General features: G+C 42.1%; 1 protein-coding gene across 1 annotated transcript; it reads right to left on the bottom strand.

Moving 5' to 3' along the window:
• Window positions 1-15,363: 15,363 nt before the first annotated feature.
• On the bottom strand, window positions 15,364-69,561 carry NDFIP2 (Nedd4 family interacting protein 2). Its single transcript, XM_066622184.1, has 8 exons — window positions 69,121-69,561; window positions 45,129-45,288; window positions 43,430-43,566; window positions 34,033-34,120; window positions 27,920-28,044; window positions 25,803-25,869; window positions 22,119-22,224; window positions 15,364-17,686 (listed from the first exon to the last, which is right to left on the bottom strand). Exons 1-7 carry the CDS (start codon window positions 69,160-69,162, stop codon window positions 22,121-22,123), a joined length of 723 nt encoding a protein of 240 aa, XP_066478281.1. The 5' UTR covers window positions 69,163-69,561; the 3' UTR covers window positions 15,364-17,686; window positions 22,119-22,120.
• Window positions 69,562-72,089: the final 2,528 nt, after the last annotated feature.

Here is a 72,089-nt window from a genome sequence, read left to right as displayed (position 1 = left end):
CTGGCCCACCTCACCCCAGCAGTGTCTTTTCTAGTGGCTGTCTGCTGGTGTTGCATCTTTTTAGATTGTGAGCCCTTTTGGGACAGGGAGCCATTAGATATTTGATTTTCTCTGTAAACCGCTTTGTGAACTTTTAGTTGAAAAGCTGTATATAAATACTGTTCTTGTTCTTAGCTCCAGAAAACTGGCTGTATCATATGCCCTTAGACCCCACACTGGGATGACAGAGAGCAAGTTTCAGTATATCCAGCATATATCTGCTGAGTGTATCCAGGCTTCTATTGAGATATGTATTGGTGGAGGGCTCAAGCTCTTAACCACTGTTATGATAGCCAAGGCAAAGGAGGGAATAAAAGTAAGAAGGAATAGTGGGGTAGCAAACAAGTAAGCAGGAGGGGACCTGTCTCGTGCCAGGTCCTCTGTCTCGTGACCAGTGCTTCTACCAAAGATTGTATCAGCAGAGCTGGAGGTCACCAGTAGGCGTTCTCTTTTCCATGGCCACCATTGCTGCTGAGGGTTGCCGCTGTTGTTATTGGGGGTACTTGCTATCTGCTGCCACCTCCTCTCCTCTGCCAGTTCCTCTAAACTGGCCAAGTGAGGAGAAATGTAGCCAGTCCACAGGAGGTGGGAAAAATAGAATTAAGCTGCAACTTCAAGCATCAGTCCCATTTGGGCTGGGCATGCAGAGAGCCCCCTCCTAGAGAACTGGTCCACACACCAACAGAGCCTACCAATAGGCTGAGAAAGTCTAAACATGTGATTTCCCATGTTAAGAACAATAATGTCCTGGAAGTTAATTAGATCTGACACTTAATCATATGGGATTTTATCAATTAATTGTTCAATCCATTAAATCTGCATAAATATATGCATAACTCAGTGTTTTGAACAAAAAGCATACGGTGATTGTGTTTTAGATGATGACACATATGATAACAAACTTCACCTTTGAAAAGGCAAGGAAAAGTGCCTTTTACAGCCCAATCCTATGCTTGTCTACGTCCCTTTGATTTCAGTGGGGCTTTTACCCAGGTTAGTGTGTATAACTTTGGACTTTGCTCTCGGTCTGGAGAGGTTGAAGAGCTTTCCGTCTGATCTGGTCCGGAGATAGATGCCGTGACTTCCTCTTTGCCGACGATGCAGCTGTCACTACCCACTCTGCCAAAGATCTCCAGCAGCTCATGGATCGTTTTAACAAGGCCTGCCAAGATTTTGGACTGACGATCGGTCATGGTTCAGGATGTGGACTCACCTCCCTGTATTACAATCTCTGCGCATGAACTGGAGGTTGTCCATGACTTTGTGTACCTTGGCTCAACTATCTCCAACACTCTTTCTCTCGATACCGAGCTAAACAAACGCGTCGGTAAAGCAGCTACCACGTTTTCCAGACTCACAAAGAGAGTCTGGTCCAACAAGAAGCTGACGGAACATACCAAGATCCAGGTCTACAGAGCTTGCGTCCTGAGTACACTTCTGTACTGCAGCGAGTCATGGACTCTTCACTCACAACAGGAGAGGAGACTGAACGCATTCCACATGCGCTGCCTCCGACGCATCCTCGGCATCACCTGGCAGGACAAAGTTCCAAACAACACAGTCCTGGAACAAGCTGGAATCCCTAGCATGTATGCACTGCTGAAACAGAGATGCCTGCGTTGGCTTGGTCATGTCGTGAGAATGGATGATGGCCGGATCCCAAAGGATCTCCTCTATGGAGAACTCGTGCAAGGAAAGCGCCCTACAGGTAGACCGCAGCTGCGATACAAGGACATCTGCAAGAGGGATCCGAAGGCCTTAGGAGTGGACCTCAACAGGTGGGAAACCCTGGCCTCTGAGCGGCCCACTTGGAGGCAGGCTGTGCAGCATGGCCTTTCCCAGTTTGAAGAGACACTTGGCCAACAGTCTGAGGCTAAGAGGCAAAGAAGGAAGGCCCATAGCCAGGGAGACAGACCAGGGACACACTACACTTGCTCCCAGTGTGGAAGGGATTGTCACTCCCTGTCGTACACTTGGGTCTCACTCCCAGGGTTTTGGGTGCTCAGAGTTGTTGGTTCTGAACTCTAGAGCCCTCAAAGATCCCTGTTCGGTAGTACTGCCACCACCCTGTAAGAGCCAGTGCCTCAGTCCAGGGAAACCAAGACCCTTTAGGCTTAACTATATCCCTTGTAGGCACTGAGCACTTTCTTTACTTAAAGTCTCAGTCCTCAAGTTTCTAGTCCACAATGAGGATTTTTGGTAGCTTGCTGAACGGCTAGGCAGGATTCTGAACCTTTGTCCCCAGCAGACAATGAACCAACATGTTAAAAAAGATTTTTACTTTATTAAGTACATAGGCTTACAAAAAGTTACAAAAGGCAGCAAATGCTAGAGGCATAAAAACTTCTAAGAAACATATCAGCATAAAACAACAAAGCTAACTGGCTAACTCTATTATTCTGTAACCCTCACCTGGGTCAGCTTCTTTTGTAGATCCTCAGGCCAGTTACCTAAAAGGCCACATGGTCCTGGCGGGGCAGGATGTGCACCCACCACCTCTCTCACCAAGAGACAAGGAACAAAGACCCTGTCCTCCAGAAGTGGGGCTGGAAGCTCGCCCTCTCAGCTCTTCCCTCCCCCCTGGAGATCTACAGCTGCATTCCATCCTTGTTGGGCGTCATTCTGGCTGCCTAGGTGCTACATTATCACCTTCCATTGAATTGTAAATCCTGGCAGCTAGGACTGCAAGCCCCTTGCAAGCCCCTTCTGTGTTACTGGGTTAGCTTGGTTCAGGCCTTGCAATGCTACTAGGCCTGAACTGTACGTATTCATGACACGCTCCCCTTTTTGGAAGAGGGGCTAGGAGGTTTAACACCTTCAGCCACTCTTAGCTACACACAGGTTAGGGCACTTCTTATACTGAACTTATTCTACAGTTACTACTAAGCAATACAAAGCAGGGTTTACTACAAGGTAATAAATAGTGAAAGTTATAAGACAGTTTGCGTTACCAGCATCATACACGGTGAGGTTACATGGAAAGTACTTCACCTTTCTTACTAATACAGTTACTTACTATTCATGAACTGGTATTGGTACTACATGCGAGACAAGCTTAAGCATGACATTCAAATTCACATACAGCATAATGTGTCTCACAAGGCAATAGTTTTCTACTTAGATACACAATTGCATGTAACATTCCTTCTGTAGATTCCTGTAAAAGAACAGGGTTTAGAATCTTTATTCTTTTCTTGCGAGCAAATGCTTTTCTTTTTTCTTGTCCTTTCCTGTTGCTGAAACAAAAAGGATTAAAGCAAAAGATTGCTGATATTTTGCACTCTGTGCATGCTCTGAGGCACAAAGATTAGGAGGGTTCCTCCTGCTTTTCTTTTCTTTAAGAACAATGCACTTTACTTTCTTATATTGCATACATGAAAAACCTAGAACGTTTTAAGGAAACATTGTTACTATTCAAACTTTTGTTGCTGGCTACAGTGGCAGGGAGTCCAATGGCCACCGTGGTCTATTGACTTTTAGCATCAAAACACAAATGTTATTGACATTTTAATAGGTTTTCCAACGCATTGAACACACACATGGTTTAGTCTTTGCCCCAACATGATAATGTCTTCCTTTTGGGGGCGCTGCTAAAAATCTTCCACTTCCTATTGTTTGTTTATCTCTAATTTTAGGCTTGGAAGTCATTTCTCCTGCTTTAGCTTCGTGGCTGATGGAAGAGATGCTTGAAGATGTTCTTCTTTTTGCTGCTTTAGAAGCTTTGGCTTGACCAGATGGATTTCTGCCTGCTGGAGCTTCTCTAGTAGACTTCCTTTTGGCAGCATTCTGCCTGTCTAACACATCACAAAAATCTTGTCCTAAAAGAACTGATGTGAGTGTGTTTGAATGTACAGCCACAACACGTGTACCTTTCCAACCTTTAAATTCTAACCCAACTTTTGCTTTAGGTACAGAAATCTCAGGACTCTCATAAGGCTTTAAAAGTTTCTCCAGGCAAAATGTGACATTCCTCCACCAAATTTCTATGAACTGAGGTCAGTCTGGCCCCAGAATCTATGTGTCCAAGTATCTTCTTTCCATTGACAGTTAAATAAACCTGAAGTTTGCTAGGCTCTGACTTTGAGGAACAAGAAATTTGCATCATTGGGGCGCTGGTTCTGAGGTCCCATTTGTTGTCTTAGCAACTGGTAGAGAGTCTCTATTGTTCTCTGATATGGCCTTGCTCTTCCCCCCACCTTCTACAGCTCTGATAAGCACTTGGGAAACTCTTGGGACAGAGGAGTGGGCTGACCCCTCCCTCTCTCCCTTCAGGTAACTGCTGAGGTTAAGAGCAGGCTCCCCTTCTTCATGGGATCCACTAGGGTCCTCCCTTGGGGCATGGCTTGCCACCCGTTTTACCCTGGGCTTCATTGGGTTATTACAGTCTTAGGGGCTGGAGTTTGCACAGCATTTCTTGGGGCATTTTGGGAACAGAATTTTTTCAGGTGGCCTGCCTGACCATAGGCTTCAGCATTCCTTGGAAGGTTGTGGAAGTCAGTTGGCTTTTGGGGCCTGGCTGTCGCTGAAAGCTTTTAGGCTGTGCAAGCCCCTTGCAAGCCCCTTCTGTGTTACTGGGTTAGCTTGGTTCAGGCCTTGCAATGCTACTAGGCCTGAACTGTACATATTCATGACACTCCCGAATCAGCCTTTTCAGCCACACTAGACGCTGTGCCAGAACCACCATCCAGAGCACGATACCATAGTCTTCCGAGACTGAAGGTTGCCAACAACCAGTGTGTGTAGGATTACAGACAAGCAGCCCAATTCTGAGCTTCCCATTGCGGTGGGACTGCCATGACACTGAAACAGCTGCCGCTGCATCCTGTGTACAACAGGGGAGCTGCTGGCGGCTCCTCAGGGAAAGGGGACTTTCGCCCTGGTAAAGCCATGGGTTGGGTAAAACCCTTGGATTGCCATAGATTCAAGAGCCTCGGAGGCTCTGAATGCGGTGGAGCAGAGCTCCACTGGTCCCATCTCCCTCCTGCTCCGCTCCCTCCCCGACTCCTCTCCACCTCCTCCCACGACCCCACCTAGCTGCCCGGTGGTTCAAGTGTATCAAAAGGTTTTCAAAATGGGTTAATTGGTTCAACATTGCAGAACGTGTTTATCACCCCTTCTCCATAACATGTTATATACTGAGAGCAAGTCAAGCTTGGACTGATTCTGTGGGACACTGTTTCACAGGGATATCTCATTAGCTATGATGTTCCTCAAAAAACCAGCTTATAAACGTGACCCTCATGGATCTAGATCCCTGGGATGGTCTCCAAGCATGTCATGGTGGTGGCACACTCTGCCAAATTGTTTTCAGGGTCTGCGCATCTTTCGTAGCAGTCACTCCAAATGCTTTGGCCTTGCACGCAAAATGTTACATGAGAATTTGGCTCTCCGCTTTGTCATCTAAATATGAGCATACTAACCGCTGAATGATGGAGTAAGTGTCAGGAGGTTGGAAAAACTACCAGATCAGAAGTTAATACTTTACGGAAGACTTCTGTCCAGGCAGACTTCTTGAAAAAGAACTTTGCACTGGAATTTGCTCCAACCTAGCAGCAATGGAGGCCTGCCATCCAATCCCCCACTCAGATAGTTTGTATCTAAGGGCCTAACTAGGCAAGTAACGGAGACTCCTGCCAACCCACCTCTCCCCCCCCCCCCCAGCCTGGAGACATCTAGTAAAAGAAATGTGCAATACAGTATCATTATGTTCCATGTTTACCTGTTCTTTACTCCAATTCAGAGGCTGCTGCTTTGCAGGGGGTGAGGAAATGCCATCTGTAGTGGATCCTATTAAAGCAGGAATCTGAGTTTACATATCCTTCCTATACAGCCAATCTAACTCAGTTTTTGAATGCTTAGGAGACGGGATTCTGCTTTATGTGCCAAAGTGGTTACTGCCCCATGGCCGTGAGGTTTGGGGGCTACAGTTTATAAGCCAAAATAATTCCATCTGCATTCAGGAGGCCCAGGAATATTATGATTATTCTTGTAAAAATGCACACTGCTCCTTTTAGTTCCCATCAAGGGACACTGAAAGCAATTAAAAATCATAACATTTGCACCAAAATGTTAAATTCAGGCTGGGGGATAACTGATATAGGTGGAATCTGTTACAGGATGTGCTTTTAAATACACACACACACACACACACACACACACACACACACAAACGAGAGAAGTTTATTTTGCATGCTGGGACCCTGTGTAGTGGCCAATGGCACAGCAGGAAATAAAGAGAGAAGCAAGGGAGAAAAGTGCAACAAACATACTTCTGTTGTAGGGACAGTTTAACAATAATCAGGAAGGGCAATCAAAACTAAACAGCCATTTCACATAGTGTAGCCTGTCACATGGCTAGACTCTCTGTAAGCAGTTGCTATGTACAAAAGAGAAAACAAAGAGATAATCCTTAAAATGAGAACAGGCAAACGCAGGTGCCAGCACTGAGGGAGAAAAGGAGGAGGAGAGAAAGATAGAGGGACATTAGAAGAGTTACCCAGGGGAAGAGAGCTAAAAATGTAAAAGAAAAGAAGTGAGAAGGTTCCAGCTGCTGGAACCAAGGGCTGCAGGCCAGGAGTGAACCCTCAGGTGGTCAAATCACTTCATTCACTTGACGTGTAGGAGCTAGCTTCTTCTACGTAGCGTGCACTCTTAACTGACACAGCAGTTACTTAAGGGTGTCCCACTATGGGCAGGGCAGTGGTTTGTAGAGCTGGTGTGACACTTACACCCAGGGCCAGGATCAAGCTTCTACAGTGAAAAGTGGAACTTCAGAAAAATCCTGAAATCTCTCTCTCTCTCTCTCTCTCTCTCACACACACACACACACACACACACACACACACACACACACACACAGAGGAAGAAATGATAGAGGTACTAAGCGTGTTGTCAATTTGACTGCACACAAGACAAAGAAGGGTCCATGGTGAGGCTGTGCCAGAGGCCACAGTTACCAATCCGTTTCTGCCGCATATGGTGCCCTGCGTTGCAGGATTCACAGGGCTAGGATGCCTCTTGCTGCAAAAGTGGATGCAAAAGGCAGGAAAAGGACTTTGAAGTGGCCCAGGTACTAGGTAGTAGCTCTAACAAGCTCAAGGGGAAAAAACTGGGCAAGAGAACTAAGAGCTGTGGCCTAGGGAGATATATTGCAAACAGCCCAGGAAGGATAGTGAAACTAGCCCAGCAGCTTCTTGGTTGTGCTCAAGGAAGGGGAGAATGCTGGAAAGGAGAAGGGCATAGGAATCCTGAGAGCCAGCTTGCCACAATGATCCTTGGGTTATGGCAAGAATGAGGCTGCTTCTCAGCATCAGCGGGTCCCAGTCACAAATGCAGTGGCAGCAAGGCCTGGAAGGATAGAACCTACCCCCCCCCACCGGGTCTGATGACCCCACCTTTTTATACTTTTTTCTTCCCAAGGTGTCATCATGCATGGAATTTCCCAAGAGTCAGGCAAGTCTTCTTTCAAGCCAGCCTAAAGGGGGGGGGGTGCAATTGCTCTAACAAACAAGTGTGGCCTTCCTCTATGCCTGTGGCCTCTTGCCATCAATCACATTACCAGCCTGGGTCATGCTCTCCTGGCAAGCATTTCAGCCCTGCGCACATGTGTATGCATGCATCCCACCCTTAAATAAGAGAAATTTAAAAAGGCTTATCAGGCAACAAATCCCAAAGCATCTGACATAGAACTTTATTTTCCTTCCCCCATTTGCCTGATGACAGCTAGGTGAGAAAAGCTGTGGACAGCTGTTGTCAGCGCCACATTTCACTGCTGTCGAGTGAACTTGATGCCATTTCAGTCTTGGTCACATTCCTTCCTGAGGGGAAATAGAGGAAGAAGGGGTTAGAAAGGGGGGAAAGGCTTTCGACATTCCATATCCAGCCTCCTTTGCCAATTCGGAAAGCCATTCGACAAATAGGTCACTCATTAAACGCTTATAGAGCTGAATTCAGGAAGGCCACTTTGCCTTAAGAATGGAAGGAAAGACATTGATTGAGCCTTCTGGGTGGGCCAAACAGTCAAGAAGCAGCTAAAGTTTAAGACACTCATTACCCTTCAGGTCCTCCTCTCGATACTCAGGAAGCAACTGGTTATTATTTAGCCTGTGTAAAAATCTGAGTCCTCTCTCTCTACTCAAGCAAAAAGAGACAGAAAAAAAGAATCCTTGCATATCACCCTGCACCCTGTTTGTGATCCATAAAAAGTTACCATCAAGCATCGCAGTGGAATAACAGGAAAAGACATGACCAGAGCCACATGCTCGCACTCTCCCTTTTGCAAACACATCCTGGCCATAAAGAGTCCACACAGAATTAAATACATTACATTGATTTAGCAAACAAGTGTGTGTGTTTGCGAGTTCAGGGCCTCTTGTCTTATTTATTTAAATAGTATTGCTTAAAACTATTTTCTCAGCCGCAGTTATTAGTTCCTAGGCCAATGAACCATTAAGTGCTTCAGGTTTCGGGTCAGCTGCTCTTCCCAGTACACATCTCTCTTGCTGCTGTGTTCCTGCCTTTTAGCTTTTGCTTCCCCCCTCTTTTTAAATAGGTGTTGGGGGAGCAGGTCAATCTGGATTGGACTATGATATTGGGGGGACGACAACACACACCTATGCTATCCCTTTTTAACTTCTGGTTTAACTAGTGCCATCTTCAGGCCCTAACATGTGTTGAAACCCTGTTCCCAAGCTTTCCACAATTGTCTGAAGTAGTTGTGGAGAAATCCTCCCTGCAATTAAGGATGCTGAGTAATTTAACAAATTACTTGGAGTGCTTGGGATTTTCTACTCACAGAATTCTGTGGAACAGTCCATTTTGTTTGGGTTTGGTTCTCTTTGACATACAGAGGAACACCTCTCCTACCCAGGAATAACTGTATCACATAATTTATTTTTTTCAATTCCACCAGGTTCTGGCTCATCTTTAGGATATTCTTAGGGAAAAAAACTGAAGGAAAAGCCAATGAAGAGTTCCGAGCGAACATTTGAAGACCCAAGAGACTTGAAGATTTCACCTCAACCCTGAGATATTTGATGCATAGCTTTTTTACTGATTTTTCCAGTTACACAGCAGATCTTAAAACAACTATATACATATGGACTTTTCAGGACATTCTTAGAAGTAACTACCAAATGCATAGTTCCATGTGCACAAGTCCTGCTGAAGTTACACTAATCTGATGGTCAATGTATTTAACATCATAGTAGATTAACCTAGAAATAATAGCACAGGCCCTTATCCAACATGGCCAGGAACAAGTAACTACAGCCAAAAGCTATTAAGAGTTCACAAGATATCATCTTAGGCCTGTTTATTTTCTTTTCCTCAAATAACTCTTACAAGAACAATGTCTACTAATCTCTTGGCTTTGATATTTGTCTGGAGAAAGCACAAAATGAACTTCAAAATGAACTTGCAAGATAAACAGTGGCATTCACAGATAGCCAGATCTAACATTCAAGAACAAAGCTATTTATGAATGGGCTGTTTAAGGTTTCTGCCATTCTGATCTGGGACAGAAAATGGTGCTTGGGTCAAAGAAGTAAAGAAAAGGTTAAGTACTAAGAATCTACCTTGCCCCAAAACCTTTGACTTGGAGGCAATTACATAGGATGGAAAAAATTCTTTTTAAAAATGTAAAAAGCTATACAAGCCTATGTATCTTTACTTATTGGAACTTCTATTTTCAATGGGAATTATTTCCAAGAAAACATATGTAGGATTACAGCTTTAGACTCTTCAAACCACGGCTCCCTATAAGACACATGAGTTTAAGACCTACAGTTCTTTGTCAAGGAGAGACAGTTGGGAAAAATACTCAACCATTTGAGATTAAGAATGATAAATGTGACACAGTGGGTTATTGTGACCAATCCTCAATATTTGTATCTCTGTAAACAGCACAGTCAGTTATGATTCATCTCAAAGAGACAGTGTCCTAAATCCAGTTAGACTAGTCCTCTCTTCTGGTACATTCCAAGAAATTAATTGATGGAATGTGATGACCACTACCTTAGATGGCTTTAGAGGGAATTGGACAAATTAAGGGAGACTAAGCCAATGCCTATCTAGATGATGATAGAGTTTCCTAGAGTTTCAGAGGCAGATAGCATGCTTGGGAATAAGAGCTACTGGGAAGTAACAGTAGGAGAGGGCAATTGACTTCATAGCCTGCTTGGGGATTTGCTAGGGGCACCTGGTAAGCCACTCTAGAAAGCACAATATTAAATGGGATGAACTTTCAATCTGATCCATCAAGTACATCCTCCTAATGAAGCCTTAGCAAAGGGACAACACAATCCTAACCTACATGAGCACAAAAGGGCTGAGAGGCCTATGTTGTGTCCAGCACCAGTTAGAGGGAGGCTGGAGGCCATTCATGGTAAGGAAGCTCCAGCCTGCCCAATGCAGCTAAGTCACTGGCACAAATCTGGGCAGCTCTATGTAAGGCAGCCAGGCCCAGGAAAGGAGACAGGATATGGCAGAGGCCCCAGTTTCTTGGCATAGAAGCCACCACAGACACTCGCCAATAAGTCGACCCCACAGATAAGTTGAGGGCAGGTTTTGAGCCAAAAATAATGGAATTTTCTATGACCCTTGGATAAGTCAGGGGTTAAACTTAGGGGGGTGTCTGACTATAGTTTTGTCTGATTTTACTCGAGGCCAGATCCTGAAAAATAACCCACCACTAATTGTTACCTAAGAACTGTAGTCTCTAATTTATTAAAAACATACTAAAAGATCATAAGATACATTTTTATTCTTTTTAAATTCTGGTCTTCACCACCTTTTTGTAAACACTGTTGGAGTAAGTGCACTGTAAACAACATACCAGTAGAACAGTGGTTCCCAACCTGGTAGTCATGTACTCCAGGGACACTCAACAGGACCTTTAGGGGTACTTGAAAAAGAATGGAATAATGGCAGAAAAAAGCAGGTCATGCTCCAGAATGCCTTGTAAGGACCAGCAAGGCAGGTAGCCAGTTGGCTGTGAAAGCCCCACCAATAGCTAGTTTTTGGTCATCAATTCATTTATGAACCAGTAATTGAAAACCAGCACAGTAAAAAACACTGAAACATAATATGGAAAGTGATCAATCACCCAGAAGTTCTCAGCACATTTCTGGTGCAAAACAGTGCAAAGGCAGAGTCTTCTGTATGTCAAACAGATAAAAAGAGAAAACACTGTGAAATACATGCAGTCCGGGCTTTCATATAGAGGAGATGGGGGCTTGTATTATTAATTACAAGCATTTTGCTAATATGAAGGGTCCAATTTATGGAAATAGGCTGCCAAGGGATATGCAAGTGAAAAAGGTTGGGAACCACTGCAGGAGAACCATGAATCAAATCCATCTTTAAGATGTCAGGTGTGTTAAGCCAGAAGCTCTACATATAACATACAACCAGTAACACATAACTGAGAGTCTGCAATTCAATTAACAGCAGAGAGATGCAGCTGCATATATTTGCAAACCTTTTTACTCAGAAGTAGACCCTCTGCTTTCCATGGGTGTTATTCTTAAGTAAGGGTGCATTGAGTTGTAGTCTGAATTGAATTTCTAATGGAAAGGAGAATCCTATCCTGGTGTTGAAAAAAAAAAAAACTTCTGCCAAATGCATTTGCAAAAAGGAACGAGGTTGCAGCTGCAAAAGGGAATGGAGGAGAATAAAAGGTTAACCTTGGCTGGAATTTCCCAGGAAAGTTACTATAGAACCAGTGGCATCACTAGAATTCGCGTCACCAGGTGCAGGAGGCCTGTGCGTCACCCCATGCAGTGGGCAGGGCAACGTCCCAGGTGGTGGGTGTGGTGATGTACCATCACCCCGCCACCACTGGTTTTTTTGGCTGCACCTTTTGTTAGAACACGGATATTTCAGTGTGGTTTGTTTCATTGCATTCTGCAAGAAATTACGCATTGATTGATATATAACATATGGGATTATTCCTCCAAACTCTGATTTTAGTGATTTTGAAAACTTGTAGAGTCTCACACACAAAGTTGTAGAGTTGACGCACATGTGTCAACTTATTGCAGCAGTTCCAGCTCCATTGGATCGGGACCCTTCTGGTGTCCTCACATTCCCCTTTGCCTGGCCTGACCAACAGCCAAGGCAGGTCTGCCTACTCGGAAGGAAACGCGACTTGAGGCTGCTTGGCTTTCCATAGGGCTCAATATATTCACAGCTGGGAGGGACCTCCTTTTCCCTTTTGTCTTTTTGTGGGCTACATTCATTGGATCAGGACCATTAAGGTGTCGTTGGCTTCCTCTCAGCCTGCCCTTTCCGACGAACTATGGCAAGTATGCCTACTCGCGAGTAAACACGCAATACAGCTAACTTTGTCTTTCCATAGGGTTGCATGCATTTTTCCTTCCGGTTTTTTGGCCATAACTTTTGAACGAAATTAGTGATTTTAATTGTTTTTTGCATTGCACTCTGCTGGCCATTCCGCATCCAATGGTGTATGGCATGACGGAATAGCTCCTGAAGCCGCGAAGTTTGCGCATCACCCCCCCCGGCGCATCACCCAGTGTGGCCCGCACCCTCCACACCCCCCTAGCAATGCCAGTGTAATAGAACAGCCATTTTCAACCTCTTTCAGCTCACAGCACACTGTCAAGGCACTAAAACTGTCACACCCAGTTTTTTACTTACATTTAATTACTATATTACAATTAATTTTTAATGAATATAATTAATACAATTAAATCATTACATGACAAAGGGCACAATCCTAACCAGGTCTACTCAGAAGTAAGTCCTATTTTGTTCAAGGGGGCTTACTCTCAGGAAAGTGTGGTTAGGATTACAGCCAAAGGGTGGGATGTGCCTGTGGGACTTACTTCTGAGTAGACATGCCTAGGATTGGGCTTTTGGTTGCACTCTTTTTTCTCAAATACAGGAGCAGGCAACTGGCACTTCTCTCTCCTTCTCTCCCCCACCCCACCCCCTCCCTCAGGCACATTCCCCCATCTCACAATTGCAGTTAGCACCTCTCCTGCTGCCCCTCCCTCCACTGATCCACACCTTCCAAAGGTCCAGAATCATTTGCCTCACATTCTCCCCCCCCCATTGCCTGCTCCTGTAGTTCAGAAATAAGCCCAATCTTAGGCATGTCTATAAGTAAGTTCCATTATAGTCAATGGGGCTTACTCCCAGGAAAGTGTGGATAGGATTGCAGCCCAACGCCCCTCCTCTGAAAGGCAAAGGCGAGGCAAGGAGGGTCCATTTGGAGAGCTGCAGGCAACTGTGGCAAGGAAAAGGGACTTCAGCCAGCCCATTCTTAGGCTGGTAGCCTCAGCAGACTTTGTACCTGCTTGCCTGCCCCGGCTCCCTCATTCTCCCTCAGCCCAGACCTCCTCCAAGCTTTTCTGGTTGCCCAGTCAGCAGGCAGGGCAGACAAGGGACTTGATACCCAATCCTAGGTGTGCCTACTCAGAAGTAAGCCCCATAATAGTCAATAGGGCTTACTCCCAGGTAAAGGAGGATCGGCTTGCAGCCTTCCTCTTGCAGGAGATGCTGTGGATCAGGAGGATCAGGTTGCAGCCATAACAGTCAACAGGGCTTACTCCCAGGTAAAGGAGGATCAGGTTACAGCCCTCCTCCTGCTCACAGCAGGAGATGCAAAGCAGCTGCTCCTTTCCCCCCCCCCCCCAAGCCTCATGAGAGTCAAAGCAGCTATAGTACTTCTTCCTTCTCCCCTGGCTTCAGGCAGGAGCTGCTGCCTGCCTCCTCTGCCCCCCCCCAAGCCAGGCACAGCTGGTGAAAACTGCTGCTATAGAAACAAATGAGCCTGCTTTAGCAAGAACCCAAACTGTTCACAGTTGAAAGGCTCTGCCCTCTGACTGACCCGGAGATAAGTGAGAATTGGAGCTTGATTACTTGGCAAAAATTTCAGGTACTATATGTGAGTATCTACGGTAATCACTTTTAAAAGACTTCCTCTAGTGGCCCAAATGACATCGATTCCCATTTCCCCTCTATTAATTTGGTTCTCCTAAGATAGGCAAAGGCTGTTAGAACTGGCTTTCATAGGGCTTGGGATTTAGATACCAATAATGAATTTGGAGTGTCCAAGCCATTCTGGTTTGACATTTACATTTTAGTGCCATTTGATCACCTGAGGACTACAGTAGTTTAGATCAGATTCCTGAAAGACTGGTTAAAAAAAAAAAAAGTAATACTGTTCTACAGAACAAGTTATACAATTATAGAGCCTGAAAATAAAAAGCCAAATAGATTTTTCTTTCCAGATTCTGCCATTAACTTCTTTATGGGAACAATGCTGTAATTTGGAGAAAGTTGGTGACTTGGTAGTGGAAGGAAGGCAGTTGTTCCAAGAATTACTTGGAAGATACCATATTAAACACATCCAGACACAATGTTTCACTTAGGCATGAGTGTGCAGACATACAGCATCCAGACATACAGTTTGCCAGATTGAGGGATTAGACATTATATATTTTAAAAACAGAAGGGGCCAAAGTGGCTGCAATATAGGAGATCTATTTTTTAAAAAAAAAATCTTCCTTGAGGCATTTTAAGGCCAAAGTAGCTGAAGGATTTTAGGAGATATGGACTGGAGCTGCAGTGCTGGGTTAAAGTTTTTTTAAAAATCCAACCCTCACACCACCCCTGCTCCCACATACACACCATTTCATCCAATTTAAATTGGAAGAGACACACAGACCAATCCTGTCCAGACTTATGCTGATGCCTCACTGGGCTCGACACTGAATGAGGTGCTCCAACAGGGGGCTTGCTACCAAAGGTGCGGGTGTTGCAAAGTCCTGTGCCTGTAGTGGCAGGCCACTGAACCCCTGATTGGAGCAGACAGGTCAGCAGCAGGGGTGGACCAGGGGAAGATCAGGGCAGGGAATTGGCCAGGTTGGCAACTGCATATGCTAAGATCCTATCCCACTTTCCAAGCCCAGACCCACCCACCCCAGGAGTCTCCTTGGACTTCCATTGGCAAAAAAGCTGGTGTAGGTTCATGGAGACCAGGAGGCCTATGGAGAGGTAAGTAAAAGCGTTCTGCATATACCACTCCTGGGCTGTCTGATCCTGCCCTCAGCATTACAGTGCAATCTCCATTGGCAGCTCTGCATAGTCTGGACTGAGGGGGAATAGGATTGGGCTCTCATGGAAGCTATTTGCCGTGCAGGGAAAACATACTACATAGCTACAACCTAGCTATTTGGCTCCTAAGTTAATACAAATTGTTCAAATGGAATGAAGGGGAAAGTGTTTAGATAATTATTCATTTGGTCTAATAAAAGTTGCAAACATCTCTAATGTACAAGGCAAAAATCAAGAGTCTTTATTCCAAAACAAAAAATTTTATTCACTTATCTCTCTCTTTCTCTCTCTCTCATGAGAACAAGTAATGCAAAAGAAGAGAGGCGGAAAAGCATTAAAAAATACTGATGAATTCAGAGGGAGACATATGAGAACGTATAACAGAATTTCATTTTCATGATAAGCAGGAAGGGATATTTGCTCTCAATCTGTTAGGCTTTTTTTGTAATCCTGAAATATTAAAGAATATAAATTGTCAACCTTATGCATACAATAGATACAAAATTAGATACAGCACTAAATGAGACAACATATAATTCCTCTACATGTTAGTATTAAAAATGCAAGAGATTAAATTAAAAAAATGAGAATAAATGTGCATTTCCCACCCTCAAGATGCAGAGTGCATTTGTGATTGGCAGCAACTGAGATGAGAGCTGTTACAAATATTTGAGAGATTGCGTCTCCCTTCATGTCAGAGTGCTAAGTCCCAGAGATGTCTGAGGAAGGAATACATGTGCTTGAGCAAGAGAACACTTACCTCCCCACAAGGCCCTAAACATATTTACTCAAAAGAAATATTACTATTATGCGACTACTGTACTTTCAACATTGCGTTGTTTATATTTTTGCTGTGGGGGGATGAAAATGCAACTGTTAAAATTAATCTAAACTCTGCTTCATTCCTGGAAACAAGCATATGAGTCACTGGTTAAAGCCACTTGGGATATTCCATAATAATAAATAATTATGTAAAATATCCTTGCATAACATTTTGACAGTGAAAATTGATACTCCAAACCGAAAATCTAAGATATCCATTCAGCGGTGCTGTGCCATTTTTTTTCAACGGGAACTGAGCAAGCTGTCTTACAATATTTGCCTGGCAGAATAGAGGTTGTGCAGCTTAAGTGCTTTATGAATGTACACTCAAGTTCTACAGTTACACCTGATGATTGTAGGGCAGGGTGAGATGGGGGGGCAAAAGTCCATCAATCTGGAAAAGTGCAGGAGTAGACTAGCAACTCTTCATGCTAGATCTACCAATGAGATGATGAACATGAGAATGAATGACTAGTGGGAGTAAGGTTTCCACAGGATTGGGACCCAAATTAATTCTTCGGACTCATGCAGTTAGAAAACACCATTGTTTAGATGCACATTTAAATTCTTTTGGTTCTTTATGATTTATACCTAACATGAAAACATATACCATCAAACAACTTATTCAATCAAGAGATCCAAGAGATTAAACTAGCAGACCATATGAGAACAACTGCAATTGCTAGTACTTTGCCATGAGTTGTAAGAAAAGGCAACTTCAAACATTGTTTTCACAAGGTGTAAGTGCAGATTTGAGTATATTGGGAACAGCATGGCCACTGCTCCAACATGGCTGTATTCTATGCTACTCTGGTAAAATAGATATGAAGAAACCATGAAAAAGAATTAAAGCTATTCCACTCCTTCCCAAAATGACAATTGAGTGCAGCTTTACCCGCTGCTCTCATGGGTTTCTGCTTTTCTATATTATCACAGCAATATGCAGTAGAGCCATAGGGGAGTAGCAACCATAACCCCCCCATAAGAACTGGACCATTAATTGGGGCTACTGGACTTCAACACTTACAGCTTCTGCTGAATATGCTTATTTCATATACCTGCTTATACCGGATTAAAATACAGCAGCAATTATCACTGCTTTCTCTGCCCATATCTTCATATAAAGAAAAAGCAAGGTCTCACCAATGGGACCAATAAAAGATAAGTGCACTGGGGTAACCTTGATGAGCCCTCAATAGAATGCTTTGCAACGTGCTTTTATCAAACTACACATTACGTGACCAAAAAATGTTTATGTGCATCACTGGATGAGTGTAATTTACGTACCAACAGAGTTGGAGTGGTTTAATATGTATCATTCTGTACATGCCATTTGTACTTAATGAAGTTTCAGACCAGCAAGTTGGCAGTACATAATACTGTGAAAACAAGCTACCACTTAAAATCTTTCAGATGCAAACACAGATTAGTCAAATCTGGCTGTATTCAACTGCTTAGCAGACTATACACATGGACTTTATTCTTTTTAAAGTTCTTGTTAAATTAGCACATAGGCATATGTGCAAGGAAAAAAAGGCAATGCTTAATATAAATATTTGCTAGAATGAACAGAAATGGCACTTAAACATAAACCACCCTGCCATTCATTAAGCCGTGAAAAGATCCTGCTTCAAAATTTGTCTTCTGCTTTTAGTAGTCGTTTTTCTCGAATCACTTGGAAGGTTACAGTTTGGCTGGAAGTTCACATTGGTATGAGAAAGGAATGTCTGGTTGATGCAGTCTGCAAATAAAGAGTTATATTTTAGTGAAATAAAACAGTATGTATTAATTAGTGTGATAAACATAATTAACAGCATTAACTTTCATGGTACATAAGAAACTGTCTTTCTCCATGAATGTCCTAAAGTACAGTAAAAGTGTTAATATCCAGCACTTGATGATCCAGAAAGCTCCATTATCTGGCTCAGCAATCTTCCTAGCCCTACTGAAAACTGACAGTTTCAAGTAAAACCAACAGCACTGATAGAATCCTGAATGAAAGTGACAGCTACTGCAATGGAGATGTTCCAACATCCCAAAGATTGTTATGGCATGTTCAATTTTTCCATTAATTAATAGGAAACCCTTCTACACTGGACAGCTACAGTCTTATCTCCATGTTGTGAATTGGTGTTCAAAACACATAGAAGAACAGGCCTTGCTGAGGGAGAGTCAGCATGGCTTCTGTAAGGGTAAGTCTTGCCTCACAAACCTTATAGAATTCTTTGAAAAGGTCAACAGGCATGTGGATGCGGGAGAACCCGTGGACATTATATATCTGGACTTTCAGAAGGCATTTGACACGGTCCCTCACCAAAGGCTACTGAAAAAACTCCACAGTCAGGGAATTAGAGGACAGGTCCTCTCGTGGATTGAGAACTGGTTGGAGGCCAGGAAGCAGAGAGTGGGTGTCAATGGGCAATTTTCACAATGGAGAGAGGTGAAAAGCAGTGTGCCCCAAGGATCTGTCCTGGGACCGGTGCTTTTCAACCTCTTCATAAATGACCTGGAGACAGGGTTGAGCAGTGAAGTGGCAAAGTTTGCAGACGACACCAAACTTTTCCGAGTGGTGAAGACCAGAAGTGATTGTGAGGAGCTCCAGAAGGATCTCTCCAGAATGGCAGAACGGGCAGCAAAACGGCAGATGCGCTTCAATGTCAGTAAGTGTAAAGTCATGCACATTGGGGCAAAAAATCAAAACTTTAGATATAGGCTGATGGGTTCTGAGCTGTCTGTGACAGATCAGGAGAGAGATCTTGGGGTGGTGGTGGACAGGTCGATGAAAGTGTCGACCCAATGTGCGGTGGCAGTGAAGAAGGCCAATTCTATGCTTGGGATCATTAGGAAGGGTATTGAGAACAAAACGGTTAGTATTATAATGCCGTTGTACAAATCTATGGTAAGGCCACACCTGGAGTATTGTGTCCAGTTCTGGTCGCCGCATCTCAAAAAAGACATAGTGGAAATGGAAAAGGTGCAAAAGAGAGCGACTAAGATGATTACGGGGCTGGGGCACCTTCCTTATGAGGAAAGGCTACGGCGTTTGGGCCTCTTCAGCCTAGAAAAGAGATGCTTGAGGGGGGACATGATTGAGACATACAAAATTATGCAGGGGATGGACAGAGTGGATAGGGAGATGCTCTTTACACTCTCACATAATACCAGAACCAGGGGACATCCACTAAAATTGAGTGTTGGGCGGGTTAGGACAGACAAAAGAAAATATTTCTTTACGCAGCGCGTGGTTGGTCTGTGGAACTCCTTGCCACAGGATGTGGTGCTGGCGTCTAGCCTAGACGCCTTTAAAAGGGGATTGGACGTGTTTCTGGAGGAAAAATCCATTATGGGGTACAAGCCATGATGTGTATGCGCAACCTCCTGATTTTAGGAATGGGTTAAGTCAGAATGCCAGATGTAGGGGAGAGCACCAGGATGAGGTCTCTTGTTATCTGGTGTGCTCCCTGGGGCATTTGGTGGGCCGCTGTGAGATACAGGAAGCTGGACTAGATGGGCCTATGGCCTGATCCAGTGGGGCTGTTCTTATGTTCTTATGTGTTTTGCGAAGTGTGCTCCTAGGAGCCCTGGGGGCTCTTTCAGGGGTTCCACGAGCACAATTTGCTCAGTTTGTCTTTCCCTCCTGCCTTTGTGTTCATGGCTCTCCTTCCTAATTCCCCTCCTGTTTGGCTCTTTGCCAGTCTTTGACATTGGGCTCAGCACTGCACCACTTTGTACATGCACCAATGTTCTGGGACTCCCTAAGACTCTTCTCCTGTGCCAGCAAGGCTCCCCAAGAACTTATTTTAGGAGTATGAAGAGCTCCAGAGACCAAAACGTTTGAGAACTGCCACCTTGGGTCCCCTCCAAGGAGAAAGACAGGAGAGAGAGAGAGAGCTATATATTAGCTATATATATATATATATATATATTAGCTATATATATATATATATATATATATATATATATATATATATATATATATATATATATATATATATATATATATAGCTAATTGGGTAAGGGGTGCTTGCTAATGGGGTGCTTGCTAATGGGGAAGAGGCACTTTTTCAAGTGGGTGCTCCTCTTTTATTTAGCAGGAGGAGAGTAACTGGTCCTCCTCACCCCAGCAGTGTCTTTTCTAGTGGCTGTCTGCTGGTGTTTTGCATTTTTTAGATTGTGAGCCCTTTTGGGACAGGGAACCATTAGTTATTTGATTTTTCTCTGTAAACCGCTTTGTGAACTTTCATTGAAAAGCGTTATATAAATACTGTTAACAACAACAACAACAACAACAACAACAACAACAACAATAATAATAATCTATGTCCAGTCACATCAATTCAAGAAAGAATAATAGATTAAATGCAAAATGTTGTCACTGTTTGTTAAGTCTAATCATGGCCTTGTCTTTGCTTTTAAAACTATTCATAGTTTTGCCCACCCTGTTTTTCAGTTGTTTTCCTTAGTCTATCACTGTCCACAACCTCCTCTAACTCTTAACACTTCCAGATGGCTCAAGGTTCCCTGCTTTCTTAAAGGATGCCACTCTTTCTCCTTTGCTTGCCTCCTGTGTGTTAAACTGCCTCCCTGAGTGTGTAGTGGTGCCATCTCTTTTCCTTCCTTCAAATCTGACCTTCTCCATTTAGCCTTTGGTTTATCCTCTTAATCCTCATTCCCAATCATAATCAAGTTTGAAGTACATGAAATGTTATTTGCTATATTCCCCCAGCTTCCTCATGTAACTCTGTAAGGCACCATGTACACCAAGAGAACAATATCAGTGTCCTCTTTTGGAAAGATGAGAGAGTATGTAGTTAGAGCTTCGATATGAATATAAGAGCTGGTGTAGCATAGGAGTATAAGTTCTGAAGTCCCTGGTTCAAATTTCACCTTAGCCACAAGTCTGCTAGCTGCTTGAATGCATAATTTTCTCGTTCTGCTCCCCTGCCTGCAGTACAGGAATAATAATACTGACTTAACTTGCAAAGATTACTGGGATAGTGTAACAGCCTTGCATGCTGAGTGCTCTGAGCACTGAGAAATGCTACGTAAACAATATTATTATTATGGGCAATCTTCGGTAGGACAATTATTCAATCAATAAGGTTAGCTATATCTGTTGACATGGGGTTTGGGTTTCAGTTTGCTTATGGCCTTGGGATACATACTGGCCAGTCAGATGGTTCAAATGTGTTCAAGTTAGATTTATGTCTATTATGAAATGGGGAAAGACATGGTGCAATCTAAGATAGGATCTAGTGATGCCTAGGGGAAAATACTGGGCACTGTTTTGATAAGCCATCCCAACAGATAAAGGAGCCAGAAAATCATACATATTAGCAATTCACTCTTCCACAAGAGCATTAGCAATAACAAAGTACATATGTGGTTAACCATCACAAGGCACCAGTCTCTAAGCTGCTCCAGGCATGCATTCACCTGTGGAAGGTAGCCCTAGATTGCAGGGAATGTAATCAATGAAAAAAGGAACATACTTTTCTCCTCTTTTGGAGCACCTTTTCCACATCTTTAGCTATATGGATTTTTACTTATTAAGATCACCCCTCTATCCATACCAATATTTTGATATAAGGTCTAGGAAAAGGGGGGGGGGAGGACCAATCATTCCCAGTTATAATCGAGATTATGTGTAATGCCGCTCAACTTTTTCTTTATCTGAATTTTTGCTATAATGGCCACTGTAGGGAATATATCAGTACAGATCATGAGGGAAGAGTGTACTACATTTGTGACTTATCCTGCTAAATGGTACACCTAAAATTATTGAACAGTATACAGCCATTAAGGTCACCTCTAGTCCACAATGAAGCATAGATGTACTACTGATGACATAAGAATTACAGGGCTTTCTTCTTCCTCTCCTCTGGCAAGGAATTTCAATTCTGATATTGCAGAGAAGTTTAAAAGCAAGAGCAGTGAGTCTATAGATAAGTAAGAACCCAAACTAGCCTCAGCCTTATAATCTGGAAACCTACTTCACATTTATTTTTTAAAAGTGCAAAGCAAATTTAGAAATCAGTCATTTAAAATTGCATAATATAATATAATGCATAATTCATGCATTTTTTTTGGTGAAAATATCAAAAGCCCTTTTCGACATATTACTGTTTTCTTTTTTGATAAAGTACTTACCTACGAGTGGGAACAATGCTTACCTCTAGTACAAGAAAAAAAATCTTGTTCTATGAGCAGCCGCCATGCTTTCAGACATGTTTCTGACTTTCAAATAATTAACGAAACCTCGGAAAAACAGGAGTAGGCCTAAAACCAGAAATACAACATTATAAATGTTTTTTAAAATGCTGCAAGGGAAAAATGGAAGGCAGACAGGGCACAGTCCAGCAGTAAACAACTAGCAGATGTAAAACAAGATGGATAACCTTGTGAAAAGACAAAGGGGGGGAGGACGAGAATGTAACAGAAGCCAGCCAGGATACTAAAACTGTGGGCCCAATCACTATTCAACTTTCCAGTGCTGATGTAGCCCTGAGGTAAGGGAACAAACGTTGACGTCAACATTTGTAAGGCGTCAAAGTAAGATACCTCCATGACCGCGCTCCACCCCCCACAATGTGGGATCTACCACATGCCCTCTTGGCACAGCTGCCTCAAAGTTGGAAGGTTGGATAGGATTGGGCCCTCAATGAAAAAAAATAAAACAAATCCTACCCAACCAACTGCTCACTGTGCCATAGTTTTGGCACCTACCAATGCAGCAAGATGAGCAAGCAAGTCTCCCATGAAGTATCAGGTGCTTCCAAAGTGGAACTTGGGCAAATGCACAACAAAAGAGGTGTGTATGTGACCCTGCTTTTTATAACCTATGGGTGTTAACCAGATTCCACTTATAGGATAGGGTACAGGATGGTCCCTGAGTCCCCAAATTGCTCACTCCTGAAAAAAAAGGTGAGGTGAATTTCATGGTCTAATGAAGTGACTCAAGCCAGATATCTAGCAAAGAAAAAGTTGAGGATAAAGTAAACATGGCTATTGTCTTGAAATGACTCAGCAGCCTCTTTAGGAGACTGAAGCATCAGAGAAATCTCTGGAGTGACAGAAAGGTCCAAAGTTGTGGAGGGCAGCCCTAGGGTGGAAAAGTAGGGGGAGAAGAATTAGGGAAGTTCATCACAGGTACACTAAGACTTATTTTTGCAACAGAGCACCACAGCTATCCTTTTGGAATTAAAAGGAAGTAAAGCCTTCAACTATTTCCCGTTCCACATGTAATGATGTAGAACTAGTATGCAGTCACAGTTGTACCACTGTACCTTAAAAAACATAAGCAAAGAATGTGTACCAAGTCAGGTCAGAAAGAATATGGAAAAGCTAAAAAAAAAAAAAAGGGGGTATCACGATTTGGATAGGTGCTAACCAAAAACTTATACAAGCTACTGGGAAGAAAAATGTACAGGTCTGCCCTGTTTATCCACATGTTCAGAACCTGCGAATTTAACTCACAATGGGTTGCAAACCTGCGGTGCAAGTCTGACCTGAGCTCCTGGATGTGACCAGCAGTATTCTCAGCTGGACCTTGGTATCCGCAGGGGATCTGTTCCTCGACCCCCTGTGGATACCAAAACCTGCAGATAAGCGAATCCACGGGTCAGGTCCAATATTAACAATATTTATATACCGCTTTTCAACGAGAAGTTCACAAAGCGGTTTATGACCAGAGGTGTTCTCCAGTTGTGTCCCGAGGTCCCCAGACTGTCGGCACTTCCAGTTTTTAGGAAAATGGCAAGCACCCTTCCAACAGCAATAGGGGCTCAGAATACCACTGGAGGTCCTATTGTAACTGACCCATGGATTTGCTTATCTGCAGGTTTCAGTATCCAAGGGGGGGGGGGTTGTTCAGGAATGGATCCTCCACAGATACCAAGGTCCAACTGTATATATAAATTACTGTGATTGATCCAAACTTGAGTACCTATATGACTGAATTAATTACAAATGCTCTGACCAAAAAAAAAAAAGTTACTGTAGGCCGGATAAAATGTTGTGGTGGGCTGGATGGAGCTGCAGGACCATAGTTTGGAGACCCCTGATGTAAATATACACATGTAGAGTATGTATGTAATGCCAATAGAGCTGTTTCATACAAAAGAATCAGCCACACCTAAGGCAGTTTTCAATTTCTGCTTTATTAATACATGTACACAAATGAGATGCACAAATGCATTTTGGCTAAAACAGAGAAAGTTTTTTTACCACTTAGCTATCTTACTGGACAAAGATCAGAAGAGTGATAACTGGTCACAGATACAGATTTTTTTTAAAAGGGTGTGCGCTTTAAAATTTTGAAGTCGACAGATCAACAAAAGCTATAGTTGATTGATAACTAGTGGATAGAAATATTAATGGGGTGTAGCAAATTAATGGCACATTGGTTTGGTTTATTTTGATTTTGGTGTATTACTATAATAGTGGATGGAAAAAATTGCTAATGAACTTTCCTTCTACAATTAATGTTAACACATTTTCTCCAGTATTTCAAACTAATACCTACACTGACTTTTTGGCAACATGCAGATGTACTTAAAACTGTTTTCTAACTTGATAAGTCACAATTCAGTTGATTGCTATAAGTTTTATATAGCTTTTTACTATTGATTTTCCATTTCAGACTCATAGGCTGCAATCCTAACCACACTTTCCTGAGAGTAAGCCCCATTGAACAAAATAGGACTTACTTCTGAGTGGACATGGTTAGGATTGTGCTCTTAGTTGTATGGGTATTTATTTGCCTCTGTGTTCTTGAGAACATACTACTGTTATCAGACTATATAAACGGAAGCTGTTTATAGTTGCTTTTACATCTTATTTTTGAACCATCTTGGGAATTTTTCTAGGGGGAAGTCAATTAAAATTGTGAAGATAAAATAATGGTCTATAAATATTAGTGGTCAAGTAAGAACATTAAGATTCATAGGGCTAAATTATGGTCCCCACCATGGCAGGATCCCTGGCTGACCCATGCAAGTGAGTCAAGCTGTGGATGCACAGATGCTTGAATATATTTAGAAGTCTTTTCCTTCCAAGCCTGAAGCTCCGCAGACAGGCTTTTCAAAAGAAAATTGAGGGAACAGAAGCACTGTGTTCAGTAAGCATAAAGCCCTTCCCCTTGCCTGAGTGAATAATGATTAATGCACGGTGCATTTCTAAGGCCAAAAAGGATGCCTCCATGAATCGAATACAAAGTGACACACTGGCATTCAAAATCATTCATAGTCTAAGAATTTTACAGCTAGGCCTAGAACAAAGATTTCTGAAAATGAGGACCTAAAATACAATATGATATATTTAACTTCTAACTTTTATACTTGTATAATCTTTGTGCAGCTGTGATGGTGTATTTAAACACAATGAAATTAGTTCAAAAATAGAAGGGATTTAAAGACCTTCAGAAAATCAACCCTCTCCACAGTCTGTATTCTTTAAGAATCAAGGAATGGCAGAATACAGAATGTCAGTGAGAGCCATAAAGGAAAACAGAAACAAGTTTTTCAATAGAATTTTTTAAAAAGCAATATGCATTATAAAATATTTTGTTACACAAACATTTTTGTACAAGGACTGATTTCATGTACTTCATGGGTGACTTATTCCTGATTTTGTGAATGTTGTCTTCTGAAGGTCATTTTGTTTAAACTGAGACTATATAGAGGTTTTGTCTATGGTATTTGTTCTGCAATAGTTCTCTCACCCACACAGATACTTATTTGATATCGATGAGAACAGAAGTGAAAATCCACTCTCAGTCTCTCCTAAACATAGCTGGGATTTTTCTATTCAGCCATCAAGTTAACATCAAAAATGAAACATTTTTGCTTAGAACTTACCAAGTACAAGGAATATCCACCACAGCCAGTATTGTCCATTAAAATAGCCAGTGAAGTAATCCGAGAACTGAAAAGGAAAGAGTCACAAGAGATTATTGGTCTGTTGAGTTTCAGAAACTTATATCCCACACCTTCACTACTGTTACTCCCAGGCTGGTCAACATACTGTGGAAGTTGTTCCAGAATAATAAAAAATTAAGCATATAATACTGCCAAGCTATACGTCACATCACATAACAGACAGAAAAAGGAAAGCTTAGTCAATGTATTTGGGAAAACAAATATTCGGGGGGGGGGGGTTTGCACTGTGTGCCTCCCAAAGAAATCTCAGCCAACCTGTGAAAGAGTGTATTAAGCATTACTCATTAGAATCATCAGACATTCACCATTATAATGAATCCCCTGTTGGTTCTTTTTCCCCCTTCAATGTCTGCCATCCCAAACACATTACAGAAGCCTGCTGCTTTTGATATTAACACCAAAAGTCACATTAGTTTAATCTTATCAGATGGGGATGTTTGGTTGACCCCACAAAAGGAGAGCTTTTGACCTTCTGTATACCCCCTACTGATAATCGCTGCCAAGAATACCAGTCCCATAAAGACCCCCGATTCATTAAACTCTTTTCATTTTCAAACTAGATGCTCTCGCATTCAGTTCCCAGCAGTGAGCTGAACACAGCTAAATGAACCTTGAAGGCCTGATTCAATCGTTCCCATTAGTAAGCATGGTAGACAGTTTTGTCCTCTCTTATGTGGGAATCTGAAAAGGCAGCTGGAGCATAGGATGTGATGGTTCTGGAGACAGGTATCTTGCCTGGAACAGACTTGAGACAAAATGCTTCACTGATAAAAAAAGACTGACCAGATGCTTCCAATACCTCACCACGGTTATAGTTTCACACTTCCAATATCACAGAGCCTACACTACAACTTCTGAAAAGGGAACTAAACAATTTAGCTAAGTAGGAGCCACTTCAACTTTTTCTCCCCATTATGGCTGGCTCAACATGTCAAATATATATTATTTCATACTAACAAATAAAAGCTTTCCACAGGCATTGCCAAGTCACATTGAAAAACCAAATAGCAGCATAGGGTCAAATGCTCATTTTGTATAAAAGATTACATAGAAGAATAAGCTCAGTTTGTGCAAGTTGGTAATTTATGGTAATTCATAGGACATTTTCATTTTTTTAAAATGTTATTTTTTGCAAATGCCATAAACTACTTCCAAGACCTATCAATATTTATCTAGATACAGATAAGCCATTCTTGGTATTATAACACAGGTGCTACACTTTGGTGAGAAAGTAGCCACCTTCTGGCTTCTTAGGCCCACCAAACATCCATGGACATGTAAACCTGTGTCCACTGGCTACAGCCCAAAATGGGTCATAAGAAAACTATACATCAATCTTTGTGTAATTCTAATTATCTACACGAAGAACCTCCAACTGTTCAAAATTATGACATGACTATATCACAACACAAAAAAAGTCAGGGACTCTAGCCTGTAGCAGATCTTAAACTTGGAGCCTGGAGGAGGATAGGCATGGATTTAGCCACATGCTTCGTGCAAATGAGAGAAATACAGGAAACCCTGACTCACAAAGAAGCCATCTAATGACCAGATTGAAAGTTCAAACGTCACCTTCTCATTAAATTAATGTGAGTTTTGATATTAACATCATGATCAGTCAGCTACCGAAATACATTTGGGGTAGCAGAAGGGGGGTGGGGAGAAAGACCTAAAGGAGTTGGTCGTGTGCTGCTGTACCATTTCTATAAAAGCTTCCAGATCAGGCTTGTTCACTTACTAGGGGTAAAAAGGGGTAGTCACTCTATTTCCTACATTGGACCACACTGGCCTACAACATGTCCAGTTAATTACCCCCAAATTCACAGGATGGATGCACTTTGTGCATCTAGCATCACAACAGGAAAAGTCACCATGACATTCACATTTTTCTTGCATTAGATTACTATAAAGTTCTTATTCCCATAAGTCAGAATAATAATTTACCAGTTTGGGAACATTCAAGAATATATAAAACACATTTTAAATTCCTTCAAACAAGTATGCATATAAAAAACTGAAAATTCTAAAACACGCACCCGAACAATAAGAATCCATTTGATCAGAGACAGTCCAAATCCACAGATGGCACCATATCTTCCTGCTATTGTATTAGTTATGCAGAATGATAAGCAAAATCCAATCCAGTTGAAAATGAATGCCACTAAAACACAACAAAAATATTTTAAGCTTAATCACATCAATGAAAATTCAGTTAAACATTTTACTATTGGTGCATTCATTCCAAAGTGTTTAAACATCTTCCTGATTGTTCCTGATCCATTAGAAAATGTTAAAGATGAAACAAGTTCAAACAGAATTTCATTATTGTGGGTAGCTAGTCAAGTCTGGAAAATATTGTTCAGCTGGGGTGGAAGAAGATCTAAAACCTAGTAGTCACTCTTGATAAATGTGCAGAATAGGCAACCTCAATGATACAGCCAATAGAGGACTCGATATACAGAAAGAAGCTTCTTCCCTCCAGTATAAACAAAATAAACAAACAAATGCTCTATGATGGCTCTAAGACCCAATGTTTTAGCATTCAAGAGTACAGAGACTCCATCCCCAATCAATTTTATCAGTCTGTATGGGCTAATTCATACACTGGGCTCATTACTTCTGCTGACTGAGAAGTTATCACATCCTAACTTGGCAGAATAAAACTGTTTTATCACCAGTGTGTTGTCAACAGAAACACATCTATGAAATTACCTGAGGCATGATCCAGTCAAAAGGTGATTTTAAAGTCCCCTCAGTGGGGACATTTCATTTCAGTGGGGAGACATTTTAAGTCACTTTCCACATTTATACATTATACAGTACTATCTTTCATTGAAGGAGCTCAGGACAGTACACATGACTCCTTCCTCTCCTTTTATCTTCAGAAACCTGTGATGTAGGTTAGGCCTCATAGATAGTGACTCGCCTGAGGTGAGACACTTCATGGCCTGAGCAGGAATCTGAATCCACATCCTCCTGGTCCAGCATTTTTAACCACTGCACCATACTGGATTTCAACTTCCACATTGAAATCCATGGGATTAAAAAAAAACAACAACTTGGTTTTAGCTATATCATACCCATTACCACTAATAGGAAGAAAAAGTAAAAAAAATGACCAGCAATTAAAGCAAATTCCAAGAATAATACCCCCATTCAAACTGCTTCACTCACACTCTTCATTCTCCCAATGAATTCACAATGGGCTCTAAAGTTGCTTAATTTTTGGTGAATAATGCCCAAAATGTTTTAAATAATCAGAGAAAAACAGATAATTTGAACTTCTTCAAACAGAGGATTGCAGAGCTAAGATGCTGCTGCTTTATGCCCAAGTGATCTTGCACTGTGTATACATGGAATAAGACTTCAAGGTGACTTGATTCAAGTAAGGAAGTTATGATTTGCAGCTCACTAGTAGACTTTGTGCTATACCAGCTTTCTAAGAAAAATATGCACAAAGCAATGCACCACTTTAAAACATCTCAAAAATGTAATAAGCAGTAACTAGTAGACTCACAAGCTTCTCTGTGCTCAACTCAGAGCCAATCACAACCTAAGTAAATGAGAGTCTCCAGTTTGTTCTTCTAAGAATATTTATCTGAAATTCCTTGCAATTGACTTATGCATGTGTGATATGCTTGGGACACGTAGCACAGATGCTGATGGGGAAACAAAATGCAAACTTACACTACTTGTCAGACTTAATTTTTTCCTGGAAGAGAAACAGTGTGGTTGCTGCAGCAACTTTTGTTTGCTTGCTTTTTATCCTTCAGCTCAGGCGTGGGCAAACCCCGGCCCGGGGGCCATTCAGGGTCCCTCAATCAGGCCCACAGGGAGCCTCCAGTCTCCAATGAGCCTCTGGTCAGCTGGAGACTGTTCGAGCCTGCGTTGGCTTGCAACTGCAGGTCACAACCACCAGACTCGAGCTGCGGCTTGAGTTATAGCAAGGTCTTTAAATAGTCTCTATGTGTTTTCTGCTTTTTCCTGGTCATTATTTTAACACACACGCCCTTGTCTTTGAACAACTTATGTCAACATGTGTTTCTGGCTTAGTCTTATGTTTCCACTGTGCAAAAGGTGTGTTCCAAACAGTTCATAGTTCTCATGTGGTTCTACATGCCTGTATTATAGTTCTCATGTGTACTATAAATAAGCTCAGTAAAATTCATTCATTCAAATAAGTTCCATTTCTAATCTATTCATTCATTTATGTAAATATATTCAAATTTGAATTTAAATTGATGGTTTTTTTTTCCTGACCCTGGACAGTGTCAGAGAGATGATGTAGCCCTCCAGTCAAAATGTTTGCCTACCCGTTTTAGAGAGAAGCAGCATCCCCCTGCCTCTCATGCAAGTGGGACTTTCACACCCACAGCCTATAGCAAGGGTCTCCAAACTTTTTGGCCAGAGGGCCGCATCAAATGTCTGGCACGGTTTTGAGGGCCGAAAAAAATTTAAATATAAAATTTATATAAATAAATTAGCGATGGAATTTAGATGTGTGAATAAATGACTGAATGGGCTCATTAATTCAACCTATCTGGCCCTTAGAACTCCAGATGCAACCAGAGCATAGTTCCAGTCATGTTTGGCAAAATGGGCCAGGGGCTTTTAGGGGACAAGAAGCTTGCTGCGGGCTGCATCTGGCCCCCAGGCTGGGGTTTGGAGACCCCTGGTCTATAGGATAAGGCAGTGGGGAATATTTAAGACATTAAGCAGAAGACCTCGGGCAAATACCGCTGCCTGAAAGGCCCCTCCTGACCAAGGAATTAAGTCAGATAGAGGTTGAAAGAGAAGATGTTTCAGACCTCATTGATAAATTAAAGATCAATAAGTCACCGGGCCCTGATGGCATCCACCCAAGAGTTATTAAGGAATTAAAGAATGAAGTTGCTGATCTCTTCACTAAAATATGCAACTTGTCCCTCAAAACGGCCACGGTGCCAGAGAATTGGAAGATAGCAAATGTCACGCCAATCTTTAAAAAGGGAAAGAGGGGGGACCCGGGAAACTATAGGCCGGTCAGCCTAACATCTATGCCGAGTAAGATGGTGGAATGCCTCATCAAAGATAGAATCTCAAAACACATAGACAAACAAGCCTTGATGAGGGAGAATCAGCATGGCTTCTGTAAGGGTAAGTCTTGCCTCACTTGCCTCACTTGCCTCACTCTAAAAGTCTTGCCTTTTAGAATTCTTTGAAAAGGTCAACAGGCATGTGGATGCGGGAGAACCCATGGACATTATATATCTGGACTTTCAGAAGGCATTTGACACAGTCCCTCACCAAAGGCTACTGAAAGAACTCCACAGTCAGGGAATGAGAGGGTAGGTCCTCTCCAGGATTGAGACCTGGTTGAAGACCAGGAAACAGAGTGGGTGTGTCAAAGGGCAATTTTCACAATGGAAAGAGGTGAAAAGCGGTGTGCCCCAAGGATCTGTCCTGGGACCAGTGCTTTTCAACCTCTTCATAAATGACCTGAAGGCAGGGGTGAGCAGTGAGGTGGCTAAGTTTGCAGGCGACACCAAACTTTTCCGAGTGGTGGATCAGACGTGATTGTGAGGAGCTCCAGAAGGATCTCTCCAGACTGGCAGAATGGGCAGCAAAATGGCAGATGCGTTTCAATGTAAGTAAGTGTAAAGTCATGCACATTGGGGCAAAATACCAAAACTTTACATATCGGCTAATGAGTTCTGAGCTGTCTGTGACAGATCAGGAGAGAGATCTTGGTGGGCCTCTGTGAGATACAGGAAGCTGAACTAGATGGGCCTATGGCCTGATCCAGTGGGGCTGTTCTTATGTTCTTAGTGTGCTGTGAGACAAGCACAGTGTCAGCTGGAGTAGACAACAGCACAGAGCTGGTGCAGTACAGGTTTATGATGGCAGGACAAAGAGGAAGAAACCAAGACAACCAACCTTCTCTCTTCTAAGTACACAGCATGCACAAAACCAGCAACTGACAAATGGCTCCGTGCATACGCCAACCCCCCCCCCCCCATTTTTTAAATGATTTATGAGATATTTCTGAATATGGGAGCAATCTTGTACAAATTGCATTAGGAGAGCACATGCAATTGAGGGAAGTTTGACAGTCACCCATTCTGAGATCCTCAAAGCACATTTTGCCAGAAAGGGTGGTTTCTTAAGTCACAGTTCAAGTCAAAGAACCACACATAGAAACCCAAGCTCAATTCCAGACAGAATCTGTATCACTTACAAGTGTTTTTATGTCAAATTCATCCTGGTCAGTCACCAGAGCACCAATTCAAACCTACATTTAAAAATTTGCCCAAAATTGTAATTGTTTCATAGGCTAGACCAGGGGTGCCCAAACCCCGGCCCGGGGGCCACTTGCAGCCCTTTGGGGCTCTCAATCAGGCTCTCGGGGAGCACCCAGTCTCTAATGAGCCTCTGGCCCTCCAGAGCCTTGTTGGAGTCTGTGCTGGCCCGACGCAACTGCTCTCAGCATGCAGACAACTGTTCAACCTCTCATCTGAGCTGTGGGATGAGGGCTCCCTCCACTGCTTGCTGTTTCATGTCTGTGATGCAGCAGTGGCAGCAAAGGAAAGGCTGGCCTTGCTTTGTGCAAGGACTTTTATATGTCTTGAGCTACTGCAAGACCTTCATTCATTCATATAAGTTCCATCTCTAATAAATTCATTTATGTAAATTTATTCAAATTTTAAACGTAAATTAATTCTTTTTTTCTCCGGCCCCTGACACAGTGTCAGAGAGATGATGTGGCCCTCCTGCCAAAATGTTTGGACACCCCTGGGCTAGACCACAAACTCATTGATATTGTGTTTGCAATCAGCCTGTTACTCAAATTTTGAATTACTAAGAAACTCAAGATATATGCAAAATGTTTATTTGGTACCTTGAGGGTTTCTATAGCATGTGAGGAAGTTTATTATTTGCCATACTTTAAAATAATTTTTTAAACAGTAAAATTTGTTTGGACCTCCCTCATTATTTAAGCTTATTGATTTTTGGAAATGTGTTATCTGTTCATGGTAGCTTTAATCAACATTCTGCCAGCAATATAACCCTTTCCCAAACACTAGCAGTTGCAATATAGAGATTTTTCACAAGATGGCAGTCACATATCACAAATGGATCACCTTTGAACTCCTTTGAAAAAAACTTTGCATTTTAAAATACAAAAACAAAATTTTAAAACTTGGAAATAATGAGCAAAAGGTCTGTAACAGTTTAAAAGAAAAAGGTGAACTGAACCTGGAATTTTAGTGGTCTCAGTGCAAAAATCTGATGCTCTCCTCACTGCACTCACCAGCAAGGGAGGAGGAGACTGGACGTGGACATCCTTCAACACCCTTCCAAACAAGGTCATTTGTTACGCAGAGTGAAAAAGGGTGCTAGAAACCCCATCCTATTTCAAATAACTAAGCATAAGTACAGCACATGCTTTATCGTAGTGCTGTAATCTTGCCTTTACTTCCTAACCTCTCCATTCAACACTGCAAGCTGACTCTTCAGGGCTTGTTCTTTTGATACAATGACCTTACATTTTTTTCCCCCTTACTAAAATATAAAAATAAAAAATGACCACCTTTATACATATTAAAGACAGCTCAAGACTGTTTTACACATTATTGTAAATATTGTAAACAGTACTGTGATATTGTTAAACTAAGGGTCCAATCCTATCCAACTTTTCAGAACTGATGCGGTCGTAATGGAGTCCAAGGTAAAGGAATACACATGCTCTTACCTTGAGGAGACCTTCGTGAGTGCTCCCCCACTGCAGAATGCAGCACACACCCCACTGACACAGCTGCATCAGTGCTGGAAAGTTTGATAAGATTAGCTCCCAATTGTTAGGTGGGTATGCCTAAAAAAATAGACCATGCATGCAACAAATGTGCTTAATAACAGAGAGATGGAACTGGCTGTGGCTCCCTGTTGGGCCTATACTGTATCAAAGCACAATTTGCTGCTGAATAATGCATCAAGCAGCTGTTGGAACACAGCAAAAAACACTTTAGTTTATTACCTTCTCCAATAAGAAGTGGTGTTTCTTATTTTGTTGTGAAGACAGCAATATCACTTGCTGCAGTTACATTAAGCACCCTGCTGTGTTCACCTTAAACCAAAGCTGCTTCTATGGAAGATATATGGTGGTACTTACTGAAAAAGGCCAACATGAAGATGCCGTCATTACCCACGCGGAGTTGGTCTGCATCACTGAAGTCATCTCTTGGAGGGTATTCTTCTTCCTTTAAGGTGATGACAACTACTTTAACACTACTTGTGCAGAATTACAATAAAGACTGTGCAAAGCTGAAGCAGCAGCAGATGTCTGTGGGCTGTATCCCAAATAGCACTTGCACAATAACACTAGCACAATTACTATCTTCTCATCTTTCTAGAGCAGCTTCCCTTGTCCCCAGAAAAATCTGCTGTCTGAGTATTCCGGGGTTTCACCTCCCAGCTTCCTGTCTCACATCTGACACAAGGGCCCTTCAACCTCAGAAGCAGTTTATTCCAGGGGACTTAAAGATGTTTTCAGAGAAGGAAAGGTAACCTGTACTCATGCCACTGTGCAAGTACTACTTAGGATATAACCCCATGTAAGAAAGCAAAGTTATTACACACACAGTAACAGACAGTAATTGGTACTCATCAGTACAGCTCTGCAAAAACACACAAAATTTATGCAACATTATTAAACGTACTTTAAGTCAGGCCATAAAATTTCCATGACCGTGTTTTCACCTAAATAAAATATTAAACACAAACAAACTGCCAGAGCTGTAAGAGAATGGTCTTTTCATAATTCTCTGTACTTTGATCAAAACAAGGTAGGCAAAAGTCACATAAAGTAAGTGAAAGGGAAAGAACCAACACTTAGCCAGTACTCAGTAATGATCCAAGTCTGTCTTGCACAGTAGAACTTAACTGAAAGTGGCAATTTTCTATATTCATGCATGACATTCCATCCCATCTTCTCTCTGGAGAGCTCAAAGCAACTTACAAAGAATCCCCAATGGTCTTCCATTGAGACACTAACCAAAACCAGATCAACTTTGCTTCAGAAAGTTTTGTATCAGATATTTTTAGAGTATACCTCAGGCATTCAAGAACACTCATGCCCCTGCTTAAACTGGGTGTTAGATCTTAAGATTTATGGGGAGCTAATTGGCACAAGTTTCTCCTTGGTCATTTCAATCTTGGTTTATATGTATATCTTGCCTAGCATAAAAGGCAAGGTGCTTACCTAGTGGAGTGGAGGTTCTACCCATCTCCAAATTTATTTGAAGCACTACTGAAAATGTGGCAACTTTGCACTATTTTCCACACAGGCCTACAAAATTGAGGGTCAGAAAAGATTTTCCCAAACTTAATGGTGGTTTGATATGAATTTGGGGTGCAGATTCCAAAAATGGGATCTGTTTTGCCCGATTACGTCTAGTTTTGGAGATATAGTATAGCCTCATTAGTGAATGGTTCAAGCAGCTTCCTCATGAGGAAGCCATGGTGTAGGTTTCCTCATGAGGAAGTGGCTTGAACCATTCACTAAAGAGGCTATGCCGCGTCTCCAAAACTAGATGTGATAGGGCAAAACGGATGCCATTTTTTGAATCAGCACTCCAAATATACCCAGGAATTGGGGTAACATTTAAAGAAGCAAAATGTGTGTTGGCCTGTGTTATTGCGCCCTTCAGGAACTTTTAACTAAAGTAAGAGGGATGACTGTTCGTTCCCTCTTCCAACAGTATACCAGCTACTGCTCCTACTGCTAGAAGCAAACATCACCAACCAATATTAAGTTTTACTGTACTTACATTCAGATTGGCTTCTATGAATAACAAGTGCAAGTCACAAAAAAATGTTTAGAGTACCTATGCTCTATTCCAGGAGTCTCTAAACTTTTAGACCAGAGGGCCACATCAAATATCTGGCATGGTGTCGAGGGCCAGAAAAATAAATTTTAAATATAAAATTTAAATGTATTAGAAAGCCTAAGGCTTTTTTAGGAAAACCAAGAAGTGATGTTTTTAGGCCTTTAGAAGGCATTCTGAGGGGAGGTGCATGGCCTCCCCGGCCCTTAGAACACCCTCCAGACGCAACTGGAGCACAGCTCTGGTCCCATTTAGTTAAATGGGCCAGAGGCTTGCAGGGGACCATAGGCTTGACACAAGCCACATGTGCCCCCCAGGCCGGGGTTTGGAGACCCCTGCTATATCCTATGCTCTTATAACCTGTGCCTTCTGTTACTGTACCAAGGTGTTAGGTAAGTCCATCATTGCAAAGCTGCTTTCTGTGTCAAGTTTTTGGTATATACACATAAGATATAACATAAGGAAGTGGACAAGTTGATTTTTTTTTTTAAACAACATGTATGCACACCAGAAAGCACATGGCCCTCTGGCGTAGCTACATCAGTGTGGCAAGTTGGATAGGTATGGGCCCTGAATCACTGTTGGTTTTGTGAGTACATCCGACTACACGGATGCACACCAGAAAGCGATCATTGGATGGGGTTTCCCGAACACACCTTCTTCAAAGCACACTCATTTCCACAACACCTGAAGTGTCCTCAAGAGGAACTTGTTACTCCAGGATATTTAACACAAGGCCAATGGAAATGCAAAATACTGTGTTCTTTGTATTACTTATTTTTACAAAGCAATACAAAGTAAAAATTCAGTTTAAATTTCTTAAGCTCTCCTTATGTTAGAACCAAGTGTTCAGATTTTTTTTATGTTAGCATGTTGCAGCTTAGTAATGAAGCACATGCTTTGCATGCAAAGTCCAGGTTCAATCCCTGATGTTAATTAAAAAGAATTCTTGGACTGGAAAAGACAATTTCTTGAGATTCTAGAGATCTGCTACCAGCTGGCCCTGGGCTGGATGATACAACTCAGAAAAGGGAATTTTCTATATTCACATATAAAACCAAAATTAAATAGGGTTTAAAAAATAGTTGCCCAAAAGCAAACATGCACATTAAAGACAAAATGATTTTTAACACTGAATATTTTGTTTAGAGGAAGAATATGGAAATTTGGGGGAGGGGCGGAATGAACTTTTGATCAAACCTTACCTAATAACATTGGGCATGAATGAAATATTGGATCTCTAAGGAGCAAAGAAGACTCTATCTACATATAAAACCTTATTTGAGTGATGGACCAGATGTACACAAGAATACTATTTTGTCCTGGGTAAATCTCAGGAGAAAATCAGATTCTGCTGCAGTGTGCAGTGAGCGTGATGTAGAAGCTACCTGAATACAGTGCTAATCAGCTGATAACCTTCTCCTTGCCATCTATTCCTGTCTGGAACAATTTTGCAAATATTCACAAGTTGATCGTGCTTTTTAAAAACATAAGGCTACTGAGGGCCAAATCCTATTCAGCTTTCCAGCACCGATACAGCCGCGATGCAACCCAAGAGTAAGGGAACAAATGTCCCCTTAACCTTGAGGAGGCCTCTGTGACTGGCCCGCTACCACAGGATGCAGCGCATGGCCCTCTGGCATGGCTACATCAGTGGGGCAAGTTGGAAAGGTATAGGCCCTGAAACACTGTTGGCTTTGTGAGTACATCTGTCAAATAATGTTAATATGGGATCAGGGAGAGAAGCTGGTTCACCATGCATAGAAAAACCCAATGCAACTCTTGGTTTAATATTTTGTTTGTATGCAGTACAAACTTCATTGTTAGTACTGCCAGGAAGAAGTATTCCTTGTTACAACAGATCTACCTTCCCCCCCCCCCCCCAATCCTGGAAAAGTTATTTGACAACTTGAGGAAAGTGTGCTGTGCTTAAAGTATTATAAATACTAAGGCATCATATTGCTCTCTCAATGCATTACAATCCAAATGTGTGATATTTCAAAATATCTTTTACCCCAAAACATAGACATGCTTTTACAAACTGTTACATATCGAGATACTCATAACAAAAGGGATGAGTCATCATTGAGGCCAAACATTTAACCTGCTTCAAATGCTTGACTGACTGTAGAATGCTTTGACTTTCTATCTCACTTGTGACATTCACTAAACCTGATAAATAAATGATGGGATTAAAATAGATAGTAGCCAATTGTCACATCAGCAAGTCAAGCATTGAAGCCCATAAAGCAGACACACTTCAGCAATGGCCAAGGATTTGTTGTATGACAAGATACATGGTTTTTTTTTTTCTGTTTAGTAGCACTTTGGGTAAACAGAACAGTATTTTACATGGCCTGGTTTCTGCTTTAGAAACCGGAGAACCCTCAGGTCTCTTACTTCTTGGATGTTGCCTCTGTATGAACTGGTATTTAAACACAGCAGACCAGTAAGATTTTCTATGCTTAACAGGGATTCTCCCCCAAGTACTCACATGAAATTCTGGTATTAAGACTGGATCAGTTCTGAATGAATAATGAATTTGGCCTATAACATCTGAATTTTTACAACATCCTGTATTGCAGAAAATGTTCAGCACTGTTAACGAGATATGCAAGTAATTGTTGCATATTATTAAAGTAGTTAAGGTCCAATCTAGATCATTTCCATGAGAGACTGAAGAACATTGCACACTAAGTGCTTTGCTGCTACTCAGGCACCAGAGGGAGCCAAAATCCTAAAAGCTCTGAGTATACAGCTTTAGCAGAACTGATTTTACATAATCTGCTTATAGCATTCTAAATGACATGCAGCAGCTACCTGCAAAGGGCGATCATTTGCAACATGCCCCAAAATCACCACTCTTCCCACTATTTATTTATTTATTTTATTTATGAGCCTTTGGGGTCCGGGAATTATCTGAGGTCCCAGAGATGACAGTCGGCAAAATTCTGCAATGCAATCCAAAAATCATGGAAAACCTGGAATACAATTGTATTTTTTTCACATTATTTTAGATCTATTATATTTATTATAAGGCAGAGCTGCATGTCTGTAAAAACAATACTGTTCTCAATTCTAATATAATCTAAGTAAAACTGTCACTTGAACCCGCATTTGTGTGTTCTTCAGGATCAATTAATGTGACTCATGGTTAACAGTCTCTGAGTGGAGATCTATTTTAGGTGGATAACAATATCACTTTTTAAACCGAGGTATTTAACTTTAAGGCAGCTTCCTGTTAATATTCTGGTTGTGTTCCTCTAGCCTTTAAGCTACCTGCCTGCTTGTCTTTCTACAAGGCTGCCTGCTTACAGTGCTCTGTAAAAGTAAGAGACATGCCTGTTCGGCACTACCAGGAAGAAATCAAAATCATGATCCATGCTTTAGTGACTTCAAGACTATTGTAACACACACTATATGAGGCTGCCCTTTAAGATGGTTCGGAAGTTGCAATTAGCGCAGAATGCAGCAGCCTGGGTGTTCCATTCCAAGGTGTTCCATTCCTGGGTGTTCCATTCCATTCCAATGCAGCCTACTGGAGCTAGGTGGTCTGACTCCATTAGACTACTACTTCAGCAACTTGAACTGGTTGCCCATTTGTTTACAAGCCCAATTCAAGGTGCTGGTATTGACCTTAAAAGCCCTTCATGGTTTGGGTCCAGGTTATCCGAGAGACCACCTTCTCCCATACATTCCAGCCCACTCTCTTCTGTCATCTGAGGGGGCTTGTCTTCAAGTGCTGCCTTTATCCCAAGTTAGAGGAAAGGCAGCACAAGATTGCGCCTTCTCTGTAGTAGCACCACAATTAGGGAATTCCCTGCCGGAGGAACTAAGAACTACCCCCCCATGCCATTTGGTGAGGGCTCAAAACATTTTTGTTCCATTTTGCATTTGGGAGATGTATCATCTGTCTTGGTTATAAGTAGTTGACGTCCTCCAAGTGCCCTTATTATTGCCCTTATAATGATTTTATTTATTGTTTTATATATTGTATATTTTAATATGGAATTGTAAGCTGCCTTGGGCACTGTCCTGGCAAAGGAAAGGTAGGATAAAATCTTTTCAATAAAGAAGAAAGACCAAGGTAACAGCACAGGGGTAAGGTTCCTTCTTATCCACAGTTTCCTTATCTGTAGGGGTGGGTGGGTGCTTGGAACGTATCAACCACAGATACAGTGATGAGGACACCGATAGTTACTTTTATGCAATGTAGTTACATACATAAAACTCCTGGTAGTTATGCAGGAGACAAGGACATTGAATCCCCACCTCCCCAACTTAATTAAACACCTCCCCATAAATTAAAAAGCAAACCACTCTTGCTTCTGACATTTCAGGAGGCACTGCCCTTTAAGCATATCTTGCCACAAGGACTAGAAACTTGCTTTTTAATTTATAAACTTAAAGCTGAGATTTTCAGGCACATGAGTTCTGTCCTCCTACCACATTCTTTGGAGTTGAGGCATGTACCCAAAACTGTGTACAATTAATGCTGACAACATTGTATAGTCATGGAATGAGACATACACAGATTGTAGACGAAAATCGAAGTCTAGCATACTTAATATGTTCTATGTTACTATACAGCATCATCAGCTTCCTGGCATACCATTTAGCCACATAATAGTCTAAATCAGTGTTTCTCAAACTGTGGGTCACTAGCCAATTTCAGGTGGGTCCCCATTCATTTCAATATTTTATTTTTAATATGTTAGACTATATGTTACCCTGGTATGTGACTGCATTTGGGGAAATGTTACAAACCTGTACTTTTATCAAGCTACTATGTATATTCTTTTAACAATGACAGTAAATGGGACTTACTCCTGGGTAAGTAGGATTGCAGCCTAGGATTGTTAAAAACTGTCCTGCTTGATGATGTCCCTTCCGGTGGGTCCTGACAGATTCTCATTCTAAAAAGTGGTGCTAAATGTGTGAGAACCACTGGTCTAAATTGTTCCCATGCTATATGCAACAGTCTAATTCTATTATGCGTTATTACTTTTTTTGGTCAAGCATTCTTGGGGGTAGCATTTGGTGATTGCAGCATGAGCAAATGTGTCCAAGCACACAGAATATAGCTATTACTTACAAGGATAAAGGATATATGAAAATTGTCTTCACATTGAGGGATACCACTGCTGTGTATTAAACCAAGTGCACTACTAAAGAGCTTAATTCTATGCACTGTTTTACAACAGATGAAACATTCATAAATAAGGTGAATATTTTTTTTTGTATGAGAGTAGAATGATACTGTCAGATCTGGAAGAGGATACTGTGTAATCAGACAGCTTATGAACTGAAAACATTTGCTGCATCCAATACAATACCTGTTCATCATTTCTGCCTCAGACATCTGTTTTTCTTTCAACCACACAGGAAGACAACATAATTTGTCTTATCCGGAAGCAGAAAAAAATTGTTTAACAACAAGGACCATTCGGAAAAGTGAGACACCCTAAACTGGCAAGTGAACTCTAATTTGCTTGATTATATGTTATAGTGATCCACCTTAGTGATGAGCAGTTCCTTGCCTCTGAAAAACATGAGGGCATTGTATTTAAAAACTTATCTTCATGTCTATACGGGCTAAAATTTAGGATATTTTTCAATGTCAGTGCCTTTAAGGAAAGTAGTGCAAATGTAAATATATTGTTTTCCAATTTGAACAGTGGCAGGTTCACCAAGATAAAGTAGAGAAAGGATCAAGGAAGATACTGTCTGTTTTTACTTGCCAGAAAGAAACCACTGCAAAATCTAAACTTGGAAGAACTATACCGTACCTCTGGTGGGCTGAGGAATATTTCATCAAACAGACTCCTAGTCTCCCTAAATTGGCCGTGCTAAGCATGTAAAGAGAACAAGACAGAAGAACTAAAAGGAGTGTTAAGCCATTCAGTGAAAATCAAACATTCAAAGCATTATTTCTACCAAAATGAAATTTGATTAAAAATAGATCAATCAAAATTTTTAAAATCCTATGATTCAAATGTTGGAAAATATAGCAATAATTGCTATTGTAGTAATTACAAGTGAAAAACTAGAAAACTACCACACAGAAAGTGCATTTTATCTAGGGTTGTAATGAAAGGTTTCTTATGAGAAAATGTTGTTCAAATTCTGGGAAGTTACCAGTGCTCCTCCCAGCAGTTTGGTGGCCCCCACATTTCCTGCCAGAATGATATTATGTCATGACAGAACACTGATTCCAGAGCATTCTAAAGAGGAAAAATGGTGGGAGGAATGCAAGTGCGTTCCACCCCACCCACAAAATACCTCCATTTTTGTCCATAGCTATATGGTAAAACACGTGGCTATATTTCAAGATCCCACTAATTTTATCTAAACATTGGTAGATGAATTGTTGTGCAATTTACATAACAAAACAAATTTCCCCCCAATATTCATGTAATTTTAATCAGAAAAATTCCATTACACTTATGGGTTTCAATTCAGCATTAATATTGCTACATGATATGTAACAACTATTTTACACATGGGAATCTGAGGCTGAAAGATAGTAATTTGGCCTGTGAAGCCACAGCTCAACTGCTATTTCACTAAATAGTTCCAAGTCACTAAATTGCCTTATCTCTTTTTAAAAAGGGACAAAAACATTTAAGGTAGCCAACATGTTGTTATGATTTCAAAACTGCAGACATAAACAAGCAAACATTTCTTATCAGTAGAGGCAAGAGAAAACAGCGATAGAGAATGAAAACACATAACAATGCTTTCTGCACCTCTCATTTTTGTATTAAAAATTGCAAGAAATAAAAATAAAACTGTCTGATTTTTATTTAATTGAGAGGGGTGTATGGGTAATGACTGTGGCTGCATCTGCTAACACAAAATCACCTACTTCAAGTTTCAAGTGATTATAATTTATAATTATAATGAAAATTTGGAATAAAAATACATAACACTTTCTGCACTTCTAACTTTTGGAAAACAACAAAATCCATGAATAAAACCATTTTCTCCCACCTCTACTTATTAGATTTGTAAGACTGGAAAGTGAAAAGAAATATCTAATATGGACTCCATTTAGTATTTTATACATAAATGTTCCTTCATTCATATGAGAACATTTTACATATGAGAACATTTTACAGCATGCGGATCCCCTAACTATAAAATACATACTATGGAATTTCTCTAGCCTCAGGACCAATACAACCACCACCGTCAATGTTGGGAAAAACATTTCCCCCTGCCCTGAGTCAGCCATGAGAGGAAAAAACCTGCACAATTTCCTTTCATGCCAGCATCAGGCACGGGCACTACATCTGCTTACTGATGGGTACTGTAACTTGCAACCCAAGAAGCTTAATCTGACTTTGCATGCTAGTCCACTAGAGACTTAAAGCTGTCTTTGTTGCCTGCTGAAACTGTAAAAGCAGAGTGGATTTCCGGATCCTTTGTAGATGACAGTACATGGTTGATATATGATCTATGGCTTGTGGGTCATGCTTTTGCAGGCCTGGGCCAATGCACATAATCAAGTACTTAATCTTCGAAGTGCTTTGCACGAGATAATTATTCTGATTTTTGGATAACCACCATCTCTTAACGTATGCAGAGAGCAAGGGAGACTGCCTGCTAAAGCATATACTATACATGCTAAATATGTTGTTAAAATTATATATTTTAATGCTGCACAAATTGATCACTCACTCTTTGGGCTGCTGCTTCTGCTGCAGCAGCTGCTATTGCTGCAGCTTTGGCCTTTTCTGCTTCATCATAAGTGGGAAGAGAGGTAGCTACACTGTATGGAGGTGGCACTGGATAGAACTCATTGGGAGATTCCATTTCTGTAACAGAATACACAGCAAGAGATATTTTCAAGCCAAACATCAGCTAAAACTATAAATGAACAACGCTCTTTTAAAAAGTCATACTTAGATATGTAAATACAATTGTTATTCTTACAGCTGCAAATGTTGATGATAGTTTTCTATTTTTATAAAATACAATGATCTACAGTTTTGTGCAAGTAATCAGGCATAAGAATATGCGTGGGTATACAAAAGTTTTATTTAAAATGTTTCAAAACTTAATCTGTTTGTTATTACCTTTATATGTTTTTAGCATCAGAGTACATTCCGTTTTTATTTCTATATGAATATCCAACAATGATTTCTTATAATTCATGAACACTCTCATTTTACAAAAAGCAATTATGTAGATGTTTAACACATGTCTGAAAACTGAGTTGTAAATACAGTGGACCCTTTTTAACCATGAGCTTGAAATCTGAAGATTTCACACAACGTGGGTTCCAAACCCACATCTGGAGGGCCCACAGAGGACCTCTGGAAGCAACTGGAGACCACAAGTGCCTTCTGGTCACATTTGGAAGTGTTCTGGGGCACAGGAAGGCCACACGTGAAAGGCATCATCTCTTCCATCTCACTGGAAGGAACATCTCTTGTAAAATAGTGCCTGCTCTGGCAAGGACATGCCTCACCACAAACCAGGGGTGTCCAAAGTTTTTGGCAGGAGGGCCACATTGTCTCTCTGCACATTGACACTGTGTCGGGGACTGGGGGGGGAGGGGGAAGAATTAATTTACATTCAAAATTTGAATAAATTTACATAAATTTACATAAGTAAATATATTAAAGATGGAACTTATATGAATGAATGAAGGTCTTGAATTGCTCAAGGCCTATAAAAGGCCTTGCACAAAGCAAGGCTGGCTTTTCCTTTGCTGCCCCTACTGCATCACAGACGTGAAACAACAAGTAGTGAAGGGAGCCCTCATCCACAGCTCACACATCAAACGTCAAACAGTTTGAGATGTCAAACAGTTGCCCTCATGCAGAGAGCAGTTGTGTCGGGCCAGTGTGGGCTCCAACAAATCTCCAAAGGGCCAGAGGCTCATTGGAGACTGGGGGCTCCCTGAGGGCCCCACTGAGAGGCCTCGAGGGCCGCAAGTGGCCCCAGGGCCGGGGTTTGGGCACCCCTGCCATAAACCAAAGAAACTATCCTTTTGTTTTACACCTTCGCAAAATTTAATCTTTACAATTTATCAGTTAAGATTTCTTAATCATGTTACAGTCCAGCTGGCTTGTGGTCTAGATTTAACCAGCACTAGCAACTAATAAATAAGGCATGCTACAGAAAAAAACAACATAGAATAAAGAGGATTAAAGAACACCACTGTAATCCAGCTATTTGGTAAGTTAAACACAAGTTTAGAAGCCCTCTGCTTCTGTACAAAATATCTAGTCATCTTTAAACAGGACAGCAGTTGCAGTTGTGAGGAAATGGCAGCACCATATCCTTCTGAATGAGAAGATATTCAAGCCATAATTCCTCCCCCATCGATGCTAAGAATACCTACAAATATTATGCAATCAAAGTGAAATACCTGATGTTGCAGCTGCTTCAGCAGCAATACTACAGTAAGGTGGAGGTGAAGTATCTGCTTCAGGTAAAGATGCCTCTGTTTGAGTATCTGGTGCAGGTTCTGTGGAAGTGGATGGTTGTTCAACAAGTGATGATTCTGGAGGATCATCTTCATTATGAAGCTTTAAAGAAACAAATATGTATTCAAAGACTGTTTTTCCATTCTAAGGCACTTAGCAGTTTCGACTAAGGATTTAAACAGTAAGCTACTGAAATCAGTGACAAGCAAAATAGCCTGCTGCAGAGTTATATTATGCCTATTAAATCTTTCGTACCTATCCAAAAAAGTAAAACTATCATATACTTCAAACTTTCTCAAGAATGTAACCCTATTCACACAAATGCAATTCCCTTTCCGTGGTGCACACATACTTACACATCTGAGGTAAAAAATTCATCATGTGTATAGTGAGACCACCACCACGCCACTTCACTGACAGGTATTTTTCCTCTCCAGTATTAAAGAAAAACGTTTTATTATATGTAAGTTGGTCTGTTTACGACTAAAAAAATATAATGAATACTTCAAAATTAGATCCACAATCAAAAACTGCTCTAAATTTTATTGCAATGGATTACAAAGTCTTGACTAATGGTTGAGTTTCCCACTAAAATTGCACAGATTCCCTTTGACTAATTCTCAAACAGCATTTCCTCCTATAAGTCATTCCCATGTCTGTGATTCACCACCTCTTGAATCATGGAGAACACTGACATGGAAAGAACTGTTCCCATGAGGCTTAGGGGTTTTGCATTGAAAGCACTGAACAGCATTGAAAGCAACATTGCTCTGGTTTCAAGGTCATAAATGTCATAAGAAGATAAGAAAATAAGAACAGCCCCACTGGATCAGGCCATAGGCCCATCTAGTCCAGCTTCCTGTATCTCACAGCAGCCCCACCAAATACCCCAGGGAGCACACCTGGTAACAAGAGACCTGCATCCCAGTGCCCTCCCTTGCATCTGACATAGCCCATTTCTAAAGGAGGTTGCACATACACATCATGGCTTGTAACCCATAATGGATTTTTCCTCCAGAAACTTGTCCAATCCCCTTTTAAAGGCGTCCAGGCCAGATGCCGTCACCACATCCTGCTGAAAGGAGTTCCACAGACTAACCACATGCTGAGTAAAGCAATATTTTCTTTTGTCTGTCCTAACTCTCCCAACACTCAATTTTAGTGGTTGTCATCTGGTTCTGGTGTTATATGAGAGTGTAAAGAGCATCTCTCTATCCACTTTATCCTTCCCATGCATAATTTTGTATGTCTCAATCATGTCCCCCCTCAGGCGTCTCTTTTCTAGGCTGAAGAGGCCCAAACACTGTAGCCTTTCCTTATAAGGAAGGTGCACCAGCCCAGCAATCATCTTAATTGCTCTCTTTTGCACCTTTTCCATTTCCACTATATCCTTTTGGAGATGTGGAGACCAGAACTGGACACAATACTCCAGGTGTGGCCTTACCATAGATTTGTATAACGGCATTATAATATTAGCTGTTTTGTTCTCAATACCTTTTCTAATGATCCCAAGCATAGAATTGGCCTTCTTTACTGCTGCCGCACATTGGGTCGTCACTTTCATCGACCTGTCCACGACCACCCCAAGATCTCTCTCCTGATCTGTCACAGACAGCTCAGAACCCATTAGCCTATATGTGAAGTTTTGATTTTCTTGCCCCAATGTGCATGACTTTACACTTACTTACATTGAAAGGCATCTGCCATTTTGCTGCCCAGCAAGTTTGGAGAGATCCTTCTGGAGCTCCTCACAATCACTTCTGGTCTTCACTTTGCCACCTCACTGCTCACCCCTGTCTCCAGGTCATTTATGAAGAGGTTGAAGAGCAGCGGTCCCAGGACAGATCCTTGGGGCACACCACTTTTCACCTCTCTCCATTGTGAAAACTGCCCATTGACACCCACTCTCTATTTCCTGGTCTTCAACTAGGTCTCAGTTCAGATCTGGTTGAAATGAAATGTCATTCCAGAATGTGCTTTTAAAACACCACTGAAATATATGCTCATTTTATTAAAACTCTCAACTTTTTTCTTTTTTTTAAATTGAAGTCCAGGATCAGAAAGACCCCCAACTACAGCAAGTTGGAGTAAGTAGCATGAAATGGTTTCATATTTCCATTTCACAGTCTGCAGACATCAACACGCTATTTAAAAATAACAGAATGCTGTCTAAACTGATCAACTGCCAAGAGCACTCTTCCTGGCAGATACCCAATAATCAACAAGGAAGCCAAACACACTGTCATTCTGGCACTGTCCACTGAAGGTTGGTCCCAGTTTGCCCTATAGCACTGAATAGTTTATATTAAGCTAACAACTACACTTGGCATTCAGTATTATCTAATTTTATTATGGGTGGTTCAAATGTAAGAGTTGGACAACCTGATAGTCATGTATGATGCGTTGAATTAAAAAAAACATACAATACTTCAATCCAGGCTCTGAGAGTGGGGGTGGAAGCACAACATATGACATGGGGAGGTTTTATGGGCCAAGTGTGGACCAAAAAGTATCACCACCACCCTTGTATCACATTCTGCAATATATGAGTTTTTGGTTCTTACCTACATATGAAGCAGAGCTTGTGTGGAGTCAGTAAAAATGACCGCAGTATAAAATCTTAATACTACTTTAACACTTTCAACACCATGGGAGCTGTTGCTAAGTTAGGGAGATTCAATGACACGTTATGGGAATAATACTTTGTAACTTTGGCTCTAGTCCTTAAGAATATGAAACAATCTACAAATAACCGATTTCTCTGTGGATGCAGATGTATCACACAATGTTCTCTCTAATTCGTTTCCCCACTATGCCCAATCAGTCCGTAATCACTGCGATTTTGAAATGAGCAATGATCAGTCTGATCACTAGGCAGTAAGTGAGGTACTGCAGAAAAATCATAACTAAGACAGGCAGGTGGCATGTTAACCAGGCATGATAAAGAACTATGTACTGTAATTAGTATGCAGTTTATTATTTTTTTAAAAAGGCCTTCAATATAGGTTATAAGACTAAAAAGTAGCATGATTTAATAAACGATCTGATGATATGATAAAAAGTAGCACATGATGGTGAAGAAATTTCTTATGGTACCATTTTAGTAGGTTTATCATTATTAATATATATTGGGCTTTTATAAAGGAGCCTGAGATTTAAAAATTGAGAAGCTGGAGGTTTTGTGTGCCAACTCCACAGGAGCCCTGATATTAAGACATGGGTTTGCCATTATCACATCTCCTTTCACCCTCAACAGAAATTGGCAGTGGGCCAATCTCTACGTTCAGAAAAAGCACACTGTATACTCCCCTCAGGCACTACACTGTGATATGTCTCCAGCTGGAGTACCACTGCCATAACAGTGGCATAGCTAATGGGGTGCAGGGGACAGCAATTGCTCCAGGGAACAAGCTCTAGGAGGGCAACAACCTGAGCTTCACTAGTGACCAAAATTGTGAAAACCTTGATATTCTTGAATAATACCATCATGTTATATACCATTTAATGAGGAATTTAATCCATTTTTGCCTGGCCCACAGGTGTACACATTTGATCCCTGTTGTGTATATGCAATGTTGGGTAGAAATGGTTTAATGCAGAATGCAACGAAACATTCTGATCAAAATATCTGTTCTATCAAAAATTACAGTCAAATAACTGGAATATAAAAACACAACAGCATTATGTAACAAAACTGGATTTTCTTAACTCAGAACTGAACAATGAAACCAATTGTTCTGAGAGCCAATCAGGTTTTATTATGATACAGCAAGGAACCAAAAAGGTATTAATATGGGGGAGCTGGGGGGAGGCAGCAGAGCAAGTGGGTGGTGAGCTGCTCGGTGGAGGACATGGATTTCCCCCATTTTCACTTTTTTAAAAGCCTGGGCGTGTGACGTCACTTCTGGGGCATCATTTTGAGCTCAGCACCAGGCTACATGATCATTAGCTATACCACTGCATAACAAGGAAAGGTGTTCTTTCCCCCATACCCAAAATATACAGGACAATTTTCTTTTTCACTGCTTTATGGGAAATGAACTCTGAAACCACACTGCAGAGGCAATACTATACGTTTATTTGAAGAACAGCAAAATGACCAAGTGGGATATTTTAAAATAAAAGTTCATGCATGTATTTGTGTACACACAGACATACGCATGCATACACATTTTAAGTAGGCATCTACTTACTCCCTGTTCTTCAGGCACATTTTTCCTTCAGTTCCTCCCAGGTTTTCACAGTCCATACTTCAACTGTGTCAATCACTGTTACATCCAACTGACAACTCACTTCAAATATTTCAAGCCCAATACTGTCAATCCCTAAGGAGTTATATTTTCCACTAAACAATAAGAATGGCATTTTTTGTATCCTGTTTCACCTTTTGTAAACCAATTTCTCTTTAAACATCACTGTAATCACATTAATTAGCTTTCAAAATAAATCTACATCAGTATACAACATACTACTCCATTTTGACACATATACCACTTCAGAATGCAGAGAACATTCAAAGACATGATTTTCTCATGTCAAAGACTAGAATTACACCTAACATAGTCAGAGAAGTATGCCCAGTATGTTTCTCTCCCTATGTACAAAACTGAACACCAAAAAATGGTATAAACAATTCCAGTTTTGTTGCCTCCCTGTCCCCCTTGTGACTTTCAGAGTGTATTTAAGGACTGACTTAAGTTTTTCACAAGGGAAGCATTTTTTTAAAAAGAGCGACCTCTTATTAGCCGTACCAAGCTGTTATCCACCACACTAATTACATTGTTATGTTCATTAACTTCAGCAACACAAGGTTTTTCTAAATTTGCCCAGATACAGTCAATAAAGTGACTCACTTTCATTTCATCCATAAGGGATTAGGAATACAGAAATTCAAATCAGTATTCACAATTTCAAAGCATTAATATGTTGGCAACTAGATTTAGCCAGAAGGTTACTCTGAGGAAGGGGTGATGTGCCCTGTCACTCATCTTTATCGCCTTCCACCCAAGTTAGTTGGGCAGCTGCACTTAAGGCTTGTGAATTATCATTTGTCTGTGGTGAAAAATAACTGTCTGTGGTGATCAAGCAAAAAGTGTTTGTAAACCAGGAGAGAGAGAGAGAGAGAGAGAGAGAGAGAGACTCTTTTTTTGGCTCATCAGTGTCCCAAAAATGACTAACAATTGCATAAAATGGGCTGGCGGGTTAGTAAAAATGTGTGGGGCCTTGCAACTACTGCTCTCATCTCTTATTCTCTGGCCCAATATACCAGGGACAGTGGCTTTTCAATGGCAGCACTGCACTTGTGTGCATTCCTTGAAGATGTACAGTATATCAAATCTCCATATGAGTTACTTTTAAAAATGTTCTTATTTTGTCAGGCCTATGATGGCAAATTTTGTACCTTGGCTGCTTCTTTATATTGGGTTTAAGCAGGTTTTAATTCAATTTTGCTGTTCACTCTGCTATTTCTGTAATGTTTGATTCTGTTGTATAAAATAAAAATTTAAAAAGTTAAATATCAAGAAGTTATTTGCAAGCTTGTTTTACTCTCCACCTGCTTTACTTTCCCGTGGAAGGCGATTGAGGGGTGGGTGGGCAGGAACGCAGAAAACAAAATACAGAATTACTGCCTACCAGTAGCTCAGCATGCTGTCCCCTATCTCCTACCATGGGAGGAAGAGACCAAAAGATAGCAGGCAGGCCTGGATGAGAAGGCTTTCTCCTGTTCTCACATGTTGCTCTTAATCCCTGCAGCAATGAAAAAGGAGTTTCTTTATCTTATATCTCTTTCTTCCTCCATACCCAAGGCCCTTATCCAGAAACTGGACATCCATATTTCACCATTTCCCTTGACATGGTGGCATTGAGTTCTGCTTTAGTTATACAGAAGGCAAGGTGCCACCATGTATTTATTTAATTTGACTATAGATCACCACATTCCCAGGGGTTCTAGATGAGTAACATGCTAATTATTCTACCCTTTTCCTTCACATAAACACAAGCCTTACCAGAGGAGCCAATGCCAATGCCTCTGCTATTATTCTGATGCATAGCTGATGGATTGTGGTCATAAAGTATAAGCACATTTATATGGGAGTGTTAATAAATGAAAATGTTGTAACACTTCATTCTATTTGCCACCTTGGTAATTCAGCTAGGTTTTAGGAATGGGTGTTTGGCGAAATATTTGACTATTTTTTATTTGAATATTTCAATCTGCTGAAATATTGTCAAAAAATTAATTTTTCAGAGCAAAAAAAAGTTACTTAATGGGTTTGATAGTTCTACATACAAAAAATATTTGAAAGTAACTTACAATTACATTCTAATTTTAAATTACAAAAACCACTGGGGATGACACTAAAGTCAAGCACTGGAGGACAAATTCTCATGCAGAAGGTCCTAAACTCAATCCCTGACATCTCTGGGAATGGCAAGGGCTACGAAAGACTTCCATCAAGAACCCAGCAGAGCTGCTGCCAGTTGGTGTAGACCAGCAGTTCTCAAACATTTTGGTATCTGCAGATCTTTTATACTCCCAAATGGAGTCTTGGGGAGCCCCACCAGCATGTGCACATAGTGTGGGGGAGCCCCAGACCATGCATGGAGTGTCACAGGACTGAGCAGATGATGGCCAAATGGTGTACTCATGGAGCCCATGAGCTCATAGGCCCAATCCTATTGGACTCATAGCCCCAATCCTATCCAATTTTCCAGTGCTACTGCAGCTGTGCCAATGGGGCAAGCGCTGCATCCTGTGGTGGGGAGACAGTCACAGAGGTTTTCTCAAAGTAAGGTATTTCTCAAGGTAAAGCATTTGTTCTCTTATCTCGCGGCTGCACTGCAGGTGCACCAGTGCTGAAAGTTGGATAGGATTGGGCACCGAGTCAGGTGCAATCCTGTAACAACAGATCACATATTGATGCTTTAAAAATAATTTGTTTTACTCTGAGCGGAAATGTTCTACCACCACCTTCCATCCAGTAAAAAAGGTTATTTGCCAATGCTGAAAAAGATTTTTCCTGCAATTTTTTTTAAACCATTACCCTGCAGCATGACACTATCCAGTTCTTCAAATCACTCCAGATGTCCCACATTAAAATGGCTGTTATTTATTCCAGACTACAACAGCTCCATGAAAGCACTTTTATTATTTCATAAAACTGCAGCTTACAAAACTATTATCATTTTCATAGGTAATTATAGCACTAGGTTGTCTGGTCTTTTTAGAAATTTAACACAGCACAGTGGATTGTACAGTGTTGTATCCTTTCCGTTTCAATAGTAAATGCCAATGTGGAAATGTTTCATTCAGTTGTTACTAGTTTTTTTTGTTAGACATTATTCCACATTCAGTTTAGTTATCAGCAATGTTTAGTTCAGATACAATATATATAGCAAGATGCCATTTCTGGTTAATGGCAAAAAAGACAAATATTGAGGATTACTAGATGCCTTATTTCCTGGACATAAAGCTCCCATGCTCCTGTGCATTGGAAAACCTATTTGAGTGCAAATTAAAGAAAAGATGTATACTTTTGAAGGGAAGTCATAATACTTACACAGAGCATGGGAGGAGATAAACAAAAGAGAAATTTAAGCATGGGTTATGTGCAGATAATAGTGATGAGCAGATTCCTACTCTGTTATTATTTTGCCAATCTGCTAGGCCTTGGGGTCCACTCCAGTTGTCTTCCGGTAAGAAAGAAGTATTCTGAGTAGCTGACAATGCATATTGTACATGTTCAAAATTCCCCAAGAGGGAAAAATTGTTTACTTTCTGTTCAAAGCGATTAAGGAACTGAAAAGGATTCCCACACTTTCTGGGGAAGAAGGGCATTTAATTTTATTTATACTCTTTGCTAAAGTTCTAGTGTGCTATGATATAAGAACATAAGAACAGCCTCACTGGATCAGGCCATAGGCCCATTAGTCCAGCTTCCTGTATCTCACAGCAGCCCACCAAATGCCCCAGGTGGCCCACCAAATGCACCAGAAAAAGTTCTGCAGGAACTGCTCTTGCAGGAAAGGTATTTTAAAAACAATCAAACTCAAGCATGTCTTTCTTGCAGGAATGGGGACTTTAAAAAGTTATCTTTATTTGTTATTTTGTTAATTTATTTCTATTCCTGCTGGAGCATTCCAGAAGGGATAAAAAACCAAACAGAGTTTTAAAAAAAATTATCAAGAAGATTTATATACTGCTTGTAAACAAAGCAGTTCACAAAATGGTTTCCACAGCAAATAAATAGTTCCATGACCACAAAGGACTTACAGACACAAGACACCAACAATAGGCCCTGGAAAAGATGCCATGTTGGGCTGAAGAGGGACAGTTGCTCTCCTACTACTAAAAATAAGAGGAAACTATTTTTAAAAGGTGCCTCTAAAAAAAATGTCCAGTCAGCAAGTTCATACCATTTATTTTCCAGATATCTTGCTTGTCCAGAAGAAAAAGATCCTCTTTATCAGTGTTTCTCAAATTGTAGGTCAGGAACCACCAGGTGGGTCGCAGGCCAATTTCAGGTGGGTCTCCATTCATTTCAATATTTTATTTTTAATACATTAGACTTGATGCTACCACGTTATGTGACTGCATTTGAGGAAAAGTTACAGACCTGTACTTTTAATCAGGCTACTATGTATATTCTCTTAAAAATGATAGTAAATGGGACTTACTCCTGGGTAAGTGTGGGCAGAAATGCTGCCTAGGATTGTGAAAAATTTTCCTGCTTGATGATGTCATTTTTCGTCAGGACATCACTTCCAGTGGGTACTGACAGATTCTTTTTCTAAAAAGTGGGTCCCAGTGCTAAATGCGTGAGAACTACTGCTCTGTATCGTTTAACATGAGCCTTTGTTTAAAAACACAAAACTGAAAGATGAATCACTTTATGGAAGGGATCAGTCACAAACTGTAATGGTTCTAGCTCCTATTAAAATTAGATTAACTAAGAACAAATATACACACACGCTGGCATTGCCAAATTACTTATAGACAGTTAATAATGCTCTCCAGTAATGGTCATACTCTTTAAAAAAACCAATAACATACTTATCATATAACAGTGTTTCCTAACCTTTTACAATTACAGGACCTCCCCACCCCCAATGGATTGCTCAATATGTCCACGTATTGCTGTATTGTCCCCGTATTTGACCCCATTTGCTGTCAAAATCATCATTACCATCAGTCCTATTAGGTATCAGTATGACTTCAAAAAATGTCAATAGCTTGGTTTTACTTAACATATGGATAGCTAGGAACAGAATGTCTCAAACAGTAATGATAATGGCAATAGTTAATCTAATCAAACTACAGTGTTTTTTAATTGTTCAGAGATCAAGTCCCCCATCATTTAGTTTCCATATCCCCAAGTGGAATAGACACCCCACAGTTAAGAATTCCTGCTGCTGAATAATGCAGTATTTGGAAAGGAAGTGGAAGATTTAAAAAGGAAAAACTGCCATGGTGATTAAGGTGACACACAACCTTAAAGGATTCTTAAAAACTTGCTTAAAAACAAAGAAGAACACCATAAAAAAAAGAGGGAGAAGAATTACAGTTCTTCAGAAATGTTCCAGAAGACTGGACCCAGAAATACAAATGTTTGTATGTGGTTAAAATCAATGAGTGACTGCACCCAAAGTCTTACAGCTTAATTACGGCTGTATTAAATTCCCAGCAGAACAAAAATAGGTTGGCAAAATCGCTCCCTTCTGTGCTCAATTTTCTTTCTTTAAAATGAGAGCAGCAGCAAGGAGGAGCAAGTGAGGGAATGCCTGACAAGGTTTTGTTCAGATGTGTATATCTATATGATCAGCCAATGCAAGTGCAGTAGGCCTCTAGACTACCAGGTCAGGCATGAATTCTAAAAGTCTGGCCTTCTGAGCTCGACTTATTACCGGTAAATGAGAAGGTCTGCTGGCTGTAGTCCTAGTTCCAACTTCATCTTCAGCAAGTGACTGTAGGGATCCTAAGCGGAAAGACACCTGCTCCAGAAATGTTTCTAGATACAGCTGCCAATTCTGAAATTCAGAATCACTCATCCTACACTTAAGCCAGAGCTTAGAACTATGGCCAGCCCTTCTGCTGTTGCATCACAAAGGCCTTCTGTGTTAAAGGGGTGGCTGGGGAGAGAAGGAGCTTTAACGTTCTATGGCAGGGGTGCTCAAAGTTTTTGGCAGGAGGGCCACAACATCTCTCTGACACTGTGTCGGGGGCCGGAAAAAAAATGTACATTTCAAATTTGAATAAATTAACGTACATGAATATATTAGAGATGGAAAATGAATGAATTCAATCCAGTTTATGATTCCATTCCCCCTAAAAAAGGGGGGGGAACTTCATGCCAGTTTATGATTCCATTCACCCTAATAAGGGGGGGGGGAAGATCTTCATGCCAGTCTATGATCTCATTCATGCACACAAAGGGGGGGATCTTCCACACTTTCACATGCATGCACCATGCCCCCACCTGCCCCCTCGCCCTCCCTCCTTCCTTTCCTCGTTTGTTTCCCTCGCTAGCTGGGGTGGTACATGCTGCTGCTGCTGCTGCTGCTGCTGCTGCCGCCGCCTGAGTGCCTTCCTGGCCTGCCAACCAGCCCTCCCTCCCTCGGAGGCATGTGCTGCAGGCTGGGCTGGGCTATCCTCCCTCCCACGGGATCTCTCTCTCTCTCCCGCACTCCCCTGGCTCGGGTTGCAGGAGTGGAGTGAGCCCAGCTGAGTGGAGCCCAGCCCACCTGAGCACATGGGCAAGGCATGGAGAGACCAGCTGGCAAGCGCGCTGGGTCTTTTATAGTGGGAAGTAACAGGAGACCTGCAAGTCTCATGTGACCTTCCCACTATAAAAGGCCCTGCGCATGCGCTGGTCTTGTCTTTCCTTCGCTGCCACTGAGCTCAGCGGCAGCAAGGGAAAGCAAGGCGCGGAGCTCGCACGGCGAGCCAGCGTGGACTGGGGAGAGGGCCGAGTGCCCAGTGGAGATGGGGGGACCCCATGGGGGGCAGATGGGGACCCACAGCGGGCCGCAAGTGGCCCGCGGGCCAGGATTTGGGCAGACCTGGACGCAGACAGAGGAAAACAGTAACATAAGAAGAGACAAGGGTGTTTGAGGTTAACTCATTTCACAGGCATGTTCTATGTGTTTCATCACCTGAAAAATTTTCATGCATTCACGGTGAAAACAGACGATACGTACACAAAACTACCATCCCTTCAGATCTTCACCACCAGCTCCAGCCCTAGGCTAGAACGGAATGAATGCTTAACATACCTGCATCTCTTCCAGGAAGACATTCACTTTGACTGCTCTAGTCTTATTATACAACTCCTTTTTAACAGTGGAAAAAGGAGATCCAAAATAAAACAGAGATCTTAGGTGTTTAAAGTCTCTTATACACACCTAGATTTTGTAGTGGGGAGGGCTAGAAAAGAAAATGTTTCAGAGCATAACAAGAACATTCCAGACTTTGCATTTTCTAAAAGGAATCTTAAATCAACCTAACACCTATCATTCAGGTTAGAATACTGCAGCCTAATTACATAAACAACAGATCTCACATTGTACAAGGAGCTACTGGATCAGATACAAATGGCTGTTCTTCCATTAAAAATACAAAAACCAGAAGCTGTTCTTCCTTTGAAAATACAAAAAACCAGAAGCAATTCAGTTGATATGTCTCTAGTGAGAATCACCCACCTGTGTCCCTTGCAAAGTCAGGATTTCTACACATAAAACTTCCTTATCTCAAGTCACTCTCCAGGATTGCAGATAAGCATCTTCCCCAGTCATACCTGGAGATACCAGGAACTGATTCTTTCCACACAGCTGAAGCTTTTTACGCATAAGCAGAAACTGAAGTTCAACACATAAAGTACGTGCTCTACCAATGATCTATGACCTTTCTCCCTTTCTGTAACATTTCCTATGTAGTAGTAGTTGGCAACCTTCAGTCTCGAAAGACTATGGTATCGCACTCTGAAAGGTGGTTCTGGCACAGCGTCTAGTGTGGCTGAAAAGGCCGATTCGGGAGTGACAATCCCTTCCACACTGGGAGCAAGTGCAGTCTGTCCCTGGTCTGTCTCCCTGGCTATGGGCCTTCCTTCTTTGCCTCTTAGCCTCAGACTGTTGGCCAAGTGTCTCTTCAAACTGGGAAAGGCCATGTTGCACAGCCTGCCTCCAAGCGGGCCGCTCAGAGGCCAGGGTTTCCCACTTGTTGAGGTTCACTCCTAAGGCCTTCAGATCCCTCTTGCAGATGTCCTTGTATCACAGCTGTGGTCTACCTGTGTATCGCAGCTGTGGTCTACCTGTAGGGCGCTTTCCTTGCACGAGTTCTCCATAGAGGAGATGAGTAGCTGTCATTTTTGACATGACAAAATGACAGCTACTCATTCCTATGAGTAGCTGTCATTTTTAGTAGTCTTATATTAGAAAATCATATCTTCAAAACAAGAAAGTTGCATCTCCTGCTTTTGCACTGCAGAACAAATGGAAATCACTACGAGAACAATGGAATCAGAACATAAATTTGGGCCAGCAGATGTTCACGTACTATATACAAATTTAACTCTGGAAAAAAATGACATGCTAGTACATGACAAATTACTTTGAAAGCGAGGGTCACAGATGCTGAATCTCATAGCTGCACACTCTTGCACAGAAGAAAGCCACATTGCTCATTAAGCACTGATCTGTAGTCACAACGGCTCTCCATAGCTATCTAGTCTGACCAGGGTGACAAAGACAACAGTGAAGAAATTCAACAAGTTCAAAACAAATTCCACATACGATATGCTTCACTGTTTTCCGACCTACTTATCTATATAGTTAATTCCTAACAGACGTGAAGTATTTCTCAGATCTCATTATGCTTTTGAGATTCTTAGTCTTATTTGGCTTCAGTAATTAAGATAAAACCACGATTTGCAAATTTTTACAATGACAAATAAACCAGGTAAATTAAGAAGCAAGGCAGTGATTTCTAAATAAGTGTTCTTTGCTATTAAAGATGTGGACATGTGTTTACAATTAAATTGACTAATAAGGGACAAGGAAAAAAAGACAAAGGAAGCAGGAAATAAAAATCAAATATTGTTCCTGGAACTGGGTGACATTCTTGCCAACAGAATGCAATATGTATGAAGCTAGTATACTTCACATTTCCGGATGACATTTACACAAAAAAGGGGTTAATACCCCTTTAAGAATTAACCCAGGAAGACACTGTATGCATGAATGCATATACATGCAGCACAGCTGCACCTGACTAGATGTACAACCTTAAGGAGGAAGGCCAGAGAACACACAGGGCTCAATCCTATCCAACTTTCTAGCACTGGTGCAACCACAATGCAGCCCTGAGTTAAGGGAACAAATGCTCCCATACCTTGATGTGGCCTCTGTGACTGCCTCCCCACCACAGGATGCAGTGCATGCCCCATATGCACAGCAGCACTGGCACTGGAAAATTGGATAGGACTGGGCCCACAGGCAGCATTCCTGCCTGAGGTGGCTTTGCTGGTGAACAGAGCTTAGTAACACTTTGCTAACTAGATCTGAATAATCGGAAACTGCTGATAAGTAAGGCTTGTGTGTTAGTATGAATTGTGCAAAGTGCACAAGGACATACAACTTCTGTCATACATCTTTCATTCTGTTACAACATGTTAAATACTGAGATGTTTAAAGGAATGCAGATTCTTGGAATCCTAACTCTCTACTGTACAGTTTATTTTCAACAACTGGAGATCAGGAAAAGAAGGCAAAACATGAAAATAAAAATCTATCTTGCACTGTTCAAGCAAAAACTTGATCATAGACTTACATGTGATCAATCATATACATGTTTATTCAGCAGCAAGTCCAAATTTGTTCAATAGCACTCAGACAGGTATGTTTAAGATTGTAGCCCTAGATGCTTCCAGGACAGTAGGAACAACTTTAATGTTTTAAACCATTTTTCCTTGTGAAACTCAATCTTGGAAAACATTGCAAATGAGAGAAAATGATGTATGTGTGAGGGACTGCAGATAGCAAACCACTACTCCCCTAAGAAAACAAGGAAGGAGTTTCAAATGTCCTATTTTCTTGGCAGATAAGTTAACATGGACATATTCTTTAATATGCTTGCAAGTCACAGAGGATTCTACAGAGTATTTTAAGGTAGGAATGGGTAGATTGTGGTCCACCACTGGACCACATGGCAATTTCTGATGAAATCATTTGTGCCTGCTGGGCATTTGCAAAAAAAGAATTTAAAAAGGCTGGACTACACAGAATGATCTAGCAAAGCACTGCTGATATTCTTGGATCACTTATCGCCAATTAATTATGGACTGCATTGCTAATAAAAGTTCTCAGTATGCAACACACATCAGAGAATCATGAGGATGCTAATTAAGACATGTAGTCTTATGCAAGACTAAAATCAGCCCAACTTTGTTCTAGAGCACAAGGCTAGACCCACTGGACCTCAACATGGTCCAGCATGAATTGAGTGCACAAAATAGAATACATTCATAATTCCTAGGTGAGCGCATACTGAAGGAGAAATTGTAGCACTAGGCAAGCTCACCCACCATTATTACATCTGCCAACAGTGAGACCCCAATAGGGTTCCAAGGAATGCAATGTGAAAACTATTGCAATTGCCTCAAACAAAGTGCTTTTGGCACTCTGCATGTCCAAAATTGCGACTCTTACAACCGCTAAACCGCTTACAATTGCTAAATGCTTGCAATCTCTCTACCAGCAATTGCTTGAACTCACCAAAAACTACAAATAAAATGTATAAACTGTCAGTTGCTGACATCCACAGCATGAACCAAAATACAGTAATGACTTGAGTGTAATAAAGTCCCATACCACAACTCAGCCCTGAGTGTATTAAAATCCCATACCACAACTTTCAACCTGAAAGTTTCTTGGCTGCAGACCATACCATGACCGACCTGTAGCCCATTAATGTGGAATAATGCCATGCTATGAGGGAGAGGCTATGCCTAAAAGGAAGGAAGATTTTCACTTAGAAAAAATGAGTACTGTTTCAAAGCACTAATGTGTGAATGCAGTGTTATCTCTCCTTACATTTGGAAGTTGGCAAAAGAATAAAACACTGTATTCTGGATTTCTCCTCCCTGTTTTATTAACACTTGATTCGTAGGAATGCATATCCAAGGTCAATGTAGATTACTACACTAGCAATTGCCTCATTTTCTCGATACATTTCTGAAATGCTAGTCCAGGAAACAAAATATGATACAAGGAAGTTGCAGAGAGTGAAGCAATTTTCAGGTGCTTCGGAAAGATGACACATGGAAAAACTATCTGTAGACAACAGTAAACAGACACCATTTCAGAAAAAACAGATAAAACACTACAATACAAAGAATTATATTGCCATACTTATAATTTCACAATTACTTTAGCACAGCAGTTCTCAAACTCCCAGGAAGTTCAAGCCCCGCTGTAAGTTCTTGCAGGGGAGGGGGGACAGCAACACATTTGTCAGGATTGCATCACTTTTGGAGGGGTGCAGGGGCTTGGCTGGACTTTCTACAGCCTGCTACAACCTCCCAGGGGTCCAGGGAGCCCTTCGCCAGCCTCAGCAGGGCTCCCCAACATGCAGAGAATGCAAAACTAACTATCGCAACCCACTTCCAGTTTGTGATCACGAAACCGGATGTGGATTGCGATCATTATTTTCACTGTCTCAGTATGTTGGGGAGCTCTGTGGAGGCTGGTGTGGGGCTCCCTGCACCCCCGGGAGGCTGCAGCAGGCTGTGGTAAGTCCAGCCAAGCCCCTGCGCTCCTCCAAAGCAATGCAATCCTGGTCATCGTGTTGCTGCCTTCCCCCCCTCCCTACCCTTTAAGGGGGCATAGGTCAGGCCTCTCTGGCTGGGGAACTGCGATACCCAGTTTGAGGACCACTGCTTTAGCATATAATGCATAGCATGTATACTTACACATAAGTATAATGCATAGCATAACTACTACACATATATAAGTAATTGAAGCTATCTCAGAGCACAATCCTGGGTTCCTCTTTCATCAGCACAAGTCCCCTGTGCTGGCCTACAAATGTCACAAACATGCCATAATGCATATTTCCAATACTCATGAGTTGGCTAGGCTGGCACCAGATCCAGCGGTGGACCCAGTAAGTTCACACCAGCTGATAGAGGGAGGAGGGGAGAGGGCCGGTGGGCAGACTGGGCCTAGGAAGATGACTGGAATGGCCACGGCACCTTAGGCTGGATCCTAAGCCTCCTCCCAGCCAGCCCAACATTACACCAGACTGCTTGGATTGGCACCAGTGATTCCTCCAGCACAGATCCAAGTAGTCCCATAGGGGTGACTGACGCATGACACAAGGTAATAAATAGTTGGCCTATCTGTTCCAGCACAGATTAGGACTGGGCTGCCTGCTGTCCTTACAACAACCCCATAAGGTAGGCCAGCATTATTATTACCCGAATGATTACATATTACCTTGAGGGTCTGAGATGAAGAGTAAGGAGCTGCCTAGGAACTGTAATGATTTACAACCCATAAACTTATCAAACTATCCCAGCACTCAACCGCATGCATAACTACAATATGTTTCTTGCTTCACACTTTTGGTGGTATTACAATGCTCAAGCAGCTGGGTAGAAATCCATTTGGCAAATTGTCAGATAATTGACCTGGTGGACAATACAAAGATGACCACCCAGTGTAGTGAAGCAATGATTCTCAGGATGCAGCTCAAGGTTCTTATTGCACATGCACCTCTTCTTTCTCCTCTAAAGCCTTCAGTAGCACATGACTGTACTGCACAAGTGTATGTATTCATTTGACACTGACCCAGATAGATCAGTATCACACACTGATTCATCCAGGTACTATTTTATGCTTAATAACTACCTGATCTCTGCAACTGATTCAGAATCAATATTCTATTGAGATAGACATACATATATGATGCTACCTACTAGAGAACATAAACTTTATTCTCCATATCATGGAAAACAGCTATCTGCCCAGTAAGTACTTGGTGGAGGGTGTGGGCAGAGCGGTCCAATTGTACAACAAAGGAGAAGGGAAGCACCTCCAATGTTGATTCAACCAGGACCTGGCTACAATGTGTCATGGCTTCAGATCATAAAGACAGACCCATCTCGAAATATTTTAAAAGAAATCCTTTTACTGTTTTAAAAAAAGGAAAATGTGAATATAAACAATGCAACAAGAGAAAAAAAAGAGACGTAAAGCCTGAAAGCCTGAAAATACAGTGGGCCTGTCATATCCTTGGGCTCCGCATCCACGGATTTAACCATCTGCAAATTGAAAGTACACTATACAATATACACAAATATTTTTTTTTCATATACCCTGCTGTAGCCTCCCACTGTTTCACAGCTCTCTGGCTGCACGACCCACCTCATTTGTGCCATTCATGCAAATTTAGCCAATTAACACAAGTTCAGGTAATTAACAAAATTTACACAAATTTCTGCCATTTTCTCAGCATTACATCTGCAGACTTGGCATCTGTGCATTTTGGCATTCGTGCAGGGTCCCAGAATCAGACTCCCATAGATACAAAGGGCCCACTGTACATTTTATAATTATGGCAACTAATCAGTCTGCAATTTATTTAAAAGGTTTAAATCAAAATTGTGTCATATCAGGGGTCTCCAAACCCCGGCCCAGGGGCCAGATGCAGCCTGCAGCAAGCCTCTTTCCGGCCTGTGGCTAACCTCTTGTCCCCTGAAAGTCTCTGGCCCACTCAACTGAACATGACCAGAACTGTGCTCTGATTGTGTCTGGAGGGTGTTCTATGGGCCAGAGAGGTTGAATGAATGAGCCCATTCATTGATTTATTCACTCATCTAAGTTCCATATCTAATTTAATTATTTAAATTTTATATTTAAATTTTTTTTCCGGCTCTCCACACCATGCCAGATATTTGATGCGGCCCTCTGGCCAAAAATTTGGAGACCCCTGTGTTATATCACTGCATCACAGTACACAATCTAGAAGGGAAAATAACTTCTTTGCTTTGACATTAGAACGAATATTTCCACTATTATGCACTAAATCTAGAAAGGATAGTTGGTAAGAGAGTTGGACACAAACTGCTGAGGAACATGTCTTAAGACTATCTTCTCTAAGAATATCATCTATGGTCCAAATCCTAACCAACTTTCCAGCACTGACACATCTGTGCTAATAGGGCATGTGCTGCATCCTGCAGCTGGGTGGCAATCACAGTGGCCTCCGCAAGGTAAGGAGATGTTTGTTCCTTTACCTTGGTGCTGCATTGCCTTTACCTAAATCTAGTACCTAAATCCTCTGTCTCTGCTGGAGAGAAGGTGGAGTATCTCAAGACATGAGGGATGCAAACATCATCACGCTGTACAAGAACAAAGGTGACAGGGGTGTCTGCAACAACTACCGTGGCATCTCTCTCCTTAGCATTGTAGGAAAGCTGTTTGCCCGAGTTGCACTAAAGAGGCTCCAGGTACTTGCAGAGAGCGTCTATCCAGAATCACAGTGCGGATTCCGAGCCAACAGGTCCACCGATATGGTATTCTCCCTTAGACTACTGCAGGAGAAATGCAGGGAACAACGACAGCCACTCTTTATAGCTTTCATAGATCTCACGAAGGCTTTCGACCTGGTCAGCAGGGACGGCCTCTTCAAGATTCTCCCCAAGATTGGATGTCCACCCAGGCTCCTCAGCATCATCAGATACTTCCACAAGGACATGAAGGGCACTGTTGTCTTTGATGGCTCCACATCAGACCCCTTTGACATCCGAAGTGGCGTGAAGCAGGGCTGTGTTCTTGCACCAACCTTGTTTGGGATTTTCTTCGCTGTCATGCTGAAGCAGGCCTTTGGAACTGTAACAGAAGGCATCTATCTCCGGACCAGATCTGACGGAAAGCTCTTCAACCTCTCCAGACTGAGAGCAAAGTCCAAAGTCCAGCTGAAATGCCTGCGTGACTTCCTCTTTGCCGACGATGCAGCTGTCAATGCCCACTCTGCCAAAGATCTCCAGCAGCTCATGGATCGTTTTAGCAAGGCCTGCCAAGATTTTGGATTGACGATCAGCTTAAAGAAAACACAGGTCATGGTTCAGGATGTGGACTCACCTCCCTGCATTACAATCTCTGCGCATGAACTGGAGGTTGTCCATGACTTTGTGTACCTTGGCTCAACGATCTCCGACACTCTTTCTCTCGATACCGAGCTAAACAAACGTGTCGGTAAAGCAGCTACCACGTTTTCCAGACTCACAAAGAGAGTCTGGTTCAACAAGAAGCTGACAGAACATACCAAGATCCAGGTCTACAGAGCTTGCGTCTTGAGTACACTTCTGTACTGCAGTGAGTCATGGACTCTCCGCTCACAACAGGAGAGAAAACTGAACGCTTTCCACATGCGCTGTCTCCGACGCATTCTCGGCATCACCTGGCAGGACAAAGTTCCAAACAACACAGTCCTGGAACATGCTGGAATCCCTAGCATGTATGCACTGCTGAAACAGAGATGCCTGCGTTGGCTCGGTCATGTTGTGAGAATGGATGATGGCCGGATCCCAAAGGATCTCCTCTATGGAGAACTCGTGCAAGGAAAGTGCCCTACAGGTAGACCGCAGCTGCGATACAAGGACATCTGCAAGAGGGATCTGAAGGCCTTAGGAATGGACCTCAACAAGTGGGAAACCCTGGCCTCTGAGCGGCCTGCTTGGAGGCAGGCTGTGCAGCATGGCCTTTCCCAGAGACACTTGGCCAACAGTCTGAGGCAAAGAGGCAAAGAAGGAAGGCCCATAGCCAGGGAGATAGACCAGGGACAGACTGCACTTGCTCCCAGTGTGGAAGGGATTGTCACTCCCGAATTGGCCTTTTCAGCCACACTAGACGCTGTGCCAGAACCACCTTTCAGAGCGCGATACCATAGTCTTTTGAGACTGAAGGTTGCCAATATATGAGTACCTTTGGTACTAAATCTAGTACCTAAAGCATTGCCTTTACCTAAATCTAGTACCTTGGTGCTGCATTGCACCCTAAATCTAGTACTATATTTTATTACAGGTGGTAGGAAAATATTTGTTCTTAAAGCAGCTTTTTAAAATACTGCTTCCTATGAGAGAATCTTGTTCATGTTTATTGCTCTCCATCAACAGAGGAACTACTCAAGTGGTGCAAGATAGGTATACCAATTTTTATCGAACACCTGCAGGATGTTGGACACTTCTTGAAACTTCCATGAAGAACCACAAAATATCCATGACAAACACAAAATATAAGCTTCAGTTTGATGATGTGCAGAGATGTCTACCTGGTTCCAAATTCTCCACTAATTTTCAAGTTTCCCCCCATGCTTTGAAAAGGCTTTCAGCTTGTTGAAACGATTTAAGAAGCTTGCATTAAACATAAAGGCAATTTTTAAAAAATCTTGAAAACTTACTTGAAACTGGGGGTGAGGGTAGATACAAACCTCATGATTGTAACAAGGGCAAGCACTCAGTAATCTGCACAACCAGCTTGTAGAAAAGAAAAAACCAGCTGCTCCCAAAATCAATTTCAAGGAAGGTTGGACATCTGACTAAATAGTGCAGATTCATGATGTGCACCATTCAAACTGAATATTACATATCTATGTGCATCTTGAGATACAATTTATTCTCCCAAAATCTACAACATTAAGCAGGATAGCCACCTATCGGGGATGTAGATGTAGATAGCCTACACTGCAAAAGGTTGGACTCAATGATCTTATATGTCCCTTCCAACTCCATATACATCTTCTGTTCTATACACTATGTATGAATAATGATATTTTAACCTACATCAGCATTTTTACCAATCACTTCAGCGATCTGCACTGAACTATATCCCTATGAAAAATACATGGAACAGAAATGATACATAAAGTCAGAGGCATAAGAACATTTTCACACACTTTTTCCACTGCCCAAAGTCTCAATCCCAAGCCAGATTTAAAGTTAAATTTATATCCAATTAAATTTCTGCCCAACATTGCATTATATGGAACAGGGACCAAATGTGTATACCCAGGCAAAAATGGGTTAAGAGTCTGTCAAGGTTCTCTTGGAAAAAGATCAATATATTAACCTCCATCCTTCCCACCCACAACACACATGAAGCAGCAATGAAGGTGAAAGTGTTCAGTGCCCCTCAAAACAAAACCATCAGCCACTTGTGCGTGTAAGCAAGGATCAAACTAACAACTATATGGTTATTTCTTTATACTAGCTGAGTATACAATCCTCACAAGCAACTGTGACGTAAGTACAGCTACCGCCAGCTGAATCAGGAAACTACCACCTACACTTTCTCAGCACAAACAAATGCTATTATCAGTTTGTCAGAGAGGTTCAGTGAGGGGTGAAAAAAAATGTTCCAAACACTCATATAGATTTACTCTTTCTCCACATAAAATTGAACTGGGAGGGAGGGAGTCTGAGCAGAGGTGCAGAGAGACTTAGGGCCCAACTATCCAATTTTCCAGTGCCGGTGCTGCAATACCAATGGGGTCCTATGTTGGGGAGGCAGTCAAAGAGGTCCTCAAGGTATGGAAACATTTGTTCCCTTACCTTGGGGCTGCATTGTGGCTATACCTGGTGCTGGAAAATTGGATAGGATTGGGCCCTTATTCATTAAAAAAAAACCATATATATAAAATAGGACCTGCTTTAAGTAAATTTTTAATACGCATTATTGATACAAATATCATAAAGAAGTCCTTCTTGAAACATGTTTCATGCACAGTGACACTCTTAAGACACCATACAGACATGCATAAATTTAGTGGAAGGGGCAAGATAGTATAAAAAAAGAAATAATGGCTATAGGAAGGGTGGCCATAATAAGATCTGCCAGGAGGCTCTTAAGAGGATTCTGTTTAAAAATTATATCCTGTTTTACAGCTCCAAGCCTTTCTTAAAGCGACTTGCAAAAAGACTATCACAATGATGTCATACTCAAGTGACCCAAATTTTTTTTTTTTAAAATCACAGTGCTGGACTAGCCCTGGCTTCAAAATATAAAATGTACCACTGTATAGGTAGATGCCTTATTTCTGGGGATAGCATTGACAGGACAGCAGCAAGTTAAGGGTTTAAAACACAGAGTTAGTAAGACATGTCAAGTCAGCTGCCTATGGGGAGGGCAAAGGATGACATTGTAAGACTCAAATATTTGTTGTGACAAACATAAGAATCTAGTTACCACAGCCCAAAGATCTGAACAATTTTCTCAAAACAAAACCACAATTCAAACAAAGAGTTCTTTTTACCTTTCCTTCATTGTCTCTCTTTTACCACAATGTATTGGGCTAGATATATATTTCTGGCCACTCATCCCCACTGCAATACAGAAATCCCATGCAGAAGTAAGTTTGCTAGATTTTGTGTATGTGTGTGCAATAAAGGTCTGGGATGCTCTGAGAGGAAGGGCAAGTCACTATAAACAGGGGGTGCACCTGACAATGGACTTATCCACAGGGCTCAAGCTTGAATTGGCATAATCGGTAGATTAGTCAATTAAAGCTCTAGCTTATTAAAAGGGGGAAGTCTATTTTAATCAGTAGGCCTTTCAGCAACAACACACTTCCTTGTATCTGAATGCTTATTTGCTACATTACCAAACAGGATAGAAATGCTGAAGTATTAAATACGCCTGTCTGAACAATAAACTATCAGTTATGATTCCTAAATTCTCCCACACTTACTTCACTAACTCACAAAAAGAAAAGATTTGGGTAATAATCCAGTCAATTTACATATATTTGCATAACTGAAAAAGCAATTATTCAACTCTACAATTATTTAATAGATCCACCACCCTACAATAGTTCAATCTTACCTGAATGAACACTGTTCAGTTGGGGGGGGGGGGCTTATGCCCTCCAAGATACAGGTACAGTACATAACTCTGCAACCTTACAAAGCACAAACCTGGGCATGTTTACTCATAAGGGTGGCCTTGCCTGGGTTGTGTATACAAAAGGGTTCATTCACACAGAGGTAAGTGTGTGCAGAGACCAATCTTATGCATTGATACCAGCTTTAGAGACCAATCTTATGCATGTCTCCTCAGAAGTCAGTCCTAATCATTAGAGTCAATGAGGCTTACTCTCAGGTAAGTTTGGACATGATGGCAGCTTTAAAAGCCTGAACCCAGGCATGTCTGCTCAGAAGTCCCACTACAGTCAATGAGGCTTACTCTGAAGTAAAAGTGGATAGGTTGGCAGCTTCAGGGCCCAATCCTATGCATGTCTACTCAGATGCAAGTCCCATTCTAGTCAATGGGACTTACTCCCAGTTCAGGCTGGATAAGTTGGCAGTTTCAGAGCCTAATTCTATGCATGTCTACTCAGAAGTAAGTACCATTCTAATCAGTGGGACTTACTCCCAGTTCAGGCTGGATAGGCTGGCAGCGTTAGGGCAAATCCTCTGCGTGTCTACTCAGAAGTAAGCCAAATTCTAATCAGTGGGACGTATTCCCAGGCAAGTACACGTACAGTAAAAAAGAAGAACCTGGCTGACTGAGAGCCCAAGCCTAGGCCTGTCTATTCAGAAGTAAGCCCCATTACAGTCAGTGGAGCTTACTCCCGGGAGTAAGCTCGGAGTAAGCGAGGGCAGGATTTCAGCCCGAGAGTCCCAAGCGCAGGAGCTGCAGGGGAGGAGGAAATACAGGCACAGACCAGCTCCGCTCCACTTCCTCCTCCTCCTCTTCCCCTTCGCAGCCTCACTGTTACATAAGAAGCAGCCTCGGCCTTCCCCCACCTGCTGTCCCCCGAGCCTTCGGGCTGCGGGGCGGCCTGGGCCCTCCTCCAGCAGCGCTGGGGCGAGGTCGGGAGACCCCCGCCAAGGGGCGAGGCCGAGGCCGAGGCCGCGCCTGCCCCGCCCCACCACTCACCACTTGGTACCGACTGGCGGGCTGGTGGTGGTGGTGCTCCATCCCAGCGGCGGCCGACTCCGGCCTGGTGGCCTCCGCGCCCGCCCTCAGCTCGGTGGCCTCTCGCCGCCTTCCGCGGAGCGGCTGGGGGAGGCTCGGGGCTGCTGCTGCCGCCGCCGCCTCTTCCCCTCGGTCCCAGGAAGCCTCCCCGCTCGCCTCCGTCGCTCTCCTCCTCTGCCAGGCCCGGCGCCCCCCTGCCAGCCAGCCAGCCAGGCAAGCGGACGTGAGCTGAAGTGACAGAGTGAAGCTCTCGGCGCGGCGAGGCGGGGCCGGCTCTCTGGGGCGGCCACTTCCTCGCACGGCTCGCCACGCGTCCCCGCCCCTCCCAGGGAGGGAGAGCCTCCTTGCCGGGGTGGACACGCTGGGCCATCCCCAGGAGCTCCCCGGCAGCCCCGTCCTGCGCACGCCGCTCCCCTGACGGTCAGGGCCGCTCCACCCAGTGCCACTTAAACACAGCTAGAGGAGTGTGGCCAGAGTTGGCTGGGAGCCCAAGCCTTTCAGTGCCTACTCAGGAGTCAGTCCCACTGTAGTCAATGGAGCTTACTCCCAGGTAAGTGTGGGTAGGAATGCAGCCTGGGGCTTCCATTCTGTTCTCAGGCTGCAGTCCTATCCACACTTAACTGGAGAGTAAGCCCCATTGGTTATAATGGGGCTTACTCCTGAGTAGTCATGCCTAAGCTTGGGGGCTCTCATTCTCCTCATGGTCAGTGCCTGACACATCTTTACTTCTCCCCTCCCCCCACTTGCAAACTGTGGCCTCATTTTCCCATTCAGGTGCTCAAAAACAGAGAGGTGTGGTGGGTGGGGAGGCAGTGCCTCCCTGCCACAGCCTGGAGGTGAGGCAATGCCTCCCCACTGGAGTCCTTTGAAAAGCACAGCTGCCCTGGGAGGTGCTCAAGCACTCTCAACCCACGTGCAAAGCACTGGTTTGTGAGTGCGTGAGTGGCTCCCAGGGCAGCAGCGCTTTACAAAGGACTCTGGTGGGGAGGCAGGGCCTCCCCTTCCTTCCCACCCACTGCAAGTCCTTGCTTGAATCCTAAGGGTAGGGGGGATACTGTAGACCAGGGCTGTCAAGCATAAGGCCCACAGGCTGGATATGGCCCCAGAAGCAATTTCTCTGGCCCCTGTTAGAATTGGGCTCTCCATGTGATAATTGGGCTTTCTCATAACTTGACATTATGAACAAGATTTGCACATTTTCTCTTCTGTCATTTACAGCTAATGAGTTTCCATGTAGGAACAAATGAAGTGCTTACTTCTGGCCATCATCTGCTTAATGATGTCACTTCCGGCCCAAGGCAAGCACCATAAATACTAACTTCAGCCCTCTGTATTATTATTATTATTATTTACAGCCCTTTGTAAATACCTGTATTATTAGTATTATGAAACAAGTTTGATACTATAGGTCAGAGGTGTCAAACATAAGGCCTGGCAGCCAGATGTATCCTTTTATCTGGCCCTTGAGCTCTCAGCTGCTCAGGTGTCACTGCTGAGAGGACATCCCACATGACAACTGAGTCTCCTATATCTTGAAAATATGATCAAGATTCGCGTATTTTCTCTTCTGTCATTTGCAGCTAATGAGTTCCTAAGGGAGAAAAAGTGCTTACTTCTGGTTATGACCTGTTTAATGACACCACTTCCTGCCTAATGACATAGTAACTTCTGAACCTCAGCAGGCATTATGAATGCTATTTGGCCCACTGTATTAAACAAGGTTGACACCCCTGCTGTAGCCTGTACCATTTCAGGCTACAAAAAATTCCTGTGAACATAGCGTGGTGGATACTTCAAGGAGGTGTAAGAAGTAACCAACAGCACAATGCTATGCATGGCTACTCAGAAACAAACTTCACTAAATTCAATGGGACTCCCAAGGAAGTGTGTATAGCAGTGGTTCTCGGACTTTTAGCACCAGGATCCACTTTTTAGAATGATAATCTGTCAGGATCCACTGGAAGTGATGTCATGACCAGAAGAGACATCATCAAGCACGAAAAATTTTAACAATCCTAGGCTACAATCCCACCCACACTTACACATTGTCCCATTGTCCTATTGACTTACACAAGTCCCATTGACTATCACTGTTAAAAGCATAGACATAGTAGCCTGTTAAAAGTACAGATCTGTCACATTTCCGCAAATGCAGTCACGTACTATGGTAGCATCAAGTCTAATAGATTAAAATAAAATATTGAAATGAATGGGGACCCACTTGAAATTGGTTTGCAACCCACCTAGTGGGTTATGAGCCACAGTCTGAGAAACACTGGTGTATAGGATTACACCTTAAGGAGTTCTTCTTCTTCTTCTAATGAACCGTTCTAGTTCAGCTTTCTGACACGTAACAATTTGTGCCTGCTCAAATGCACACTTGCACTCAAAAAGGCACAGACTTGCCAAGAAAGCTGTAACAATGTTTCTTGGTTATGAGGAAATCACATTTTCATTTGTTTGAAACTTCACTAGGAAATATTGTAGCCCCACTATTGAGCAGTTCATGAAAAAAAACCCTCTCAGCGGCAACATCAGAGATTTGCCAGCACTGAGCCCACATCGGACATAGAATCCATAGGGCCTGACTAACTCCTTGAAACCCCAATGACAATCAGGGCACAATCCTAAGTGCGCCCTGAGCCAGCGCAAGTCCCTTGAGCTGGTCCAAGAGGGTTGCAAACGTGCCATAAAGTACGTTTGCACCTCCTTCTGAGTAAGCCGTGCCAGCACACAGAGGTGCATCAACCTGCAGAGGACAGATCCAGCCTCCACAGTGGTGGCAGCAGGTGAGTTTGTGCTAGTCGAGCTTGACCGGTCTGGGGAGGGTGGGTGGAGGGTGGGGAGGAGGCGGGGAGAAGGAGTTTCGGAGCAGGGGGAGGGCAGGTGGCGGGCAGGCCTGTAAGCGGGTGGGCAGGAAGTGGGAGACG

Source organism: Tiliqua scincoides, chromosome 3, assembly GCF_035046505.1.
Source record: "Tiliqua scincoides isolate rTilSci1 chromosome 3, rTilSci1.hap2, whole genome shotgun sequence".
Taxonomy (NCBI): Eukaryota; Metazoa; Chordata; class Lepidosauria; order Squamata; family Scincidae; genus Tiliqua; species Tiliqua scincoides.
The sequence above is the reverse complement of the archived record's forward strand: the minus strand, read 5'-3'. Positions and strand labels throughout refer to the sequence as shown.

What these genes read in the sequence shown, in the direction of transcription:
- NDFIP2 (XM_066622184.1), bottom strand. Translation starts at nt 69,162, where the DNA reads ATGGAGCACCACCACCACCAGCCCGCCAGTCGGTACCAAGTG. An exon ending in CCGCCAGTCGGTACCAAGTG is followed by an intron (nt 45,289 to 69,120) that starts GTGAGTGGTGGG and finishes GTTTCTTTAAAG; the next exon opens with CTTCATAATGAAGATGATCC. An exon ending in CTTCATGTTGGCCTTTTTCA is followed by an intron (nt 28,045 to 34,032) that starts GTAAGTACCACC and finishes GTTGTGTTTTAG; the next exon opens with TGGCATTCATTTTCAACTGG.